The sequence below is a fragment of the Mirounga leonina genome, unplaced genomic scaffold (genome assembly GCF_011800145.1).
Source record: "Mirounga leonina isolate KUSES-001 unplaced genomic scaffold, KU_Mleo_1.0 Mir_154, whole genome shotgun sequence".
NCBI classification, from domain to species: Eukaryota; Metazoa; Chordata; class Mammalia; order Carnivora; family Phocidae; genus Mirounga; species Mirounga leonina.
In genome coordinates this window covers 17,691,619-17,763,707 of record NW_023270389.1, presented here as the reverse complement: position 1 = coordinate 17,763,707, position 72,089 = coordinate 17,691,619, and positions in this window count along the sequence as shown.

Below are 72,089 nucleotides of genomic sequence, written 5' to 3'. Positions count from 1 at the left end.
AATTATAGTTTAACTTCTTGCTCTGCTCAGTCCTTCCTGCATTCCCTTACCAGTGTTGTCCATGAGAATACATCCTGTTAGTCTGTTGCAATAAATTTTCATCTCAGAGCTCATTTCCTGGAAAATCCCACCTAAGAGAAAAAAAAGCCATGTTCCCTATAGAAAAAGCAGCCAGCCTTAAGGGGTCCAATATTTAATGGATGTATGTAAGTCTGCAAGATACTCAGAACAAGTATCACTTTGTCTTGTTTTTGTCCCTTCTTCCACTATATATATGTGGTCTTTAATTTATATTCCCACACTCCAAGTATTTATATTATCTATAATATTTTTTAAAGATTTTTAAATTTTATTTATTTGAGAGAGAGAGAGAGAACAGAGGGAGAGGGAGAAGCAGGCTTGATCCCAGGAAGCTGGGATCATGACCTGAGCCAAAAGCAGATGCTTAACTGACTGAGCCACCCAGATGCCCCTATCTATTATACTAGTTTTTGTCAGAGGTAAAGATTTTAGTTAAATCTCTTGAGTCTAGCTTTTAGATTTACTATATGATCAAACATTAATAATGCATGCAATCAATAGTTTAAAATTAGAGTAGGGCTTTTTGGAAAAAGTTAATATTTTTCCTTTTTATACTTGAGTTAAACACTCATCTAATATTTATTAGAATTTATTCTCCAAGATTATTTTTTTTTATTGTTGTTAGGGGAAGAGTTTGCATTTTTTCAGTCTCTCAGCTTAAAACTAGAATTTCACTGATACCATCTCTGTTATCTCTAGTTTCAAAGATAAATATTTCACAGCAGTAATGGATATACCATTATTGACTTTTTACAAAACAAAAGGGTATAATTGAAGCATTCCTACATAGTTTCTAATTTTCTCCCTTTTTTGTTCTTCTCTAGCATGATTTTAAGACTTTAAAAATGTTGCATGTCCATTAAAATTCCCCAGTTACTTATATCTTAAGAACTTGAAATGACAGTTACATTGGAGTCATTCTCTGCAAACTTATCAAGTCCATATAAAGCCATACCATCACCATGAACAAACATGAGACTTGATTTATGAAACTGATGCTGACCATTTGAGTCTTTGTATCTCATGTTTTTTTTTTTTTTTTTTAAGATTTTATTTATTTATCTGAGAGAGAGAATGGGAGACAGAGAGCATGAGAGGGGAAGGGTAGAGGGAGAAGCAGACCCCCCACTGAGCAGGGAGCCGGATTTGGGACTCGATCCTGGGACTCCAGAATCATGACCTGAGCCAAAGGCAGTTGCTTAACCTACTGAGCCACCCAGGCACCCATATCTCATGTTTTTATGGACAATTACCTCATCTTGATATGCTCTCGTCTATCCCCTATCCCCTATCTCCATCTAGTTAATTCAGAAGTATGCCACCATCTCTCACAAACAGCTCTTCTTATGTACTGCCTTCAAATTTTTGTATTCATGTGACAAATTGTATTTTCCAAAGATGACTTCAACAATATCCCTCATTCTGCATGATCTACATTATGAACTTAACATTCCCCAAACAAAAGTGGTGTCTAGTCCCCTCTTATTGAATCTGGGTTAGCTTGCAACTACTTCAACCATTTGAACATGGCGTAAGTGGTCTAGATGACTTCCAATGCAAAGTAAGAAAAGGTCAAACTATTTCTGTCTGGATCTTTTGGGCAGGTGGACATTCTTTCAACCATCTTTGGAATTTGGAATTTTTTTTGACACTTTGACACAAACTCCACATTAAAAAAAATTCAATTACACTGGAACCATCAGGCTGTAAAAGCTATATAGCCAGCATTAATGGCCAGATATCAAAACAGTATGGGGAAATGATGCCTGGAATAAGAGAAGTATTTCATTTGTATTTTTTGAAAGATCACATCAGAAATATTAAACTTGGCAATCTTAATTATCAGTATGAGTCCATGCTTACTGATTACTTTGCAGTGTTCAATTCTAATTATAAATTTAATATCTATGAATAGCTCAGTGCTCATTTTCATCTACCTTATATAGATATAGAACCTAAAACATCACTTTTAGAAAAATTATCATAGTATTAATTTAGATTATTGTGCAAGATAAAGTATATTTAAAAGTGAGAAATTTCTGCCTAATTGGATTATATTTAATTCTAGGTCAAATATAATAAATTTGTTCAATTCAAATTATCCTTGGAGTGGCTAGCTATGACTCTTCAATTAAGAATATTGGATGAGTTTCATGTCCACTCAAAACCACAAGTTATGAAATCAATGAGTCAAGTACTTAATTAAATTAATTTGGATGGCATGTTTAACAGTTATTGCTTAGTGTGTCTTAATAAATCAATGATCTACTCCTTTCACGGGGCGGGGGGCAGAAATTCTGCCTTTAAAATAAAATATACAAAATCAAGTCTTATTCTAACACAATTCTTTTTTTTCTTTTTTTTTTTGTTTTTTGTTTTTTTTGCTGTAGCTTTTGTTCGTTTGTTCATTTGGTTGGTTGGTTGGTTGGCTAGTTGGTTTTTTGTTAACAGCATTTATGGTATGCAAGGGAAAAAGCATTGAGAGAAAATTTTATATGATTATAATCTTATGAATGTTAATTTTCTAGAACTCTTTTTTCAAATTTCACTTATAAACAGTCACCGTTGCCATAAAATATCTTTATGAACGTCTCCCACCCCTTTTTAATCCTTAAATTCTAGCTAACAGTTTTTTTGGTACAATTTTTTTTTTCCCTGGCACAGCAACCTAATGTACTGTGTTGCTTAAAAATTTGAAAGTATTACTCATAATTAGGGCTATTTGTTTAAACTGATTTTGCACAGATTTCTTCAAAGCATTATGAAGTTTCCTGAAATGTAAGTAAAATGAAATAGCCATCGATGATTGAATGTCTGAGCTGTGATTAATAATTACAGATATTGGGGCGCCTGGGTGGCTCAGTTGGTTAAGCGACTGCCTTTGGCTCAGGTCATGATCCTGGAGTCCCGGGATCGAGTCCCGCATCGGGCTCCCTGCTCGGCAGGGAGTCTGCTTCTCCCTCTGACCCTCCTCCTCTCATGCTCTCTGTCTCTCATTGTCTCTCTCGCAAATAAATAAAATCTTAAAAAAATAATAATAATAATAATTACAGATATTATGATTATTAAGAGCTTACTTTGTGAAATTTTGTTATGCTGATATTTTATGAAAATTTACTGACTTCCCAAGAGAGCAATGGATGGGGAGAACATAATGGAATGACCTTTATAAAGTGCTGGGAGGGAGCACATACACACACAAACACACACACACTCAAAGACACACAGTCAATTCAAATTCTATAACCACTGAAATTATTCTTGAAATAAGGATGAAATGAATACATTTTCAGATAAATGAAAGCTGAGAGAATTAAATATATAGCCACAGTACAATTCCTATAGTCTTCATTCTTTGGCTACTATTATATATCTTATAATTATATCTAGTATTTCCCCATGATACAATGTTATCAGTTATCCTACATTCTGATGCCCTTATATAATGTTGTTTTTCACATTTACTCACACATTAATTTTCATTCCTTACTGTAAATCTAAGTTAAATCTGGTGAAGATGTCCCTTCTGTCTGAAGCTCTTCTTTTAATATGTTTTGTAGTCCAGGTCTGCATGTGATGAATTCTCTTATAAAGTTTAGTGTTTAATGCCCTATATTTAAAATTATAACAAAAATTTTAGGAAAGGCAGATACATAAAACTAGTGCATTGAAATTTTGAGGTTATATTGAACTAATGTAAAATGCTTTGAAATTGTATGACTTACATGCAATGTGCAATAGTAAAATAAAAGCCTGTCTTGAATTGGAGTGATTAATCTCCCATTTTCTCAGGGGGTTGGCCTAAAATGCCTGACCACAGGTGTTTCTCCAATAGTCATTCACTGGAAAAAGTCACCAAATACAATATCCCTTAAACTCTTTATTTATTTTTTTTTTTTAAAGATTTTACTTATTTATTCATGAGAGACAGAGAGAGACAGAGAGAAGCAGGGAGACAGAGAGAGAGAGAGAGAAGCAGGCTCCCCGCAGAGCAGGGAGCCCGATGCGGGACTCGATCCCAGGCCACCCTGAGCCACCCAGGCGCCCTCCAGCTTTTTTAATTGACATAAAGATCCCTAGATTATTTTTTATAGAGAATTAGAACTTTCCCAGGCATGGTCTTTCTATATATCAACTGTGGATGCCTTGTTATTTGAACCACAGATCAGTCCCTGGCTCTTATTTATTATTTTTGTGATATTTATGAAATACTAATATCATTACTAATGGTGGATATAGATGAAATAAGTGAATGGACTTACTGCTTTTTCATTTTGAAGTTTGAAGTGAACAGTTCAAGAAGTGGATTACATACCATATATAGTTGTATCTCACCAGATTGTCCACTTTTTTAAAGTTTCATACAAGTAGTTGGATACAGATTGATAATAGTAGAATTTGTTTTAATTTTAAAATTGGCAATTATTGGGCGCCTGGGTGGCTCAGTTGGTTAAGCGACTGCCTTCGGCTCAGGTCATGATCCTGGAGTCCCGGGATCGAGTCCCGCATCGGGCTCCCTGCTCGGCAGGGAGTCTGCTTCTCCCTCTGACCCTCCTCCCTCTCATGCTCTCTGTCTCTCATTCTCTCTCTCGCAAATAAATAAATAAAATCTTTTAAAAAAAATAAAAAAAAATAAATAAATAAAAATAAATAAAATTGGCAATTATTTCTAATATGTGTTCTCTCATTCCAGAAAATAATTGCATTTTATTAGTAAATATGGAAAAAGTTACATATTTTACATGTAATAGTACATGAGTACTTGAAAATTAAAATGCATTTATGGGAAATTTCTGGGGAGCATATACTTTTTTTAATGTTAAGTCAATTACGTGTTTTATTCATGTTAAATGTTCCTAGTTCACAGTTTTCTGTGATATTTAACATAAACATATTTTGACTTTATAATATGTAGATTCTCTTATTTTAGAAATATTCAATCTTTGAAATAAATGAGAAAGATATATTAAATTAGTGGTGATTAAGATGAATCAATAAGTAATCTTGGGCGCCTGGGTGGCTCAGTCGATTAAGCGACTGCCTTCGGCTCAGGTCATGATCCTGGAGTCCCTGGATCGAGTCCCGCATCGGGCTCCCTGCTCGGCAGGGAGTCTGCTTCTCCCTCTGACCCTCCTCCCTCTCATGCTCTCTGTCTCTCATTCTCTGTCTCAAATAAATAAATAAAATCTTTAAAAAAAAAAAAAAAGTAATCTTAACAAATTTATTTCCAAAAAACTATTTTGTTGATGGTCATAGTCTCTTTATTAATATTATAAAAGTTTAGCCTGGGCTTAATGACAAATTGAAGAGTGGTAATTTTTAGGGATGATTTAAACTATAAGTGTATTTGGCAAAATCATTGTTGCAGCATTGTGGATTATTTCTTTGTTTGGTTGTGTGTTGAGGGGACAGTATATAAAGAAAGACCTACAAGAATAATTCAGGTTAGGAGTAATAAAAGCTCAATTAAACAAAGATGGGATGGAAAGGAAATAATGGCATAGAGTAGTGTAATATTGGAATCAGAAGAACTTGATTGTTGTGTAGATATCGAGGTAAGGTAAAAGAAAGAATCTGGAATGGATCTCCACACTGAAAAATAAACCACAAAATAACACTAGGTGGTGAGAGATGACATATCATTTTTTGAGTGAGTTGATATCTATGGGGACCTGGAGCACAAAAGTGTCTGAGCCTAATATTTGATTTTGAAAGTCATTATAACATATGTGGCAGTTGAAGACAGAAGAAAGTTTGGCATGAGGATAAAATCCTCTTAAAGGCAAATTTAAAAGTCCTGAGAGACAGCAACAGTTATAATTTGAGCCGAGAAAGAAGATGCACAAATGATAGATAGATGATAGATAGATAGATGATAGATAGATAGATAGATAGATAGATAGATAGATAGATAGATAGATGATGATAGATACATAGATGATAGATACATAGATAGATAGGTGGATAGAGAGATAAATGATATATATAGATATAGATGATGGAATGAACATAATGATATAAGAAAAACTAGGGGAAAGTGATTTCACAGATCTTAAGTGAAAGTTTCAATTACTGTTTAGAATAGTAAGAAATTCCAAATAAATATGATTGCTGCCACCAGGCATATTCAGCCTTATCATCACTGGCCTGAAAATTGCTGATCCTGGAATTTGTTGTGAAATCATACAGAAATGATCACCAGAAAAATTGTGCATCTGTAAAGAAATACTTTCACAAATAGCAACCATTAAGAAATTGCTGGAATATGGGCACCTGGGTGGCTCAGTGGGTTAAATGTCTGCCTTTGACTCAGGTCATGATCCCAAGGTCCTGGGAGTGAGTCCCATGTCTGGCTCCCTGCCCAGGGGAGAGCGAGCTTCTCCCCCTACCTCTGCCTCTCCCTCCACATGTGCGTGCTCTTTCTCTCAAATAAATAAAATCTTTTTTAAAAAAATTGCTGGAACAGACTTGTCGTTGGGAACCATCAGCAAAGGAGATCATTATCAAAAGCTTGAGATAGAATATTGAGCTAAGAGACCATCCTCCTCCCATGTTCTCTCATTATTGTAGGAAGAACCAATACTTATTTTTAAATTCCTCTAGAGCGAAATTAGAATGTTGTGTTTTTTTTTTTTTTTCATTAAAATTCCTAGTAGGCATATAGATTCGACAGTTGCCTGTGGACTTCTTCTTTTTTTTTTTTTTTTTTATATTTTTTTAGTTTATTTATTTGACAGAGAGAGACAGTGAGAGCAGGATCACAAGCAGGGGGAGAGGGAGAGGGAGAAACAGGCTTCCCGCGGAGCAGGAGCCCGATGCGGGGCTCCATCCCAGGACCCTGGGATCATGACCTGAGCCGAAGGCAGACGCTTAACGACTGAGCCACCCAGGCGCCCCGCCTGTGGACTTCTAATAAAGCTATGTTTATTTTTATATATGTTTAGATAGCTAAGAAGGTAAATATAGATGATACAGATATAGATTGAATGATCCAGTGCAGTAAGAATTAAAATAAAAATTTTCAGAGACAGAGACAAACTAGAGTCCAATTTAATGGGAAAATCACCATATTTTCCACATTTTAAGTTATAAGAGCTCTTTTTAGCAGTCAACACTTGCCAACTCCCTGCAGCGTTTACTATGATCAGTACATTTGCCCAAATTACCATGACTACTGTTCTCATCAGCTTTCGGCAAAAAAGAATAAGAGGGAATAAAGTGTATTGACCTGTTTAGCAGTTAGGGGACTTGTAAAGAGGTAATTTTCTCCTCTTTGTAAAGGAGGGGTTCTCTTTCCCAAAGCTGGATGATAGATATTCCAGAATATATACTGTAAAACAGCAAAGGCTGGTCCCATGAATGGATGTGTGTGTGTAATCACCTTGGCCTCCAGCACTGATACAAACCTGTCCACAGGAAAATCTGTAGAGAGCCTGCCCCAGTTACACCCCTCATATTTCCACAGCTTGAGTTACTCAGAATGTAAGAACTCACCTTGGAAAGTGTCTGGGCCCGAGCCACCTTGGTGACTGTTCTGAAAGAGGCACTCACCAGGTTAGGGTATCTTACCACCATTGCATGAGAGGTGCACCTCATACGGTGAGAACTGGAGAGGAAGAGAAGAGGAACAAGAAGTCTAGATAGAGCTCTGCTTTCCATATCAGGAGGGGAGGCCCCCACAGACTTCAGAAGAATCCATTCAGTACCCCATCATGAAAGCCAGTAGAGGGCTCATCAGTGAGGATTAATCAGACAAAATAACTGGCAAGTGGAGGCCACATAAGGAGATTCACCTCTTCTAACTCCTGCCCCTAAACCAGAGTAGGAACACATAGAAAGAGCCAGAGGAGAGCCTAAGAAGCACAGACAAGTTTTCTCCCCTACTTTAAGCCCATTGGTATACAAACAAATGAACTAAACTTTGAATGGAGTTTGAGAATGAGATTTTGATACAAATAATACTGAAATTTTATTATGAAATTATTCCATTAAGATTAACTGCAAACTTATGAAACAAGGCCCATTTGTCATCAAATGAGAGAATAAAAAAAAAATTCTTACATAGTACAAGAAGATCAATATTAGAAAAATAAAACAGGGGGCTCCTGGGTGGCTCGGTCATTAGGCGTCTGCCTTCAGCTCGGGTCGTGATCTTAGGGTCCTGGGATCGAGCCCCACATCGGGCTCCCTGCTCCCCGGGAGGCTGCTTCTCCCTCCCCCACTCCCCCTGCTTGTGTTCCCTCTGTCGCTATCTCTCTCTCTGTCAAATAAATAAATAAGATTTAAGAAAAAGAAAAAGAAAACAGATCCATAGTTATGCCCCCATGTTTAGAGATTCCCCAAGTTAATACTAATTTTTGTAAATGCCAGTACATTTTTACCACTAAATTTAACAAGTTTATCTGTATTTATTTTCACAAGGCCTGATTATATAAGTAACACCTGATTATATTTCAGTATTCTTACCTTAGTCTTTTCATTAGCATTTACTTGTTAGTAAATAACCAATTTAAAACAGAAAAAGGACTCTAATTAAATGAATCAATTCTTTTATTTAGAGGAATTATTTCACATTGAATATAATCTTTTAATTAATGTGTTTATAACTATAATTTAGTACTTAGGAATGTTTTCAGTTGGCACAAATGTAATCTGAATTAATGAGATAATTATACAAGATCTTTATTTCATTTTCCCTGGGTGATGGTGGACACCAGTAATGTTTTTCTGTCTCAAACATTTTCACATCAATAACATCTTTAGGACTATCGATCAACTTATTGCCATTCGCTTTTGAAATATGGAACTATAAAAGCCACCTGATGCAAGATTCTACTAATAAACATTTAGCCAAAATGAAGTATCAATTGCATTCAAAGAGCTCACAAAGTTATTTTCAAAAGCAAATTGCTTGAGAAAGTTTTATATTTCATATTTTTAAGTATTTTCCTCAATTTCTTAAAACTAGACACAAAATTAAAATGTTGAATTTTAAGCATAAGCGTTTTAGGCAATCACTGATTTGTCTTAAAAATAGCACAACTGATAGTCTTATCCTGTTTCAATAACAAAGAAATATATTTAAGAGTATTAAAAAATCTAACTATTCATATATGGATTTAGATATGTAAATATGTACCTATGTATGTCTGTTTATCTGTCTTTCTACCTACCTATCTGGCCACCTCTCTCATCTGTCTAGGTCTTTGTTCTCACCTATGATGCCATGATCCAATCAAAGAAAACAAATTGACATCATTACTTTTACACGGTTATTCCACTCACTTTACAACACTTTATTTGGAACCTCCTTAACCCATCTTTTGTCTACCTGATTTTAGGGTCCATTTTTATGAACAAGCTATTAATGAACTTATATTAAATTCAACCATTGTTTTGGTGTTTTAGCAATTTAACCTCTCTTTCTCTCTCTGTCCAGAAAAATGATGATTCTGTATTTATAGTTTTGTAACTGTAGTTAGTTATAAAACAACTAAATACATCGAATTGTTAATATGTTTCAAGAATTCTACTAGGCCCACTATATAAATAATTATATTTAATCTAAACATGCACAGTTACTATTTTGGTCCCTGTTTTAGAGATAAAGAAAATATAGTGCTGTGTATTTAAGAAATACACCTAAAATACATAGGTGGAAGCAGCAAAGCCTTGATTTAAACCTACATTTTTCTATAAAGACCTTAAATTCCTAACTTTTAAACTACACTTCAAATTGCTTAACATATTTGAGACAGTTTCCTCATCTAGAAAGTAACTAAGGCATTTATTCCTTCATTCAGTTAGTTATTTAATTAGTCTACTATGTGCTGGACTATATTTGGGCACAGGCACAACTATTAAACAGAAATCAGACAGACTATGTGTCTGCCTGTAAGGGTGTGACTTTCCAGTAAAAAAAAAAAAAAGTCAGAATGAACATAGAAATAAATTAGTATAGTATGTCATGTGGTGGTAAGGGCTTTGATGAAAAATAAATCAGGATAAAGAAGAGAAAAAGTGTAGCAATGGGAGTACTATTTCTTTCTTTTTTTTAAAAAAAATTTATTTTTATTTACTTGATAGAGAGAGAGAGGGAGAGAGCACAAGCAGGGGGAGTGGCAGGCAGAGGGAGAAGCAGACTTCCCACGGAGCAGGGAGCCCGACTAGGGGCTCATCTCAGGACCCTGGGATCATAACCTGAACCAAAGGCAGATGCTTAATCCTCTGAGCCATCCAGGCGCCCCAAGGGAGTACTATTTCATATAACATGGGGAAAGAACTCTTTGCTAAGAAGATACTTAACAGTAAGTCTGTTCTGGGAGCAAAGAAAAACAAATGGACATAGGAAGATGTTCTAGGAACATTGTGAGGAAAGCAAAGTAAGCAAGGGGGAAAATGATAGAAGACTATTTCAGAGCAATGCCAGGGACTAAATAATGTAGGTCCATGGAAGACATTATTATCAGTTAATGTCCAGGAGACCAAAACAACACAGTCATTTGAATACGAGCAGTTTAATGTAAAGAACTGTTTACTCTTGTAGGGGATTATCTTCTGAAGGGTAAAGAGGGCACTAAAAATGTAAGAATAGCCAATATAAGGCACAGCTACTGATCCTTCTAAGGCTTCAGGTAAGGACTCAAAGAAGGAACAAATCTGGAAGAATCCCTACCCACCAGAGCTGAGATGCAGATCTCCCTGGAGAGGGTGTGTTTGTGGCCTGCTAGATAGCAGAGAATTCTGCTGATGCACTATGCTGGGAAAGCTATTTGGGAAGCTGCCACTGGGGGGCCATAGGAAGCTATTCCCAGAGAGCTGCTGTCGACTGCTGGCCTCTGTGCACCAAAGTTGCAGCCAAGAGGAACACCAAGGACCTAGGAAGAAGAGTCTCACCCTTTTCCAGCATCCCATCAGTAGGCTTTACAGATGACAAAGCAAAACAAAAATGTTCCATTATCACCAGCAGGGTAAAGAAGGGTAGATGTGGAACTGATGGTAACTGACACCACTGTGAAATAGCTGGGTTTTGCTGCCCCCGTTTAAAGAATGATGGAGGGGTGCCTGACTGACTCAGTTAGTATATGCGACTCTTGATCTTAGGGTCATGAGTTCGAGCCCCACATTGGGTGTAGAGATTACTTTAAAAAAATGATAGAAAATCTGTCAGGTTTTGTCTGAAAATGTTTTAATTTTATCTTTATCTTCAAAGATATTTTTGTTAGGTAGAGAACTGATGCTTAGTTGTTAGATTTTTTGCATTACTGTAAAGCTCCACAAACTTACTTTCATTGGTTTTCTTTTTTTTGGTTTTCTATAGTTCCATTGCAGAGAATTTGTCTGCCTTCCTGAAAATGTAGGTTAATATATTTCATCGATTTTGGAAAACTGTTAGTAATTAGCTTTTATATATTTTTCTGTCCTACTCTTACTTTCATTGCTCCAATGTATATATTAGATTTTCACAAATATCCTCAATGACTCAAACACATATGCCACATCTCTCTCTCTCCTCTCTCTTTATATATCTTTGTAAATCTGTATCTATATATGTATGTAATATTTGCTTACATACTTTTATTTTAGTTATTTAATGATATTACTTGTAATTCACTGTTTCTTTACTTAGTTATGTCTATTTGCTGTTAAACTAATCTACTGAGTTATTTTTTCTTCTTCACATTTTTAATATTTAAATTTCTATCTGTGTAGGTTTACTATAGTTATTACTTTTTGTTGAATATTTCAGGCTAACTTCATCTCCTCCAACATAGTATTCTTAGTTGCCTTAACATCTTTTTTTAATTTTTTTTTTAATTTTGTGTTTGTTGATTTTTTTTCTCACTGTGTATTTTGGCTTCATTTATCTATGTCTCTTTGAGTGTATTTGCAAAATATGGTATGTTAACACTGTTTTGACTGTGTTTAGAAGCTTGAATGATGTTTTCATCCTCAAATGATTATCATTTACTTCTGTAAGGAGGATAAGGGCACTCAAAATTCTGAATTACTTTAATATAAACTCAGAGTTTGAGATTTTCTGGGCCACTTAAGTGAATAACAACCAGGCTACATGTGCTAATTGGTTTAATTTTGATTCCTTCATACTACTTTAGTATACTAGCAAACTTTAGTATCCTGATTCAAATCAACTCCTCAGACCTTGTGGACCCTAACAGCTCCAACTTTTGCTCATTAACCCTTCAAACTTAGTGAAAAGTAACTAGTTGCCCCATCAGAAATAACATACAGCTCCAGGGCAGAAGCAGCCCTCATCTCTCTAGATTCCTTTTCTCTCCTACATTATAGCCTGACAATTCTTTACTGTTTATTTACTTACATGTGAAAGCCAGTTTGGATTATTCTAAAATACCTAGTCTGCAATTATCAGAAGCATAAGTCTGACATTTATTCACTACTAAAAATACTTGAAATTTCTTCTCATCTCTAAGCTCTTTGGACATTGACCTCTGTTATGAATTTGGCCAATTGACACTTGTTAAGTAGAGCACCGGGAGCCAGCTGGTGAGTCACAGTTCCAGAACAGACCACAGAAGACATGGGAATTGAGAAATTTATTACTCATATGTCTGGCAAGAAGTGCCCATCATGTTTCATGGGGCCACACAGGGAGGTCAAAGCAGAGTACAGACAGAAAGGCAAGGTCATGGGCACATGTCTTTATTAGGGTCTGTGGATAGAATGCTTTGGGGATCCCGGATTAAGGCTGGATTGGTCAATTCAAATCAAAAGAGTAGGATTTTGGTAAGCCCCACAGGAATCTTACGTGAGGAGTACATAAAGGGAAGACGCTAGGAGGCAGGGGAGACTTTTGATCCCAAGAGCTGTTGGAAAAATCGTTTCTCCAACTTACATTTCCTTGTGACTCTGTGGGCTCCCATCTGGGGAGGGAACTTGTATGAAGGGCTAGTGTCAGTTTCAGGTCATTGAAGACAGAATGAAAGTTGAGACAGCAACACCATGGAGTAGCTTAGCTAAACAATTGACAACCTCATAAAACCATCTTTTAAAAAGTACTTGAGGGGCGCCTGGGTGGCTCAGTTGGTTAGGCGACTGCCTCCGGCTCAGGTCATGATCCTGGAGTCCCGGGATCGAGTCCCACATGGGGCTCCCTGCTCAGCAGGGAGTCTGCTTCTCCCTCTGACCCTCCTCCCTCTCGTGCTCTCTTTCATTCTCTCTCTCGCAAAAAAAAAAAAAAAAAAAAAAATTAAAATGTACTTGAGGGGTGCCTGGATGGCTCAGTCAGTTAAGCATCTGCCTTTGGCTCAGGTCATGATCTCAGGGTCCTGGAATCAAGCCCCGCATAGGGAGGGGGAAGTCCCTGCTCAGCGGGGAGTCTGCTTCTTCCTCTCCCACTCCCCCTGCTTGTGCTCATTCTCTCTCTCTCTGCCAAATAAATAAATAAAATATTAAAAATGTACTTGATTATGTCTGACAAGCTTGAACTTGAACAAATAAACATTTTATTTATTTGCATCACTCTTGGAACTTTTATCTGTTAGATGAAGAGAAACAAAAGGTATCTTAAAGTGTCAGTACCAAGTAATGCATAATAAGTAGCTATGTGGTAAAAAAGAAATTGTAACATTTGTTAATATATCTCTCACTATATCTATTGCTGCTTGTAATTTGAATGCATTATATACAGGTCTTCCTCAACCAGGACCATAGGGTTACATCCTGATAAATCCATTGTAAGTCAGAAATACATTTAATACACCTAACCTATCAAACATCATACCTTAGCTTAGCCTATCTAAAACGAGCTCAGAACACTTACATTGGCCCACAGTTGGGCAAAATCATCTAATACAAAGCATGTTATAATAAAGTATAGTTTGTCAAATATAGCACTTAAAGTGAAAACCAGGACGCTTGTGTGGGTACAGAATGGTTGTAAGTGTATTGACTGGGAGCTGTAGTTGCACAATCCAGCATCATGAGAAAGTACTTTACCACATAAATCTAGCCCCGGGAAAGGTCAAAATTCAAAATTCCAAGTACAGTTTCTACTGAATGTGTGTCACTTTCACACCATTGTAATATCAAAAAATCTTAAGTAAAGGGGCACCTGGGTGGCTCAGTTGTTAAGCATCTGCCTTCAGCTCAGGTTGTGATCTTAGGGTCCTGGGATCGAGCCCCACATTGGGCTCTGTGCTCTGTGGGAAGCCTGCTTCTCCCTCTCCCTCTCCCCCTGCTTGTGTTCCCTCTCTCGCTGTGTCTCTCTCTGTCAAATAAATAAAATCTTAAAAAAAAAAAAAATCTTAAGTAAAACCATCGTTAAGTCAGGGACCATATGTACTACAAGTAAAATATGTTCACATTTATAAACATGAAACTTTGGCTTTTTTCTTTCTCCTCAAAGCATGGCATTATGTTAAAAAGTGGTAAAAAGCTCTAATATTTATAATCACTGCTTTCTTTAGCAACTATTAAATGTGGTTTTTAGTTATTTCATACGTCTTAAAAACAGAGCTCAGGATGTGATGTTATTTTCTTTTCAATGCAAACTCAGGAAGAGTGCCTAGTCTAGATCTGGCAAGGTACTCTCACTCTACTAGAAAAGTATTTGAAAAATGATCTTGGTATGGAGACTGACATAGACATTCATTTATTGACTTACTTACTATACACATGTTGAGTCCCTACCATGTGCCAGGCATGGAATTGATGATATGAATATCTCAGTAAGATAAAAAGATAATGCTTATGATGGCAACTGCAATAACAAAGTTCTTTCCTTGATATTAAGAAATCAAGACACGCTTTAAAGGTCATATGAAGATTTGAAGTATGGTGATTGAACTATACATGATAGCATGGCCAATTGTAAAGCACAGAAAAAGATAAGAGATAATGCAGAGATTTTTCATATAGCAAAAAGAACCAAAATAGCTCAAAATGATCTCTTATGATCCCGTAATATTTGGCACCAGGAATCCACAATGAGGTAGAAGAATCAGGAAGAACTGGAAAATACAATTTTAAAAAGTCATGGGCATATGATGTTCAGAACTTTGAGTGGGCAGGTTGTCCAGGAAATCTATCCATGAAACAGAGCTGTTACTTGGTCAAAGACATACAACATTTTGAGTCTGAGGGAATAACATCTTTTTTATCAAAGATTTGCACAGTGTTTGCTCTGTGTCAAAGACATGTCAAAAATCTTGAATTCTTGGGCTCCGGCATGGCAGAGTCAGTTAAGCATATGCTTTCAGCTCAGGTCATGATCCAGGGTCCTGGGATGGAGTCCTGCATCAGGCTCCCTGCTCAGCAGAGATTCTGCTTCTCCCTCTATCCCTCCCCACTGCTTGTGCTCTCTCTCTCTCATTCTCTCAAATAAATAATTAAAATCTTAAAAAAAATATCCTAAAGAAATCTTGAATTCTTATGTTAACAATATAGTGTTTAATTTTTTTTAGTTGAATAAAATAGAGAGCAAATTTTGAAGTTATGTTTCCATTACACTGCTGACATATGGGATAGCTGAGATAATAAGACATGATTTTATAACTCCAAACAAGAAATATTAGAACAGTAGCTTTTCTGAAATATTATTAGCTGGCAAAAAAACATCTCATTATGGGAAGTTTTTGTAGATGTGTCCAGAAATAGAGACAAGGATAAAATTTCATGTGCTCCCAATGAAAGGAATCAGAATTGACTATTTGCTAGTGATCAATTCTGGGCTTGACAATTTTTTTTAAAAGACCACAACATGCATGCATACACAAGAACACACACATACACACTAATATAACATTTATGTACCTGTTGTTACCACTGAACTAATTTGACAGAGCTTTGAAAATAGTTTCCTGTAATCATTCAGGCTTTGTCTATGACAAATCAAATCATAACAATTTCATAACTTATGCAAATTAGAAGTCATATTTTAATTTAGAAAACAGTCAAACTGAAGATTTATCTTACTAATGACAAAGCAATTAATTGGGAAGTAATGCAATCAACTATTTGCCCAAAGAATGTTGTTTGCATATATATTTAATTTCTAATGAAACATATGAACATAATAGTTTATATCATGTAGTTACAGTTTGATTTGATCTTCTAAAATTCAGTCAAGACTGTCAATCCTAAAGCATCAACCCCCATGACTGGCAATCCTGATTTTTAATTCAGTGGTTTGGGAAAAAGTTTAAGTAAAATATCCATGATTTCATGGCACCCTCTCTATTTTTTCAGAATGAGTAAAACAATGATACATTTTACCTCTGCCGATTATTAAGGACTGTCCTCTGTATCATCTAATATTTATGTTGTCTGCAAGTGCAAATATGATACACTGATATTTTAAATAGAATTATCTCACCTTTGGGGTGCCTGCGTGGCTCAGGTGGTTAAGAGTCTGCCTTCGGCTCAGGTCATGATCTCCAGGTCTTTGGATCGAGTTCTGCATCCAGCTCCCTGCTCATCAGGGAGTCTGCTTCTCTCTCTTACTCTGCTCTCCCCACTGCTCCTACTCTCTCTCTCTCTGTATCTCTCTGTCTCAAATGAATAAATAAAAAAAATTCTTAAAAAAAAAAAATTATCTCATCTTTAAAAAATCATGTATCTTCCATGTGTCTCAATCCTCTGATCAATGGTTAGAAAACCTGAATGTGAATAAGTATCTCTAGGATCCTCTCGGTGAGTCATATTTAATTGGCTGGACCAAAGGCCCTTGAATTTTTAGCTAGAATCCTCAGAGATTAATGTACAAGCAATCTCTCAGTATGAAACCAGCTTCAAATGTTGGTCATAGTTCCAGTATTAGAAACTCTTCAACTTTAACTGTTCCCTGCGCGATTGCTTTGTTTTTCCTGAATATTTTCTCTCTCCAGCCTGGTTCAGTTTCTCACATTGTGCTCATTTTTCTAAGTTTGTTTTTCCCCAGAAATGAAAAAAAAAAAAAAAAAAGACCAACGTTGGGAGAAAAGTCTTATCTAACAAAATAAGGTAATATAACCGCAAATCGGTTTTGAACTTAATTCTACCGTCCATGTTTTGCATCGAATCTCTCTGTAGTAACCATTCCACATACAGGTGGCAGAACAAGTGCGAGGGCCATTGAACACAGCTAATTTTGCTAATGCTTCACAATTACAGAAACACCTGTGATAAATAACCTGGTCCTATTTCCATGAAAATGAATAGTGTTCAATAACCCTCAAAATATCTCATTTCATGCTGATTCAGATTTTCTCTCACCGTTTTTCTGTGACATTGCTTCCACAACATAGCATGTGTTTGAGAAGCCAAATTCAGTTTGTTTCCATACATATATTTCAGATACTTCCTCTTTCATTCTCTTTTTATTTTTTTTTTTAAAGATTTTATTTATTTATTTGAGAGAGAGAGAATGAGAGACAGAGAGCACGAGAGGGAAGAGGGCAGAGGGGGAAGCAGACCCCCCACTGAGCAGGGAGCCCGATGCGGGACTCGATCCCGGGACTCCAGGATCATGACCTGAGCCGAAGGCAGTCGCTTAACCAACTGAGCCACCCAGGTGCCCTCATTCTCTTTTTATAAGGAAGCACTTTGTCTTGAAGTTATTGCCATAGATATTCTATTGTTTCATCCTGCAGAAGGTAAAAGATATAATTTGTTTCAAAAAGCCAGCCCAAACATCATTGCTTAGACAGAGGGAACATACTGTTAAATTGCACATATAGACCATCAGGCTTGAATCACAACTTCCTGTTTAATGCTGCAAAAGTTACCCATGCCTGGTGGCGTGTTAAATAATCATAGCTTGTAAATGGGGAGCTAGCAATTAGAGTCTTATTTACCTTTACACCAGGGTGGTGATGTACATTTGTCCTTCTAGTCTTTATCCACTTAATAGTAAAATCAAGGCAAAACAAAACCCAAACCTCTGATCTCTAAGAGCTTTTTATTTAGAACCAAAACCAACATGTGAAATATAATATTAAGAAATTACTTAAAACCCACTAAAGTAGGGTGCAAAATTAGTATAACATGTATTAAATATGGATAATACATCTGAAGACAGTTTCATGTTGATTAAGTCCAGTAAACATTCAGTTGATAATATTTATTTAAGAGCAGTGTTGACAATTACATCTGAGAAGGGCATGATAGTATTGAACATCAAATTTAAAAGATGAAGTGCATGGGCGCCTGGGTGGCTCAGTCGGTTAAGTGACTGCCTTCAGCTCAGGTCATGATCCCAGGGTCCTGGGATCGAGTCCCGCATCGGGCTCCCTGCTCTGCGGGGAGCCTGCTTCTCCCTCTCCCTCTCCCCCTGCTTGTGTTCCCTCTCTCACTGTGTCTCTCTCTGTCAAATAAATAAATAAAATCTTTTAAAAAAAAAAGATGAAGTGCATGAAATTATGTGTACCACTCTGCATAACAGATGTGACAAAGTTCAGCAATATGCAGTAAGTGTACTGATTTGTGGGCCTGGCTCAGAGGAGCTATTCAAACATGTTTGTTAACCAACTATCTGACAGAATGAATGAATGAATGCTATAAGCAAACCTCTTCCAGGGATGAAGGAAATTATTTTCTATATTAATGCATCAAATCCTCATTTTGTTTCCCAAGTGTAAACAAAGTTTTCAATTTGGTAGCGTATAAGATATAATTTTTGCTTAGTTTCTTTATCTTATGTTCTTATACAAACATTTGCTTTGAAATGTAACTGGCTGTATCTTTGTCATCATGAAATAAATAATACGCAAGGAAATATTCTAGGATTTGAAACTAGAGTATAATACAAAAAAAAAACGATTGGAAAACTGAATTACAATAAGGTAATATGAAATACATTTATAACCTCAATTTTAATTACTTATTATTTTAAAAGCATAGACAATAATAGTTGTCACCCAAAAATTGGTAATTTATGACAAATTACCTCTTAGCATTACATGTAAATCTCTATAAAGTTCTACAATACCAAAATAAAGAAGCAATCTTTAGTTTTAACATGTATTTTATACAAAGGTAAAATGCAACACTTTTAGGATTGCATTATCTACAAATTCTTCTGGCTCTAAACATAAAGTTATACTAAAAGAATAAATAATAAAGGCAACTTAAGGGTTTTTTTAATTAAGGAAATTAAATTAGTATGAGTGAATTAATTGAATTGAATTAATTAAATTGAATTAATTAAAATTATTTATAGACATACCAGTTTATCATATCTTTGTTAAAATAGCACACAGTCCCCTACAAAAAGGAATGCTATATTTACAATGTTTTTGAGCCAAAATCTTAAATCTCTGAGTGTAATTTACAATGTAACTTAAAGACTTTTCCAAGAGGCAGAGTTTGACATTTATGCTGCCTGAAACCAAGAAACACCAAAGATTTCTGGAAATCTCCAGAAGCTAGGAGAAAGGCACATAAGAGATTTTCCCTGAGAAACTCTAGAGGGAACCAATCATACTGGCACCTTGATTTTAGACTCTGGTCTCTTGAACTGTGAGAGAATAAATTTCTATTGTCATAAGTCACCCAGTTTGTGGCAACTTAGGAAATCAATACAACATACTAAGGGAAAAGAAGAAAATTATGTATAAAATTATGTATAAAAATAATGTTGGTAGTAAACGCATATTGTTCTGAGATTCATACACAGAACATATATGTAGATAACATTTTTGGAGATCCATGGCATGAACAACATTACGAGATCAGAAAAAATCCTAATATTTACCTGCCAATTCTTTCTTTCATGATCTCTTAAAACTTATAAGCAGGGCGCCTGGGTGGCTCAGTCGGTTAAGCGACTGCCTTCGGCTCAGGTCATGATCCCGGGGTCCTGGGATCGAGTCCTGTGTCGGGCTCCCCGCTCTGCAGGGAGCCTGCTTCTCCCTCTCCCACTCCCCCTGCTTGTGTTCCCTCTCTCGCTGTGTCTCTCTGTCAAATAAATAATAAAAATAAAATCTTAAAAAAGAAAAAAAAAAACTTATAAGCAGAAGTCATGAGCCCTGTAAAAGTACATGTATCCATCCACTGTTAGTTGATATGCATGATCCACTGACATATTTATCTATAGGAATTATGATTTACCTTACATTCATTTAATTTTACTGAATAACAAATTTTATATTCCTCATATATCTAAGTCATTTTTTCAATATAAATAACTTGCATTAAAAAACACTCAATAGGGGCACATGGGTGGGTCAGTTGGTTCAGCATCCGACTCTTGATTTCAGCTCAGGTCATGATCTCAGTGTTGTGAGATCGAGCTCTGCATGGGGCTCTGAGCTGGGCATGGAGCTTGCTTAAGATTCTCTCTGTCCCTCTCCCTTTGCCTGTCCCCCCTCTTAAAAAATAGTAATAATAAAAAAGAAAACACTCAATAGACTGCTATCCAGGTTCTCATAACAGCTTCTTATATTTAATAAAGACCTATTTCCATTTTTATTTTTCATAGATACTAAATAAAATCCACAACATTTACAAAGTAAAATCTGTTCCCAAATGTCTATACGGTATTATGTATAATACAACATACACATGACCCTATCTTCTTTTCCCTCTCATTCACTACACTTTAAGAATAAAAAAGAAAGTTAAAAAACAAGCAAAAAACTTTTTGCATATGTCAGACACAATGATTAGAATTGGATATTCAGAATCAAACAAGACAAGTTTATTGTTCTTATTAAGCTTACATTTTATGTAATAAACATTTTTTTCCCAGTGAAAGCAACAGTAATGTTTTTTTTAATATGAAATTGTGTCCAAATGATTGTATTTATTTATTCATTTATTTGATGAAGAAAAACAAGGGAAGGGAATGATGCCCAACTGAATATAATGATTTGGTGTTTACTAAATTGTTATTTATGATCCACTGTAACTAAATCAATTATTTGAATGAAGCGTAGTGCTTTTAGCATTTCTTCATCTTCTTATCTATTGTAAACAATCTAGTTTCAAAGATCACACACAGGGCGCCTGGGTGGCTCAGATGGTTAAGCGTCTGCCTTCGGCTCAGGTCATGATCCCAGGGTCCTGGGATCGAGTCCCGCATCGGGCTCCCTGCTCCTTGGGAGCCTGCTTCTCCCTCTGCCTCTCTCTCTCTGTCTCTCATGAATAAATAAATAAAATCTTTAAAAAAAAAAAAAAAGATCACACACAGTTAGTTGGATAGCAACTAAAATGATTTTGCAATCAGCCCAAGGATAACCATCTTGTTGCTGTTCATTAAATGGCAGCCTTAGATAATTCTTTGCAAGTGTGATGGGGACATGGGAAAATACCCTGCTAAATTCCTACTCACCCACATACACACAGACACACAGGTCCTCAGACAAACACATAGAGAGAGGGAAAGAGTGAATTACATTTTTCTGTTATGAGCCTGGAATCAGAAAGGCACAAAATCATTAAGACTGATATGCTAGACATATATAACCACAGGACTTTACAAATAATCATGGTATAAAGAATTATGCTATTTTTTCAGGGTTCAAAAGAGGAATAATGATGACTGACATTTTATTCCTGGAAGATGTATTGCTAAGAACAAAACAAATACAAACTGACTAAATACATATCAAACTTAGTTTTATCCTAAATGGAAAATTCTCAAATGATGTTCTTTTGCTTAAATTCTCAAATATTTAATAAATGAGTCCCAGGTTATTCTCCACTCCCTCTCTCTCCGGCCCTCAGATAGGTTTAGAAACATTTGATTGGACATTCAGATTCCACGTCATATATCCCCTTTCTTCTCCTTTAGAAACATTTGATTGGACATTCAGATTCCACGTCATATATCCCCTTTCTTCTCCTTTAGAAACATTTGATTGGACATTTAGATTCCATGTCATATATCTCCATTGTTCTTCTAGGGGAAGTTATACATGGATTCAGGAGCACAGCTGGAGGCTTAACTACCAAATGAGCCCTCTCTGCCACCTGGGGCATCCCAATATACCCAAACCCATGGTTGTTTATATTGCCTGCTTGCTGCAGGGGAAGAAATGGCTATTGAATTTGCTTTGGGTCTAAAGGGTATCTGAGAGGCAGAAATAAACAACCTTATTCAAAATCAACCAATCAATCACACTTATTCAAACTAGCCTTTTCCTTTCTTTTTTCAATCTGCAAGAGTCATAAGGAGATTGCCTGTGCTTTCCCCAAGCCCAATGACACAAAGTATTCCATTTCATTTATTCAGTGCAAGAAATTCAGTCTAACCTGCTATTTGCAAGATGTCAAAAAATAAGCAAACGTTGACTGAACTGTGTATTACGTTGATAAAAATAACACTATGGTGCCAGACAGTTGTGCTAACTGCCGCTCTTTTTTTTCTCTATCATTATTTTTGAAGAGTCATACTTCAAATGCATCCTTACAATAATGATTCCCCTTGTATGTACTGTGAAGTATATTTATATAAACTAAACTCAAATTTTAGGGCTTTTCATACTGATCTTGAAAAAAAAAAATAAGGATCATTGCTCATTTATCTTTCTAAACATAATAATTCTAAACTGCTTGATTTTAAGACACTTATCCTTTTTGAATATACACTTCATCAATTTTCATGAAAAGAGAGCATTAAAGTGTCATGCATATGGAATATTATTGCTCAGAGAAAGTATTCTGAAGGCAAAAGAGATGTATCTGAGTAATATCAGGCATATTTATTTTAGTGAAAGTGCATAATCATAATATGCCACTTAACAAATGATCTGCTTAAATATTACCAGTTAAGGTTAATTAGGGTATAAACCCATGTAATGCATTTGTTTACTATCACTATTACACAATATAAACACTTCAGTTTTAAGCATAGCATTTCCTTATAAAGTTAACACATTTTGTGAATGAAGTAATTTAAAAATCACATATAATTTTCTTTTTAAATGAGTTATAACAAAAATTGAAGAGAGAACTTTTATTTATTTTTATTTTTTGTATTTTTTGAAGAGAGAATTTTTAAATTTTTATGCATATGTTTCTGTCCTTAATTAAGCTTTGTGTTACTGTATTTATATTTATGTCACATAACATCAATTTAATTTTTGATAAGAAACACAAACATTCATTTTAATGGCTTCAAAGAGGACTGTGAATGCTATTTTACTGAAAATAACAGTTTCTAAACTCTACACAGCATTATTTTCCACAAGACTGAATAAAGATAAGTGGGGTCTCCCCAGGTAGTATAACTCTAAAACTTTATTAAAGAAAAAAATAACCATGGTAAGAGTAGTTCAGCTGTGAGATTATTAATACTAGGTTTTCTAATCACCTTTCTGAATATATGAACACCCTATTATAATGTGATCAAATTGCTTTGTCTTTACTTTGTAAAGTAACAAACCCAGGATTCTTGTATGACATGAAATTGATCTGTTGGACACATTAACTGAACATACTTGGCTGAGGTTATTTTTATTCTATAAACTCAATCAATTACAAATATAAAAACAAGAGTCCATAGTTTATTTTTTCTTGTCGAAGATTTTCTGCATAGCCATGTGTTTCAATAATATAAGGATTCTATAAAAACGGAGAGTTATATTTTCAGTATTGATGTTAGACACTTGGGTATTAAGGTGTCAAAGATCTGGGAAAGGCAGAAGCCATTGGGCCTCCTGAAAGAATCTCTGTTATTAATATATAATACATTGGAACAGAAATATTCAGTTATGTGACCCAGAAGAGGTATCCCATATAACATTACTGAAAGTAATATATCTAAAATAAATAATATGCAGTTCGTGTTAGAGCTTGGACAAGAATGGATTTACAGAAACATGAGGTTTTTCTATGATAGTTGTTATCAAAACAAAACTTGACAGTGGCATTTCCAGTACTGTTCTCTGACACGATGTCTTTCCAAATGAGCGGCATAGACTTTTTTAGGTGGATACATGAACTTATTGGAGTCCTACATATTGAATAGTGAACTGGTTGGTGGATGGCCACCTCGGATCTCAAACAATATATATTAAAATCTAACATCCTGATCTCTATCTTGATCTCTCCTTTGAAGCCTACCCTTATAGTCTCTTGGCCCTAAGGCATAAATATATATATATATAGATATCTATCTATATATAGATATGAAATGAATATTTTGACCGCATCCCACCACCACCAATGTTCAATGTTTCTACCCTGGACCCAGCCTCATGATCCCCTCCCTACATTATTATCATCTTATAATGGATACCTTGCTTTTATTCTTGTCTTGATCTATCTATTTTCAAGATGGCAGCCACAGTGACTGTATGCTGAATACTTTTTCATATTTTCTTATTGGTTCTAAATTTATGTGTGTGTGTGTGTGAGTGTGTATGTGTTTTCATCTTCCTTTAATTATTTTTGTACTCTATGTACATCATAAAGTCTGTTAAATATTGGTGAGTGAAAGGTTTGATAATATCAACCCAGTATTTCTGGAGTAGCCAGGGTGTTCCCGAGGTACTTAGTATGTGGACCTTGGCACTCATGCGTAATCCCTGGTGTGGTTCCTGGGCCTGGAGGTCAATTGATGGAGATCAATTGATAAGTTTCTTAATACCTAAAGAAACTAAATGTTTCCTACTGTCTTAGATCTATATATAAATATATAAACACACACACACACACACACACACGTAATAGAGCGAGAGTGGGGTTTACTTTCTCTTGGGCCCTCCTTAGTGCCATGCTGAGCCAAACCTGCAGGCTGCAAGAGGCCCATCCCTGCTGGAATCTTGGCTGTTTTGTGTACAGATAGCAATCTATAGTCCACACTATTTAAATATGAGAGTGAAGGAAACAGTAGTGGTGCTACTTTAAAAACTTTAAGTTTTTCCTTCAAAAAGACTGTTTATCTCTATGTTTATCTTCACATAATATATAAAATCTGGGTAACATATGACTAAAAGATGTTTTCCTCCCAACACACACATAAATGATTGAATATTTTGTGAGCAATAGCAAAAGTAAAAAGTTAATAATTGCTTAAAGGCTTCACTGAAAGGGGAAAAAGTTTGTCCTTGCACATTAATAACTCAGCCAGATTTGCTAACAAGCTTCAGGGCTATCAACACAGAAAGCTTTTTGTTGTTTTTGTTCTATTTACCAATGTTGACACGACTGACAGATGAATTCTGAAAATTTGATTAACTGTGTTCATAATAAATTTATACTTGGTGTGCGCTTGTTTATTTATTAAGTATTTATGCAACAGTTGGTATTTTCGAGGTAATTTTTTAAGATGATCAATCAAAAAGGAATCCCCCGACAAATGAAACAAATTAAATATGACATTCATGCATATTATGATGCATTTCCTGAACTGACCAAGAGTATTATGAAGATATGGTGGCATGTTAAAAACCAAATTCATATTCATAAATGATTTCATAGGCATTGCCTTTTCACACAAAATATTTCTGCAATGGTATATATTGTACAGCTGAGTAATACTATGTTTTAACATTTCTTTTTAAATCACATTTACTAAGATTTAACTTATATACAAAAAATTCTACTGACTTTTGGTTTCAGCCTTGACGTGTAAAGAGATTAGAAGGGGTTACTCAGCTTCTCACAACAAAAAGCTCAAGAAAATGAAAATCAGTGACTTCTCTAGCACCCCTTATATAACTGAAGTGTTAAGGCAAACAGCCAGCATGAAATCAGGAGAACAGGAATCTAGAAAGTCACAGCTGAGTTCTGCTTTTCTGGAGCAGGGGCTGCTGCAGTCATAATTGGTAGGAACACTTAAATAATAATTTTGATAAATTCCTGGACACTGTGTGAACTAGCCTGCAAATTAGAAACTCCTCAGTTGCAGTCTTGGGGAATCCACCATACTTGCACGGATTTGCCTCTAGCAATCTTCAAAGGTTCTCATGATTAAGATTCAAGAATGAAAAACTCATGAAGATGAGTTTTTAGATATAATAACATAATACAATCCATGAAAGAAATAATAGGTAATTTTTACTTTATTAAAATTTAAAACTTCTGCATTTCAAAAGACTGTGTTTAGAGAATGAAAAAGACAAGCCACAGAAAGGGAGATAATATTTGCAAACACTTATCTAATAAAAGATTTGGATCCAAAACAACAAAAACTTTTAAATCTAACATGAAGAAAACAAGCAACCCAATTTAAAATAGGCAAAAGTTCTGAATAGACAGATGACACCTTACCAAAGATGATGTACACATGGCAAATAAGAAGAGGAAAGATGCTCAACATCACTCATCACTGTAGAAATGCAACCTAACACAACGATATACCTAAAAGGACGAACTGCCTCCTCCCCTCCCAAAAAAACTGACAATACCAATCACCGGTGAGAATGAGGACTCTCATTCATTGCTGGGGGGAATGCCAAATGGTGTAACCACCTTGAGGACAGTTTGGAAAGCTCCTACAAAGCTAAACAGTCTTACCACACAATCCAGCAATCCCAGTTCTAGCTATTTACGTAACAGATTTGTATTAACTACAGATGGTTACATTTAGACATATTTATAGATAGTATTTATATATTTTTATGTTAGAGTACACACATTTACCCTCTTGCTTACCCTACTGAGAGAATGTAGGAGCAACTATATTATATACTCTACTGTACTCTGGTAGCAAAAATTTAACTTGTGCCCCTATCATGGCTTCTAATACCTTTCTCCAATGAAAGTACCTGGAGCTTCTTGGAGAAATGTTTGACTACAGCATGAAGGCAGGAAATATCCATGATTCCATACTGATATAAATTATTTAATAAATAAGTAAATGGAGGAAAAAAACAAATCTCATATGTAAAAAATTCCAAATATTTTTTTGTAGATACTCCACTTTCAAGGAGGTGGAAGGGCATTTATACAGCTTGATTGTGAATCCACTTAGGGACTTCCTGCCAAAGAATACTGAATGTCAAGAGGGAAAAAGCACAAATTTATAGTAGGGAAATCTGACAAACACTATTACAGCCAGATAATCAATGTTAACATCAACAGTAATAAGTCATATTGCTGGTATGTACCTCTGGTATGATGTAATGAAAGCGTTAACTTTACTTCTGTGGTTCTCTTGCCAAGTACTTCCCAATTCCCCAGTCTAATCATGTGAAAAATATCAGACATATTCCAAGTCAGGAACATTTTACAAAATAACTGATCAGTTCTCCTCAAAACTGTCAAGGTCATCAAAAACAAGGAAAGGCTAAGAAACTGTTACAGCAAGAAGAGCTGTAATGTAATATTGCACCCTTGTGGAATCCTGGAATAGAGAAATGTAGTAGGTAAAAAGGGAAAAAAACTTGAATCAAATAGGACTTTAGCTGATACTAATGAATTCATATAAGGGGTTCATTAGCTGTAACAAATCTACCATATCGCTGTAAGTTGTTACTAGCAGAAATTAGATGTTGGATATATAAGAACTCTCTAGAATATCATCACATTTCTGTTAATCTAAACTATTACAAAATAGTTTATCTTTAAATGTGCAGCAATTTAAGTGTACAGTTACTGAATTTTGACAAATGAATATACTTTTCTTTGTGCAATTCCTAGTAAGTTTTATAATGTTTTCATCACCATAGAAATTTCTCTTATGGCCCTTTAAAGGCAATTCTAGGGAATGTCTAACTTCATTTCTATCACTATGTATTAATTTTGCTAGACTTTGAATATCTTATAAATGAAATGATACCATATATACTTTTACAGTTGTCTCTTTTCACAAAAAAAATAGTTTCCAAAATTTATTCATTTTGCTGAATGAATTTTTTTTTCTGAGATGTATTTTCTTGCATGGATATACCACAATAAGCTTATCTATTCATCTGTTGGTGGGCATTTGTTTTGTTTCTAGTTTTTGTTTTTGTTTTTGTTTTTGTTTTTTTGACTACTGTGAATGAAGTTGCTAAAATATCTATGTAAAATTTTTCATGTGGACATATGTTTAAATATATATTGGGTAAATGCCTAGGAGTAAAATAGCTAGGCCATATGGTATGTGTATATATGTGTATACACAGCCAAACTGTTTTCCAAAATAGTTATAGCCTTTTACATTCCTTTCAGCAATATATGAGAGTTCCATTTGCTCCAATATTTACCAACACTTAGCGTTGTGTCTTTTTTATTTTAGTCATTCTAATGTTTGTGAAAGTTCCCCCCCCCCCGCCATTGGCTTTAATTCGCATTTCTCAGATGAATAAAGATGTTGAACATCTTTTCATGTGTCTACTTGCCATTCACATATCTTCTTAAAGAGACTTTTTCTATATTTTACCTATTACTTACCGGGTTCCTTTTCTTCTCAGTTACTAAGTTATAAAAGTTTCTTTATAAGCTCTTAATACAAATTTAATGTCAAATATTTATTTTGAATATTCCTCCCAGTCAGTGGTTTGCCTTCTAACTATTAAACTTATCTTTCAAGGAGAAAAGGGTTTTTTTTTTTTTTTTGATAGTCTCATTTATCTCTCTCTTTTTTTTATGGTTTGTACTCAACACATTCCAAGAAATCTTTGCCTATCCAAGTTCCAGATCTCCCCACATGTTTTATTTCTAAAAGTTCTTTTTTTTAATATTGTATTAGGTTTTACACTTCAGATCTATTATCTATTTCAAGTTAATTTTGTATATGATGTGAGAGGTGTGCGCTGAGGATATATTTTTTTTTAATTGGGATTGTTTTATCTGGAAGCATGTCCCAGCAACATTTGTTAAAAAAGAGTATTTTCCCCATTGAATTGATTTGATACCTTTTGGAAAATCATCCAATCATATATTTCTTTTTTTTTAAAAAAAGGTTTTATTTCTTTATTTAGAGAGAGCACGCGCGAGAGAGAACACAAGTGGGGAGGGGCAAGGGAAAGGGAGAAGCAGACCCCCCACTGAGCAGGGAGCCCATGCTGGGCCTCTATCCTAGGACTCCGAAATCATGAACTGAGCTGAAGGCAGATGCTTAACCTACTGAGCTACCTAGGTGCCCCACCAACAAGAGATATTTCTCACTATCTCTGGAGTTTCTAACCCATTCCTTTATCTGAATGTCTATATTTATGCTAACTGTACACTCCTTGATTATTATGGATTTGTTTCAGTTCTTAAAATTAAGTTATTTAAGCCCTCCAGCTTATCCTTATTTTTCAGAACCAATTAGATGAGTATAGATGCCTTGCATTTTCACATGGATTTTAGACTCAATACATACATTTCCATAAAATCATTCTACAGGAATTTTGATCAAGATTGTGTTGAATTCATAGATCAGTCTGAGAAGGATGCCACACTTAAATATATTGAGCTAATGAATCTTTGAAGAGAATGCATCTTTCCATATATTTAGTTCTTTTCTCTCAGTGGCATGTCTTAGACATAGTTTGTTATATTTATGGTTAAGTATATTTATTATTTTTAAAATACCCCTTTCCAATATTTGTTGCTACCATATTGAGAGAAAAATTAGCATGCCATGCTATTTTTGTACTCTGGGATTTCACTTAATTACCCTGTTCTTGATTGTAGAGAAAAACATTCCATTAAAATTTTTTAACATTAAATATGATATTAAATGTAGGTGTGCAGGTGTGTGTGCATGTGTGTCCATTATCAGGTTGCAGAAGATCATGGTTTGCTACATTGCTTTTTGTCATTAATACTTTCTACTCCCACTGAGTTGAGCACACATGTTTCTTCCTTCTTTATTCTATTATGCTGAATTACATTGATTATTTTTCTTTCTCTTTGTGATGTTTTTCCTGAAATATAAATTATTTTCAGTAAATGTATCCCTCTTGGTGTACAGTTCTATTATTTTTGATGAATGGTTTTAGTCATCTAACCATCACTATAATCAAAAAGAGTACAATTGCATCACCTGAAATGTTCTCTCATACATTTTAGCAATACCTTCCCCAACCCCCAGGTTCTGGAAAACACTATTACATTACTGTTACTATAATTTTTTTTCAGACATATGATCTAATTGGAAGCATAGAGTATGCAGCCATTTGAGACCGGCATCTTTCACTTAGCATAATGCATTTATGATTCATCTATGTTGCTGTGTATAATGGTGGATTATTTTTTTCTTTTCTTTTTTCCTTCTTATTAATGCATAGTATTCCCATGGATAGATACGTCAGAGATTGTTTATCTCTTTACCAATTGAAGGAATTATGGGTTGTGTCCACTTTTTTTTGCACTTATGAATGAAATCTCTGTAAATATTTGCATAGTTTTTTTGTTTGTTTGTTTAATGAACTTTTCAATTATCTTGGGCATATACCTAGGTGTCTAAGTGTTTTCTAACTTTTCAAGAAACTGCCAAACTGTTTTCGAAAGTCGGTATTATTTTGAATTCTAACCAGTATTTTTTGAAAGCATTGTTCAGCATTGTCCAGATGGTCTGCATCTTTGTCAGCACATGATATTGTCAGGTTTTTACAATTTGTTTGTTTGCTTGGTTGTTTTGTAATCTCTCCTAGTAGGTATGCAGCGGTATTTCATTGTGGTTTTAATTTCTATTCCCATAATTACTCAGGATATTAAATATTTTGTCATGTGCTTATTGGTTATCTATGGTTCTACTTAGATGAAGTATCTATTTGAAAAATTTTTTTCATATTTCAGATACAAGTCTTACCAGATATATGTTTTACTAATATTATGTCCTGTTTGTTCATGGACTTCATTTTCTTAAAGTATCTTTTGGAGGACAAAACTTTTAATTTTAATAAACTCCAAGTTATTACATTTTACTTGTATGGATTGTCATTTTGTGCCATTTCTAAGACACTTTTGCCTAATTCAAGCTTATAAAGATTTTTTGCTATGATTTCTTCTAAAATATTTTGGATTAGAGTTTTACATTTAAGTTCTGTGATCCATCATTGAGTAAATTTTTGCATGTAGTGCAAGGAATGGCTTATTGTGTTATTTGTTTTTGTTTTGTTTTTCCTTTGGCAGATAGGTATCCAATTCTTCTAGCATAATGACTGGAGAGCAATCCATTCTCAACTGAATCAGCTTTATAAATTTGTCAAAAGTCATTTGGCTAAAACTTTTGGTTCTGTCTCTGGCCACATCCCATATTAAGGTTTGGATAAATAGACTCCACATTTTGGTTAGAAGAGCTACAAAGTTAAACAGAAAAATGGTATGCATGTAGGAATGGGAGAAAACTGTGGCCGTGTGGTACTATATATTTACATGTATTTACATATATTTACAATATTACATATTTGTATATATACATATATATATGACCATGCATGCAAATTTCCATGTTATATACATTTATGTGTATGCTTACACAGAGGATATATTAACGTGTTTCCTTGCTTCCTTCAAATTAAAATGAATTATTGAAACTTAATCTTTTTCTTAGACTTTTATGCCACTTTCTAGACATGGGCTTTGCATTAGTTACTCCACAAATTAATTTAAACATTAAACTTATTGAAATGTAACATCCTTCCAAATCTAAAATTACAATTTCCTCTAATTTTAGCATTGTGTTTTCCTTATATTAATCAACAATCTTAAACTCAGGAAGATGTAAAGTTTTACCTGACTGTTAATATAATGACATTTTTAAATTTTTAAAATTTTTAAAAACTAAGTTTTGGTTAGAGTACATTATTCTCTAATAATTTTATAGATCTGAGAAACTGAAGAATCTGTATCTATTTTTGTTGTTAATAATGTATTTTACTTTGAAAAAAAACTGTATTTTACTTTGTATTATTGTGTGGTGTATGTGTATGTTTGTAATTTGAAAATCCCCCAACTAACAAACAACCTCAAACATATAAAAATATAAAAAGAACACCAGTGGCTACAAAATATAAGTATACCTCAGTTTTTAGGCAACAAAATCTTGTATTCATCCCAGTTAATACATGCAACCCTTGTTTCTTAATGCTATGGTTATCTTAATTGACACTTTAACTAGAACCATTGAAAAGTTCTTTATTTCAGCCTTGCCTTGAAAGCCATTTTAAGGCTTTGACTGCTAAGACCATTCCAGAAATAAGATATCTAAGCAAGGTGAAAAGAAAGCAAATGGAAATTAGCAGTGTTTTGGGTTTTCTAAACCAAAATGCATGCAACGAATAGTTCTTCTAAGCATGTAAATAAATTATGCTCCATGGATACTGAGAGTATTCATTAATCTATTGAAAATTATGTGTTCTCAAATGTATGTGACCACATAATTATGTAGTATAATGCTTTTGACTGTGATTTATATTTAAGCAAAAGCTCCTGAATGGCCATATGTTTATAAGCCATAATAACTAGCTATGGTTATGAATTCTTCCCATGAAATAAGTATTAAAACAACCACAACCATACTTAGATACATTGCCTAAGGAGTATGGTTATGAAAAGGAATTCAATTGTACAAAACAAATACTCAGAAATGTTTTCTTTTATTGAAATTTTTAATACTAAGATCTGTTTTCCAATATATTTAGGAAACACCATTAAAAAAAAAAAGAATTTTGCTTCCCATGCTGTTTTTAGTTCTAAATCATAAAACATTTTCTTAAAATATCAAATTACAGTTTACATAAGTGGAATAGGATGTAGTGTGAGGTTTTCTTAATAGTCCAGAAATCAAATCTATGGCTCAAATTTGAAGGGGGAAAAAGCTAAGTGCTTCATATTCCAAGTTCAGAAATAAAGTATGAATTATAAATTACATCTTTTCCCCAGAGTTTACTCTGAGGATTCAATTCATAGAGCTATCTATCAACAATGCAATCACTCTATGTTATATAAAGAGGTGGTAGAGAGAGAAGAAATAATTTGGGGGAGAGCAGTGATTGGGAAGGCCATTTTGTCAGGCATTTTTTAGCCTTCTGCTTAAAAAGCAGAATTATAGAACTATACCTTTTAAGCCAGGGCAGTGGTAAAGAGAAATGCAGGAGACTGCATGGGTGGGCTGCCATGTGAAGAAAATTAAGGACTCCTCTTCCTAGGGTTCCCAAATTCATAGAAGGTAGCAATTGGCCCCTACACATGCCTATGAGCCTGAGAGTAGTCCATGGGATTGGGTAGTGGGTGGAACTGGTGCCCCAGATTTGACTAGTTAGCAAATTCATGGGGACAAAAAGGTTCATCCATAACAGGAAGGCAGTATAGTATCAGTGGTTGGTGGTCAGCCAGAAGATGTGGTCAAACCTTATCAGAAACTGGGAAAGCCAGTGATTTCAAGGAAGAGAACCCATTACTAGTGAGACATGTTAGACTAACCGTCTGTCTTTACAGCAGCACAAATGACTAAGATATTGCAAAATTCTCCAACTCTGTTTCTCTCAATTTTTTTTTAAGATCTTATTTATTCAGGAGAGACGAGAGAGAGAGGCAGAGGTAGAGGGAGAAGCAGGCTCCCCGCAGAGCAGGGAGCCCAATGAGGGACTTGATTCCAGGACTCTGGGTTCATGACCTGAGCCAAAGGCAGATGCTTAACTGACTGAGCCACTCAGGCTCCTACTTTTTTTTTTCTTCCCAAGAGCCACCAAAAAGAAGGATAAAATCAGCTGAAACTTGAGTTGTGGAACTCATACTGTAGACTTTAGCAAAAAAATCTAATGTAGCAAAGTATTTTTCTTATCTTGCATTTTTCTATGTAATTGTCTTGATTTTCTTTAGTAAACTCTTCTATAGAAAAGTGTCTTGTGCCTTTATTAATTAATAAATTAATTTATTTATAATTAACAAAAAAGACTATTTTAAATCTTGGTCAAATTGGTAGTCAAAAAGGATTAAGAGCTATAGGTCAGTAAGTTCTGAAATGGAAACTCTATCTTTTCATTGGGTTGACAATGAGTACACTGGCCTTTTCTAGAAATTTGAAGAAATCCTGGGAAATCTTTGGAAGTTCCATAAGTCATAAATATTTTATGTTCATGATTATGTGTCATTTGGCCTACATATATTTATATTTTTATTAGAATTATATTACACACATTCATTTACTTTGCTTTTTTGTAGTCAAATTCATGGGGTTTTTTACATATTAATTACTCTCATAGTAGATGATTTTGGTCGCAGTATAGGAGGCTCTCACGAAGTTCTGTAGAAATCAACATTTATTTGTGCATTTATGTGATGTAATTATTTTGCTGTTTTATAACCTCCCTAAAGAAAAATATTTTTCCTTAAGAAATAATAAAAATAAAAATCACTTCTAAAGAATATAAATTATTCCTATACTCTTAAACAAGATGAAAATGTAAATATAGATTAATGAGTCATAAATCAGCAGAAAGTAGAAACTAAGAAATCATCATCATTGGTATGTCTGTTTTACTGATACTTGCCGTAATTTAAAGGATTCTAATATTATTTATGTTAATAAATAAATTTTATTTCAGAATATATTTATATAAATATATTTTAGAAGTTTCCCTTTTCTTCAGAATAGTCTTTTTTTTTTAAGATTTTATTTATTTATTCATGAGAGACAGAGACAGAGACAGAGAGAGGCAGAGGAAGAAGCAGACTTCCCGTGGAGCAGGGAGTCTGATGCGGGACTCGATCCCAGGACTCTGGGATCATGACCTGAGCCGAAGGCAGACGCTTAACCATCTGAGCCACCCAGGCGCCCTCTTCAGAATAGTCTTACCACTCAACGATTAAATAGATCAAATGAATCATAAATATATTTAGAAAAAAAGATGCAGTGTTTATAGTCTAATCTTCTTTGAAAAAGTGTTCAAAAATCTACAGAAATGAGAGCAATATTGACAAAATTTCTACAATTTGTCAAGATTTTTAAATTGATAATTTTTATTTTGGGGTCAAGTATCAGTTTTACTTATTATTATTAATCTTTAAAAAGTAAAATATTCCAGATAGATTAAAAAGACAAGCCTCATACCCTCCGTATGACCATCCATTCTCTGCAAATGGCTATTTGTTATGTTTCCTTCTGTACCTGCCCAGAATTTTCTATTAATTTTGAAGTGTGTGTTTTTGTGGTTAATTAAGATTATATCTTAAATATTTTTCTACAACTTAGAAAAGTTCATTTTACTTTAATAAACTTTGTTCACCAAATTTGCATATGTATTTTTGGTCTAGAGTAGAATTTGATTCCATTTATTAGACCTCTGCTTATCCCTGATTTATCCTAAATACTTTCATTATAGCAGTTTTATAATAATTTGATATCTAAAAAATTTTTGATATCTTACCATGATAATATTTTAAATGCTTGCCAGCATGAGTTAACACTTCTTTTCCTTTACCAAATCTTAATTATATAATTCAACCTTTTTTTAAACAGAAGAGTTTTCAGTTGTTTGTAAAATAATAGTAGGATAGTTATTGTGTTTTCTCTGTATAATTTTTTTCCACGATGTAAGCAATATTTGGTTATGTTACATGTTGTATTTGTCAGTCTGCTCACATGACTCAAAACCCTGAGGATGATCTATGTTATTTTTTTCCTCTTTACTCTTCTCTATCTCTCCAAGCAGTTCTGTGCTTCCCACTTGTGGTTAAGGAGTGGCATGGAAGATCTTACCTATCACAAAGGGACTGATTTGGGGCGCCTGGGTGGCTCAGTTGGTTAAGCAACTGCCTTCGGCTCAGGTCATGATCCTGGAGTCCCAGGATCGAGTCCCGCATCAGGCTCCTTGCTCAGCGGGGAGTCTGCTTCTCCCTCTGACCCTCCCCCATCTCATTCTCTCTCTCTCAAATACATAAATAAAATCTTAAAAAAAAAAAAAGGGACTGATTTGTCCCACCTGAAACAGAGATGAGTGGCAGTGTTGTGACCCAGTCTTACATCCCTTTTTTTGACATGTTCCATACTCAAGTTGATCTCTATTTTTTACTGACAGCAGTAAATATCAATAAGCAAAATATTGAGGGGTGCCTGGGTGGCTCAGTTGGTTAAGCGACTGCCTTCAGCTCAGGTCATGATCCTGGAGTCCCGGGATTGAGTCCTGCATGGGGCTCCCTGCTCGGCAGGGGGTCTGCTTCTCCCTCTGACACTCTCCCATCTCATTCTCTCTCTCTCATTCTCTCTCTCAAATAAATAAATAAAATCTTAAAAAAAAATAAGCAAAATATTGAATAGTTAGAGATTTTATTTTAACTGAAGCTTGTCAGTCATATGTGAAGCAAATGTAAAATCCTGGAAAGCATGCCTACAAAGCATGTGGAATTTTTGTAGAAGTATGGAGATTGCCAACTATTTTATTCCAATGAGAAAGAAAATTGCATCCCTGTGACAAGTGTCAGTGCTTTTACTACCCCTCCTACTCCCTGAAAAGTGTGACCAAATGGGTCCTAGCAAAAGAAGTGAAACCTAATTTCTTATGTTTATTTTTTTAATGCCCTAAATTTTTATGTAGCCACATTTCTGAATCCTATAATTGTTTCTAAAATATTTTCATTTACAATTTTTTTTGGTTAATTTTTCAGCACATATTTTTTGCAAAAAGTGAAGCCATTGTCTCCTCTATTTTTACATGTATACCTCATTTCTCTGATTTCTTCCTTTATCTAATTACAGTGTCCACAACTTCAAGAACCATGTCAAACCAGTGATCTTAGACGCTCATATCAATGTAGATTAAGTTATGCTGTGGTAACAAATGACAACTCTTCAGTGGCCAACATGTTTTCTTCTGATATTCATGTCTGAGAATCTTCTCTACGTCTGCTGTATTGCAGGCCCAAAGCTAAAGGAATACTCTTTGTCTGGTAAAATTGTTCTCATGGTAAAAAGAAAATTAACATAACAGAGGGATAGGGTAATTCTAAAACTACGTTCTACTTGGAAATGGCACAGTCATTTCCCCTCCAATATCATTCCAAACGATCACACCAAATTAGTCAGTTATTTGACCAAGGGGGTAGGTGGGGGCCTGGCAAGAGGCGGGGACAATATTTGGACAACAATACAATCTGCTATATCATTCTTTCTTCTACATTTAATGAAATGATAGTGTATCTTTCAATATTAAGAATGATGGTTACTGATTTAACACACACACACACACGTTGATATAAAGTAAAATAGAACTATATAAATATAGATATGTATTTATATTACATATCATGTGAAAGAATACTCCACCTGTTCTTTTTTATTAAGAGTTCCGACTAGGAATTGAAGTGAATTTTCTTAAACCTCTAGTTATATTCCAGTGACAAAATAATGCATCTTATCTTAGTTCATGTGTAAGTTATATGACTATATTTCTAAATATTTAACCATTTGCATTCTTAGAGTAAACTTCACTGGCTCAGGCTCAGTGTTCTTTTTTATTATTTATTTTTATTAGATTATATTTGTTATATTTTATTTAGGATATTTTATTGATACAGTGAGACCAAAATGTATTTTGAAGCTTTTTATTTTCTTAAGAAGGCCTTTGTTTTCTTAGGCATTTTCTGACAGATTTTGGTATTTGTTTTATGCTGATGTGATTAAAGATTCTGGAAACTTTCCTAGAACAGCTAAAATCACTTTTAAATTATCTTTTTTGTTTTGAAGTAAAAATTTGAATCTCTAACAACTTTTGTGCAGAAATGTGAATTCTTGATATTTTTTAAATGACTTCTGTATTAATATATTTATTTTTTTTTTTTGGAAAATCACCCACCCAGGTTTTCTGATTTATTTCAAATTAAACTATAACATTGTGATTTTTCTAATTTCTTTTGTATCTGTCTTTATATCTCCATCTTTATTTTTGATGTGTTGAGTGTGTCAATTTTTGTTCATTGATTTAGCTAGTTATTTATTAAAGTTCCAATGGGCTAAACTTTTAATTCATTTATCAGGCTTTGATTTTTTTCCAAGCGTTAATCATTAATCTTCATATTTATTAATATTGAAAATAATTTTATATGAGTTTGGTTATACGGCTAAGTTAAAACTTACTCAGCAATATTTTTTTTTTTCAGTTTATTTTTAGATTAAATATATTCTGGTAGCTCAGAAGATATTTAGTATATTTAGGATATGAGTCTAATTTCCTGATTTTAGATCTGACAGTTATTAAGTGCAATGTTGGACATTTTCCTAAGTCTTATTGCTTATTTATTTTTTAACATATAGGAAAAAAGCTATTGTGAAGATTAAATAATATATTGTATATACATCACTTGACACTATGTTTTTGGAACTCAATAAACCCTCTTAAGTGAGTGCTATTATATTATTCTACCTACAAACACAGATTTTGCATGTTTGTAACACTCTCTTTAAACATCTTTAATAAACAGATTTTCCATTTTTAGTCAAAACTAAGGTCCAAATCACCAAATACGAAAGTTTTGATTTGTATGATGGTAGTCATTGATTCAGCTGTTTATTTCCCCTACATCAAGTGCATGCACATGGATTTTGTTCTCAATTTTCATATCAGCAGGGCATTGATAACATATATATTTGTCTAACAGCAAGTGTGAGGATTAGCTTTTGATAACATCTCCCAGTTTGGCATTTCTAGGTATGCCTAAGTGTCTAGACAGCACCTTCCAATACAAATTTTCTTTTCTTTCTTTCTTTTTTTTAAAGATTTTATTTATTTGTTTGTCAGAGAGAGAGAGAAAGAGCAAGTGAGCACAAGCAGAGGGAGAAGCAGGCTTCTTGCTGAGCAAGGAGCCTGATGTGGGACTCGATCCCAGGACCCTGGAATCATGACCTGAGCCGAAGGCAGACGCTTAACCGACTGAGCCACCCCGGCGCCCCCACTACAACTTTTCTAATGCTGGAAATGTTTATGTATGCTGTGAAATATGCTAACCCCTGCCTGCCTACATATGGCTTCTGAGAATATGAAATAGGACTAGTGTGACTGAGCAACTGAATTTTAGTATTATTTCATTGTAATTAGTTTAAATGTAAATTTGGGTACATGTATGTATTGGGCAACATACATCCAGGCTAAAATCATTGGTATCTACAAAGATCAAACAATTCTTTGAAGCTTCCCAATTACTCTTTTTAACCAATGTCAAAGCATAAGCTCTGCCACTTTATTTCTCCAAACCTTTGAATTGTCACTCATTTTTTAACCTAAAATATATCTTAGGAGCTAAAATTATGTAAGAAAAAAAATCACATAAAGCTAATAGAAAATCACAGTAACTTGAAAGTTTTCCTTAAACTCTTTGATACGGTTCAACAAATAATCTTGTGTTTTTAGTGTAATCTCTATATCTTGACTTTATTATCTGGAAGATGCTGATAACACTAGGAAGACCTACTTCATATAAGTTTGAATTAGTCAACTGAAGTAGTGCATACATCATATCATATCATGCTTTACAAAGCATGAAGCCAGGATAATGAGGTGGCTAAGAGCATGAGCTTGGAGGTCAGACCAGTGCGGGCTCAGTGATAACCCTGCCATTTAATAATTGTATTACACTGAACACACTATTTAACTGCTCTAAGTTTCAGATTTATCATCTGTAAAATATCGGTAATAATGCCTAACTTCAAAGATGTTTGTGTAGATTAAGTAAGACAATGTTGATAAAGCCCTTGGCACGGAGTGCAGAGAGGTTGGCAAAAGGTAATAGCTCAAAGGGACAGTTGGGTTTAGTGTGGTTGCTATTGTTGTTACAGAAAAATAAATACAAGTGCTTCCTCTAAGGATTTTTTAAAGTGCCTGTTTTCAGGTTAAAAGACATATCCTTCAACATATGAATTAAAAACAATTTGAGCATACTTTGCTTTAATTATAAAACAACTACAGAACACAAAAATGATGGGGTATTAAAAATGGATGACTTCTGGCTCTGAGGAGGCATTCAGGCAGTACATTTTGCAGAAATCTGCTGGTCCAGACTCCCCCCTCAGGTAGTCAGAATAAGTAGTTTAGTCTGCCAATCCTAGAAATGATGATTAGTGGCCTGGCATCACGGTCATTTTTGTAGACTGCTTTTTGTCCAAATTTGACGTGGCAAGGGTCCTAAATAAGTAAACTTTTGTGAACTCTCTAATGACAATTAACTAAGTGGCTGGCTAAGTCACTTGGAATTTTTTGGGTTGCCATGAACAGACACATACTCAGATGACTTTAATTTTTAGAATTGCTTTAAGGATATACACAGAAGCAAAAGAACGGAAAACTTACCTGAAACGGTTTTAATCACTACTTAGCTGAACATAAAACACTCTGGTGTTTCTCAGGAACTTGAAGGTTATTGGGGGAAAAAAAAAAAAAAATTGGAGCTCTGGCAAACTTCCAGACACAAGTATATAGTTGCTTCCCTTAGCATTCCACAATTAAGTTGATTCGGCCCTCAATCCCTTCAAAGTTCTCAATTGTGCAAGACTGTTGAATCACAGATCTGTACCTCTGAAACAAATAATACAATATATGTTAAAAAAAAAAAAAAGAAGAAGAAGAAGATAGCAGGAGGGGAAGAATGTAGGGGGGGGTTATCGGAGGGGGAGACAAACCATGAGAGACGATGGACTCTGAAAAACAAACTGAGGGTTCTAGAGGGGAAGGGGGTGGGAGGATGGGTTAGCCTGGTGATGGGTATTAAAGAGGGCACGTTCTGCATGGAGCACTGGGTGTTATGCACAAACAATGAATCATGGAACACTACATCAAAAACTGATGATGTAATGTATGGTGATTAACATAACAATAAAAATTTAAAAAAATTTCTCTTTACACTTCCATTTATTTCATGGGCTGTGATAGTCGCGTCAGCTAACTTTCTTCTCTCTACTTCTACGTTACTGTATCAGCCAGTTTCTTCCCTTCTGTTTGAGGTTTAAACTCTTTTTTGATTTGATTTTTTTTTTAATACTCCCTCTCTACTATAGGGTCCTTTTATAATCTAATCTATACAAGAAAATGATTAGACCACTTCCTAGTCATAGATCAACGGCTTTGGAGAGCCATTCCTACTGTTTACCTAGCTAGGGTGAGAGCGGCAGGGTTTCTTGCAACAAAGAACAATTTAAGAACAGAGAGACCTCCAGAGCAATACAGTTAGCTATCATTGCTCTTGACCTTTCAAGTTTAAATACCTTTTTCTTTTTGAAAGGACAAAATATGACAGTTTACTTATGGTTTGCTTAGACTCTGGTCTAAAAATTTGCTCATTACATAGTTAAAAATGTATGCACATATAAACTCTTATGTATGTGTTAATGACATGTCAAATATTTATAATTGTATCAAATCAACTTGTTAATTTTTAATCTACTATATTAAGGAAAGCACATAAGAGATAACAAGAATTATTTTTATAATGAATTACCTAGTACATTTGGGAATACATTATTTTAACAATTAATTCCATTGCATGATTTTTAAAATCAATCCTCTATTTCAAAACCTTATTTCCCTAGAATAAAGTTTAATAAAGTAATATTCATGAGTAATACCTACTTGTGGGAAATATTCCGTTACTTGTCAGTTAGAAAATTAATCAAGGTAGAATATTTACTACTTTGATATTTAAATACAATATAAATGGTTTTATTTAATTTGTATTATATTGAAATTACTCCTAACTATCTAAATCTAATGCTGAAGCCACATTACCTATAGATTAGATTCCTTGTGATCTCGACTCTATCAAATAAAAAGTTCCTTCAAACATTTCTAAATACTATTTATCAAATTTTAGGGTATAACTCATAAAGTATAATCAGTTTCCTAATCAAGACAAAAAAACTTTTTGTACTTACCCAATCATATCTATAAAATATGTTTTGCCTAAATTGTGATAAAAATATATAAAAACATAAACTTACAACAGTTAACATAGAGTCTCTTCTACTCAAACAACAACAATGGCAAGAAACATTTTATTTATTCATTTTTATTGAGGTATACTTAATTGATTACAACATTCTGTTAGTTTCAGGTGTACAACATGATTCAATATTTGTGTATATTGTGAAATGATCACACAGTAAGTCTAGTTAACATCTGTCAACATACATAGTTACAACATTTTTTTCTTGTAATGAGGACTTTTAAGATCTACTCTTAGCAACTTTCAAATACGCAATACAGGAGCTGAAGGCATGAGAGAGAAGAAAGGTTAGGAATAACACCAGAGATTTTTGATGTAGGTAAATGAAGATGAAATTTTCATTTCTTAAGATGGAAAAGACTGCAACAAGTAGGGTAAGGCTATGAATTTTCCCTAACGGTAGAATTAAGCCAATATATGCCTGCCTAAATTTCAGAATTGATATGAACCAGTGACCTATGCATACCTCTTGTTACTTCTCTTTTTGAATGAAAGGATCTGTAGGGCTTATCCTATGTCCGTCTCACTATTGTGTGCTGGGTATGTATAAAGCATTTAACATGTCATTTGTTTACAGGTTTTCAGATTGTGAAAAAAAAAAGTATACTTAAGGATCTCTACTTAATGAATTACATCCAATGTGCCTCATATAAACTTAGACCTGATCTAGATGATGTGATTTTGGTCCTGGAACCCGAGACTGATGCCATAACAAAGTGCAAATTTTGGAGTTCTTAACAGAGGGATCACTGTATTTTGTATGGGGAAAATGTAAATTGTTGTGACCAGGTAATGGCCACAGCAATATGTATGGTCTCATATGAACTTCCAGAATTTCCCCACTATCTATTAAGAGATGGAGTGTACATTTCCTTCCCCTCGAAACTGGAAGTAGTTTTGTGATGGTCTTGATGATGGGAATGTGGCACAAGTTATACAGTGTGGTTCCCAAGGCTAAGGAATAAAAGGAGATAAATCATCAGGCTCACTTTCTCTTTTTCAGAACAATTGACCTTGTAACTGAGCCACCATGCTGTCAGGAAGCACAGTCCACATGCAAAGGCAAAGATCAGGTGCTAAGCCAGCCTTAAGATCATTCTAGCCCCTATCATTTAAGTGTACCCCACTAAGCCTTGCCAAAATTGCAGATTTGTAAACAAAAAAATTATTGCATTTTCCCAACCTCTAAATTCTGGGCTTGAATGTCATTCAACCATAGTTGCTGGAAAGAGTTACTTTTGAGAGGGGAACAACACGGGGATAGAGTTTAAAAATGAGTTCTAGATTTAGTGATATTTTTTGTTTATTTTCACCAAGAAAACATGTTTATGTATTATGTTTGCAATTAATGTGAAGTAAAAAAAGGGGAATCTAAAAAGAACTACTTTTAAATGATATAAAAATGTTTATAGCATTACTTTTTTAAAAAATATATATTTTTTTAAATATTTAAATTATTGAAATTGTCATTCAAAATGTGAGAATGAAATTGAGTTTAAAAAAATGGTCATTATGCTGTAAATTTCATGTTTTGCCCTGAGAATAGATAGTTTGATAGTTAGGAAAGTCAATTAACTTCTTTAGTACTTATTTTCCTTATCTATAAATACCATATCCTTTAATTCCATTATTCATTATATGTGGTAAAATAATGACCCACACATAGTCAATTAACCAGAGGCATCCCTTCAATATGGCATAATAGAGATGATTAATAAAAAATGTGTTGTGATATATCAGGCCCTACTTTACAAACTAAAATTTAAATACATGTGGATATATTTTCTTTTTCTACAAGGTCTCCATCATACAAAGAAAAACAAAATTAAGGTTATATTCTACCTTTTATAATGGTATTCATTGTAAGTTTTAATTATGAGACATTTATATTATTCACTTACCTATTTCACTATTTAAAGATGGCTTGAAACCAAAAGAAAAGAGAAACCAAGTATATATTAAAATACATTACCTTACATAAAAATTATTCTTTGACTCTGCTGATGCTCTTTATCAGGATCTACGCTAACTAAATATTTTTAAGGTATTTATAAATGAAGATTAAATATTTCTCAAGTATAGTTTGTAAAATAAAATATAAAAAGCACCGCACCTTCCTCTTGCTGTTCCTTATACTCTAAATTTATCACTAATCTTCACGAGTTATAAAGTTCTGGATTACACATTCCCCCACCCATGACACCTCCCAGCTTTTAAAAGAGATTAACAATTTATTATAGCAATTTAACAAAAGTAGTGCTGCTTCCTGTCAGAATTTACTGGCATCTTTGGTCACAAACTGGAGTAAAATATGTCAATGCTAGGAGAATAATAGTGAGAAACAAAACAGAAAGACTTCATAGAGATAATTTTTATAACCTGCGAAAAGATAACAAATGCTAAACTATATTTGATAATCACAGCAATTGATAATTATAGTAAAAGTATACAACAGAACTTAGGAGATTGCTTCCTCAAAGGAAACTGACTTGTGTGCTATAATGATATAGCATGGGGCACTTCCTATTTTTCTCACTAAGTCCTCCGAGAATACTAATAGTGCATTCGCTCCATCCCACTCACTCACCTGTGTTTCACATCCAAAGATGTGGGAAGTAATACCTAAGACCACCAACGTCCTAACAGTGCGTTCACAGTACTGTAAGTGAAAACTGTTTTCCAAGGAATATTAATATCTGTGCCCATCACCTTTGTATCATGATTTGCATGATCTAATAGGATTTAGAAGCTCAGTGGTTCTGTTGCTTTTGTTCTTCTGCTTAATAGCCTCACATGACATTAACATCAACGGTTTTCACTATTTAGATGCCAGTAAAACTCATATGTCAGGAAGTTTATGCTCTCAATAAAAATAGAGTGTCAAATAAGTATATTTGATATATTGCAAAATAATTTTAAAGTAATGAGGGAGTTATCTTAACCATTTTGAAAACAAATATTTTTACAGTAATTAATATTTATCTGAAAAGTTTTAAGTATACTTTATTAAAAGGGTGGTATAATATTTTTCTTTTATTATTTATTTGTGTAGTTTAATGTCAGAGTTGAAAAACTCAAACTAATGTAGAGCAAATTTAATTATAAATATGAGAAGCATGTTAGCTTGTTTGAGGGAAACATTTATACAATAGAAATGCATATATCAGTGTGTGTATATATATAAACATACACACATATATATTTATATACACCCTCACCAATATATATAAGGGTGTATCTTGAAACATAATTATCTGAGAGACTGATTTAATTAAATAATATATTTACTTTTGACTGTCCTGAATTATTAGGTAAGAGTTTTCTAAACATTACTTACATTATCAGAGACTGATTTAATTTAAGATTTGTAATTATTTTACTTTTAAATGTAACAAAATTTAAACCTTATATATACAATTTCACATGTTATAAAAGGCACACAGTATATTACAGGATGAGCCAATCATTGTTTTTAGAAGTATTTATTTTTCTTACTAAGACTTGCATTCTCATTGAATAATAGTATCTTTTATACAGAAGGGCTATGCCCTGACAACAGCAAGCACAGAGAGGCTGTTCCCAGACTGTGAAGCCCTGTCCACTCTGAGCTGTCTTCCTCATTCCCACTCTGCTGTGCTTTTTGTATTCCATAACAGCTTTTGTATTCCAAAAGCGAGCATGGGAAGTACATTGTTTATGCTCTTCCTTTGTTCTCACATAAATGTATGAAAGTGACATTAGTTCTTAAAATATAATTTCATGCTATCTTTTATCTATATTCCTACAGGATATCCTTGGTCCATATACTTGTGCTATTGCAAGCAGAATGGGATAAACTTCCTCTCTTAGGACTAAATATATGTGACCACTACTTTTCAAGCATTATTTTTCCTAAGTCGTTTTTCTTAACTAAGCTGTCTAACTTACATTAGCATCATTTCTTTTCAACCAACCGTGTTTATTTCTAGAGAAAAATTAAGTATTTGTCTTCTGTTATCAAGAATTAGCAGGATTAAAAAATGTGTATTTTCAAAAATGTTAGGAGAAATTGAAAATATCCTTAAGGGGGCGCCTGGGTGGCTCAGTCATTAAGCGTCTGCCTTCGGCTCAGGTCATGATCCCAGGGTCCTGGGATCGAGCCCCGCATTGGGCTCCCTGCTCGGCGGGGAGCCTGCATCTCCCTCTCCCTCTGCCTACTTGTTCTCTCTCTCTCTCTCTGTCAAATAAATAAATAAAAACTTAAAAAAAAAAAAAGAAAATATCCTTAAGTTACTACTTTAACAGAAACATGTCTTCCAAATGTCATGGAATAGGTTTTAAATCCCATCAATATTACTTTAAACTTTAGGAAATATTTGAAGCTGTCAACATTGAAATGTAAACTAAGAGAGCTAAGCTAATGAATAAACAACAGATTTGAACCTAAAATCAATCAATCAATCAATCAATAAACAAACTAAATAAATAATAGATCAATTTAACCAACAGATACAGATACAGACTCCTGATTCAAAAATCAACAAATCGAATTTAATAATATATAGTACGAAAATTCTACAACGGTCAAGTAAAACTTATTACCCTTGAATGAAATTATAGGTTGACAGTAGGAAATTTAACAAATTAAAGACTTTTTTTAAAGATTTCATTTACTTATTTGACAGAGAGAGAGGTAGTGAAAGCAGGAACACAAGCAGGGGGAGTGGGAGAGGGAGAAGCAGTCTTCTGCTGAGCAGGGAGCCCAATGCGGGGCTAGATGCAGGGCTCCATGTGGGGCTGGATGCAGGGCTGGATGTGAGGCTTGAGCCCAGGACGCTGGGATCATGACCTGAGCCGAAGACAGATGCTTAAAGACTGAGCCACCCAGGAGCCCAATTAAAGACCTTTTATGGGGAAGCTGAACTGCTAACATTGCAGTATTTTGCAAGCTGTTCAATGGAACACAAGGTATTATAAAAGCAGTTGTTAATATATTGTACAATTTTATCACTGAAGTGGACTCATAAAGAAAAATGAAGAGTGGCTTTAAAAAGCATTAGGAATAGTTGGTTAATTACTGAGAAAGAAAAATAAGTTTAGATTCCAAATTATATTTATGCAATATAAAAAAAATAGAAGAGTCATTTGTCTTTTTTTGTTCCTTTGAATAAAAAAAGCAAATGTTTAAATCCCATGAATTTTATTTTAAAATTTAGGAAATGCGGGTGCCTGGGTGGCTCAGTTGGTTAAGCGACTGCCTTCGGCTCAGGTCATGATCCTGAAGTCCCAGGATCGAGTCCCATGTCGGGCTCCCTGCTCGGTGGGGAGGAGTCTGCTTCTCCCTCTGACCCTTTCCCCTCTCATGTTCTCTCTCACTCTCTCTCTCTCCAATAAATAAATAAAATCTATAAAAAAAAAGAAAATAAAATAAAATTTAGGAAATGCTCACAGTTTCCAACATTAAAATTTACATTAGCAGAGATAATCTAATTAAAAACAGCAAAATCAAAACTAAAAGAATCTCTAGGCCAGTATTTTCCTTTGAATAAAATATTTTATTTTTAAAAGCTTTAATACACATTCAAAGAAAAAAATATTTTAAGTGATTCACTTATTTGAAAGTATTTAGTGAGTGTTTACCATCTGCCAAGTGAATTGTAGCTCCTGGAGATAAAGCACTGAAAAGTTGTCCACTTTCATGAAGCATAATTCTTTTTTTTTTTAAATTTTATTTATTTATTCATGAGAGACAGAGAGAGAGAGAGAGAGGCAGAGGGAGAAGCAGGCTCCCAAGGAGCAGAGAGCCCGATGCGGGACTCGATCCCAGGACCCCGAGATCATGACCTGAGCCGAAGGCAGACGCTTAACCATCTGAGCCACCCAGGCGCCCGTGAAGCATAATTCTAACGTGAGAGAAAAGAATTAAACAAAATAAATAAGAAAGAATACTATGATTTACAAAGATCAAATAATTAATAGGGGTCAAGATCCCACAGGGTCTTGTGAGTCAAATAGGGACTTGGGGTTTTACTTGAGTGAAAAACCACAGAAGTGTTTTTAAAAAAGAATTATCATGATATGGCTTAGAATTTTTTTTTTTTAAGATTTTGTTTATTTATTTGAGAGAGAGAAAGTGAGTAAGAGAGAGAGAGAAAGAGCAGGGGCAGAGAGAGAAGGAGCAGGGGCAGAGGGAGAAGGAGAAGCAGACACCCTGCTGAGGAAGGAGCCCGATATGGGGCTCAATACAGAGACTGCGGGATCATGACCTGAGCTGAAGGCAGATGCCTGACCAACTGAGCCACCCAGGCACCCGACAAGCATCTCTCAATTTTTAAAGCAAGGAATTTTTTAAAAAGATTTATTTATTTACTTGAGAGAGAGAGAGAGAGCATGTGAGTGGGGGTGGAGGCTGAGAGAAAGAGAGAGATAATCTCAAGCAGACTCCATGCTGAGCAAGGCTAGATGCCAGGACCCTGAATCATGATTTGAGCTGAAATCAAGTCTGCCGCTTAACCAACTGTGCTACCCAAGGGCCCCAAAGCATGGGATATTTTGTTCCCCTTTTATCTTGTATCTATTTCTTCCTGTCCCTCCTAATCCCCTTCCCCCTCCTCTTACTCTCCTCCTTATCTTCTTCCTTCCCCACTCCTTCATTCCCCTTCTCCACCTCCACCCCCTTCCTTCCCTTTTTTCTACTAAAAGGTCTTCCTGCAAGAATGTCTTCAACAAAACATGCTTTGGATTTCTTGGAGTATGATAGAATTTTATGCTTCTAAAAATACTGTTCCAGAGCATATGAAAAAAGTGAATTGCCAAATTTTAAAAATAATCATTTTTCTTACCTATCCAACAATAAAATTATCTTCTTCATATATGCAAAGTAAAAATGGGGAAATTTTATCTTACAGAAACATTGGAGGAAAAAAAATTGTACTTCACTCACAATTATTATTGAACCTTTCTGAGAGTTTTTAAACCAAAATTTACCATATTTAGACTTCCTTTACTCTCTGCAACTCCAAGCATTTGAGGTAACATCTGCAAAGGCTACATGCATGAATCCTTTAAAGTAACGTTCAAGTTTTAAATCTAGATTTTGAAGCAAAATCTCAACATTTCTTTCAATTAAAAAAATATCTCCCAAGATTTGAGATATAACAAACTTTCATTAAAATTATATTGTAAGGGTGCCTGGCTGACAGTCAGTTAAGGGTCTGACTCTTGGTTTTCAGCTCAGGTCATGATCTCAGGGTAGTGAGATCAAGCCCTACATCAGGCTCTGCACTCAGCGTGGAGTCTGCTTAAGATTCTCTCTCCTCTGCCCCTCCCCCTGCTCTCTCTCTCTCAAATAAATAAGTAAATCTTAACAAAAAATAAAATTATATTGTAACTGTAGTCAAACATTGTATGTTTTTTTTAAAGTATAAATAATCTGTAGTAATTAAACCTATTTCTGATTCTATAATTAGTATTTAAAAACATTTAATTACTTTGGAACATTAATATTTTATAAAATAGTTTTTCTAATTTTCTGAAGTATTGATGAAAATTAATTCCTACAGAGATTTTTCTTTCAACTTTCTGGGAAGCTGTTTTTCTCAACAAATACTACTTAGGGACCTTTTAAGGGTTATAAACATGTCACAGACTTTATATTGGACGTTAGAAAATCCAAATACTATGATTAATATAAAATAATAAATTCTTAGTTATATGAAAATAAAATTATTTTATACTACTACTCTTTATGAAAGTGGTAATATTACAAAAAGAAAATACAGTTGTGCTTTCTTTTTGTCACAGTGCTATTCATTAACATAGGATATTTGCTATACAGTTCTATCATTCTGCTCATTATCTACTGGCTGCTTGTAATTTATTTCCCCTGACATTTTCTACAAGTCACAGCTCTTTTCTTCCATTAAAATGCATTTGTTACTGTGTATTAAATGCATAATAATGGAAGAGCAAGTCAGTATTGCATATCACAGAAGCTAGCAACTTATACTCTGCATAATATTCCTCAAACCTAAATGAAAATTGCTTCTTTCGGTATTAATATTGATAATGGCCAATGTTGGTTAATTGAATGTCATGTGTTAGGTACCATACTAGAGCTCTTTCTCTGTATTTCTTTTTCCTCCTAATAACTTTATGAGACTGTCCATTGCATTCTTTATTTTTTGTATATTTCTTTTCATTTGAACAATATATTTTAATTTGGTTTACCAACTAAAACATTGAAATATTATCAATCCTCAAGACTGTATTTTAGTGACCTACAATATAAATGTCCATTATAAAGTAAATTAAATAGTTCATATGAGCTTTCTTTTCCTCAGCTTAATAAAAGTTGCTTGTTTCCAAATTGATGACATCCTAGGGTCAAATAACAAATAGCACAGCAGTAAAATTATTTAATGCATCTTCATAGTTAGTATTTCCAGACTAAGATGGAAGCAGTTTCTTAAAGAGAAGGATCTTGTTTGCAATGAATTATAGAATATGGAAATAATTTTTTCACTTGATTTTGAATGTACTTTTGTTGGTTTCAAAGCCACATTTCTTAACAACATGTACATTCAAAAGAAAAGTGCAGGCAGAACTATATTTAAGCAATCTCTCTCTCTCTCTCTATATATATATGTATATATATATAAAATACATTTCAAATATATATAATTGAAATGTATAATATAGAAATAATTGAAAAGAAAGTTGCTCAATTTTGAATTTTTTTTTTTATTTTATTAAAATTCAGTTACCCAGGATGCATGCCTGGGTGGCTCAGTTGGTTGAGCGTTTGCTTTCAGCCCCGGTCATGATCCCAGAGTCCTGGGATCGAGTCCTGCATTGGGCTCCTTGCTCAATGGGGAGCCTGCTTCTCCCTCTCCCTGCCACTCCCCTGATCATGTTCTCTCTCTCTCTCTGACAAATAAAAAATAAATCTTTAAAAAAATCTTAGCCAACTTCTGTTATTTTTTTTTATGCTAACACAGCAATGAGCTATTATTAATGGAAAAATTACCTAGAAGTCATAAAACAAAAAACATTGTTTATTAACAATGTGTTAGAAAATTCAGTCAGAAAAATTGGGTCAATGATGACTTAAATTTGACAATAAGTTTAAAGGACTTTGTAAAATATAAAAATCGTATAAATGAGGGATTTGAATAAATATAATTCTTGATAGTTCAATAATCAGAAATGTAGGGTTTCAGTGAACTATCAAGAAGTAATATTTTAAGCTCACATCTCTTGTGAACCCTCTCACATAAATCCTCCACACCTGAACACACACACCTACCAATTTGTTGAGACTGAGTCACCTCCAGGGCTCTGGCTTGATTAGTTGACAGATCCTGCTTTAGAACTTTAGAACCAGAGTGATTATAGAAAAGGAAGAAAAGTATGGTCAAACAATAAAAAAACAACTAAGAAAACAAGAAAAAGACTCAGTGAAAATATTTGATAATGAATGGATAATTGTTAAGGTTTTTTCACATCAGCTGGTAATTCTATATCCACAAAGAAAACTTAAAAATGGGGTATATATATTTTACATATATGAAGTTCCTGAAGCTGGTACCTATAGCCAAGGACTTTGTTTTCAACATAAGTGCTTTTTATCCATTTTATTTGCTATTAGAGTTGCTTAAACAACATGGATTTGAACTGCATAGGTCCAATACAGTACAGTAGTATAAATGCATATTTTCTTTTTTATGATTTTCTTTTTTTTTAAAGATTTTATTTATTTGAGAGAGAGAGAGAGAGAATGAGAGAGAGAGAGCACAAGAGGGGGGAGGGTCAGAGGGAGAAGCAGGCTCCCCGCTGAGCAGGGAGCCCGATGAGGGACTCGATCCAGGGACTCCAGGATCATGACCTGAGCCGAAGGCAGTCGCTTAACCAACTGGGCCACCCAGGTGCCCCTTTTTTATTATTTTCTTAGTAACATTTTCTTTTCTCTAGCTTACTTTGCTATAAGAATGCAGTGTATAATATATATATGTACATGTATATATAAAATAGGTTTTAATCTACTATGCTATCAATAAAGCTTCTAGTCAACAGTAGGCTACTTGTAGTTAAGTTTTGGGGAAGTCAAGAGTTATAGGAGGCTTTTCAACTGCATGGTGGGGAAGGGGGTGTTGGCTCCCCTAACACCCACGTTGTTCAAGAGTCAATTATAATTTCATGGTAGGCTGATCTGCTATGGACTAAAATAACTTAGTAATAATAAAATTATCCCTTCTTGAAAACTGGCTCTATCCTTGCCTATTTAAAACTATGCAGCAAAATGGAGTACACTGTTCTTTCCCATTAAATTAATGCTGGCACTGTATTATTATTATTAATGCTGTGAAAACTTGTATTATTGGCTTTCTTTTTTTTTAAGATTTTATTTATTTATTTGAGAGAGAGAGAGAGCAAGCATAAGTGGGGGAAGGAGCAGAGGGAGAGAGACAATCTCAAGCAGACTCACCGCTGAGCCTGGAACCAGCACGAACCAGATCTCACAACCCTGTGACCATGACTGGAGACAAACCAAGAGTGGGACTCAACTGACTGAGCCACCCAGGCGTCCCTATTATTGGCTTTTTTAGAAACATTTGTGTTTATAATTTAGATACAACAAAATAAATGTACAGAATATGCCACTTCCTTTCCCTTTTGTTCTCTTCTTACAAGACCATAATTAGTTTTCTCTTGTCTCCAATTCCTTTCTTCCATGCTTTTGTTTACTCTTTTTTTCATTTCTGCACATTTCTAACCCTAGTATTCTGAAGATCAAATATGCAACTAAACTACATAAAAAGGAATAATTAAAATATATTTGAATACTTTTTACAGTCTCAATTACTTTTGTAATTATCTTATCTATAATCAAGTCTCTTCCAGATATACATCAAAAACCAATGTTGCATTAGAATCATACAAAATTCTTGTAATAAATGCAAATAAATTGGCACAAATCCAGACATGTGAAATCAAAATTTCCAAGAGAAGAAGAAAACCAAGAATATGCATTGAAAATATCTCCCTCAGGTGATTCTGATATGACATGTGAGACAAGTTTAGAATACACAGGAAAATTACCTTATTTCCCTCAAAACAAGTATGGGAAATGCTGCAAAAAGAGCAATTATAAAGAGTCTTGGGATGCCTGGGTGGTACAGTCAGTTAAGCCACCGACTCTTGGTTTTGGCTAAGATCATGTTCTCAGAGTCATGAGATCAAGCCATGTGTCAGGCTCTGGGCTCAGCGTGGTGTCTGTTTTCTCCTTCTTCCCTTGCCCCTCCCACTCATGCTCTCTGTCTCTCAAATAAATAAATAAATCTTTAAAAAAAATGAAAAGTCTGAATGTTTGGCTGACAAAAGTGGCAGAGTATGGTAAGATTCTGCCTAACACAAGAAAACAAATCAACTTATTAAGGTAGGCAGGTGCTTCAAACCAACTCACTGTAGTGCTGAGCTTCATTTTCATAGGAGAAATAATAATATGGTCACTGCAGTGATTGGCATTGAGTGGCCTCCTTTCATTTGTCACCTTTCCCTAAGTTACATTTTACAGTTCAGTTCTGCTGAGTAGTATTCACTGATTACATTCATGATGTGTTCTGAAGATTTTGTGCTTTTTGTTTTGTTTTGTTTTACTTTCTGTCTGGAATGCCATTTTCAGCTTTCTTAGGCTGCTAAGTCATTCTTGTCACTAAAGACCCAGATTGGGTTACATCACTTACAGTATTGCTTGACTAGCTAAGCTTACCTATTACTCCTTAATGCTATATCTGCTTTGATCATTATACTTATCACATTCCATTGAAACTACTGTTTGCATATCTCTTTCAATACAAAATAAGTTCCTCAAGGTATAAGTGGTATTCTTTTCCTCTTTGTAGTCCTCACTTAAGTTGAGCATATTGTCTCACATGTGATAAGCTTCAATAAACACCTGCCTAATCATTGAATGACACAAGATAACAAGCACAATTAATTTTCATAAAAGAAGCCTACTAATAGATTAAAGAGACCAAAGAGACCTAGGTGACAGTAATTTGAGAGCCAAGAAAATATTATTACCATAGTGAATGTCATTGTCAAATACTAATAGATTATCCATCAATCTTAATTATTGCAATTATTTATTTGGTTAGTGTTAAGTCATTCATCACTAAACGTAAAATATTTTCCTAGTCAATGCTGCAAACAAAGAAAATGCAATGCATGCATTTTTTGCCTCTATTTTTATTGTCTTTATGTAGATTTTTCTTTTGCTATAAGATTTTATGTTTCAAGTGACCAGATAAAGTTTTATTTTGCATTGCTTCTGTGTTAGTTTTCTCAATGTGATTTGAGATTAGCCTCATTGATGAGATTTGGGAATTGCTTTAGTAGAATCGGTAATACATTTACACACTATCTCTAGTGGCAGAAAACATCTACCCATGGTTAATCACATATGTTGTGCTGATTTTAGTAGCTTCAGTCCCAGATCTTGTCCTTAGTGTGTGAGCATAAATAATGAAGTAAATTTTATTAGTTAAGATACATCATGATAAGATTGCATAGTCCTAACCTTTGTTCAGTAAGCTTAAAGGTAAAACAATCAAAATACAATTTATCTTACATTTCACAGACAGAATAGACTTCCAAAACTAACATTTATTGTATCATTAACTTCTCTGAAAACTTTAATGGCTCTCCATTATCTGCAGATCTGGATATTCATGGCTATGCAGGCAACTTGTCTTTAATTTAACAAAATTATATTCCTTGTTTACAAAAATGTCCTGATCTAGTGAGATTAGTCTTTATGCCTCTTCCCATACCCACTCTATTTATATTTATTCCTGCCTGCAAATCTTGGCTCCACTTGCTTTTCTGTCATGCACTACCCTATCTTCTTTGATGATACAAATACACAAAAATATTTATGCTGTCTTAATTTCCATCATTCCCAAGATGGCTCTACCTATGAAATGCCAAGATTTTTTTTTAAAAAAGAAAATACAAGGGGTTTAAAAAAAAAAAGAACAAGGGGTTCCTGGTGACTCAGTCAGTTAAGCAACTGCCTTTGGCTCTAGTCATGATCCCAGGGTCCTGGGATCGAGCCCCAACTTGGACTCCCTGCTCGGCAGAGTTTGCTTCTCCCTCTGCCTCTGCCTGCTGCTCTGCCTGCTTGTGCTTTCTCACTCTCTCTGTCAAATAAATAAAGAAAATCTTTAAAAAAAATTAAAAAGAAAAAAGGAAAAAAAAGAAAAGACACGAAAGTTTTCACAAAGTATGATAAATATTTAAGTGGATATTGAATGTTCCTACACTCCATACAAAATCACAATAAATACTTTAAAAATTATGATGGATGTAAATTGATTATTTTAAAGTGTATTTTTATTGCTAAAAGGTTTGGGATTAAATGTTATAAGAGTAATATGTGTTGTTTACAGAAAATTTAGATATCCAGAAAATCGGACTGGAAAAAAATGCCATACATATTGTATTGCTATAAGATAATCAGTGGCTATGGCACATTTCATCCCAGCATTATTGCCATGGATTTTTTTTTAAGATTTTATTTATTTATTTATTGGACAGAGAGAGAGAGAGAGAAAGCACAAGCCGGGGGAGTGGAGGCAGAGGGAGAAGCAAGCTCCCATTGAGAAAGGACCCGGATGTGGTACTCAATCCCAGGACCCTCGGGTCATGACCTGAGCCGAAGACAGATGTTCAACCAACTGAGCCACCCACGTGTTCCCGCCATGGATTTTTTTTTTAACCTAATATTGATTTTATACTACACATCACATTGCATATGCAAAGTAGTATTATATTATTCATTTCTAAATTATGAAAAATTTGATTATATAAGTATTATATAAGTTTAAAAAATGTGGATAGGAGAGAGAGAAAGAGAGATTGTTTTTTTTTTTTAAAGATTTTATTTATTTATTTGACAGAGAGAGACACAACGATAGAGGGAACACCAGCAGGGGGAGGGGAGAGGGAGAAGCAGGCTCCCCACAGAGCAGGGAGCCCGATGTGGGACTTGATTCCAGGACCCTGGGATCATGATCTGAGCCGAAGGCAGTCGCTTAACCGACTGAGCCACCCAGGCGCCCAAGAGATTGATTTATATAATGCAGGCTTTATTCACTTTTCATTTGATCAATAAATTTATGCCCCTGAGTGAATATAGATTAGAGATATTATTCTAGATTTCCTCAGATGGTCTCATGTCCCATGTGCTTATCATTGAATATGATTCTAATGTTAACCTCATGCATTTATTATGAAACATGTCCTTAAAGGAGAAATCATTTACATTTGATGTTCTATCAAATAAACTACAACCTGTTCTAATGCTAGAGGAACAGCTAACTATGTTGGACTGTTATAAAATCATATGTATGAATACAGTACTTTATGGGCTATTTAATTTTTTAAGAGGATATTTGACTACATATCATTTGAATTTTATGTTATGATTCTAGGATTTAACCCTTATAAAGCATATGTTTTCATTATATTGAATGTTTAGGAATATTATTTTGTATGTGTAAAAATATTATAAAGTCACCATAGAAACTTGACGACTACATTATCTTTTAAAGATAATGAATATTCTATAATAAATTGATATTAAAAATGAAACTGTTGGTGCAGTTCTTTCCAGTATCAGTTGTATATTACACATTTGACTTTTTTTTTTTTTTTTTGACAAACAATTTGGTGTATCTACCAAGTGCTAGGTTCTATGTCAAGAATGGAATTCAAGAAGTGAATAAAACAGACATGGCTTCAGACCTCAAGAAATCCACATTAGGTCATCTATCTGTATATTTAACAATGATAACTCAGAATTTTCAAGGTTTCTTATGTAGAGGATGACATTAACAGAAACTTGATAATCATAATACTTACCAATGAGCCAAAAAAGAAATAGAAAGATTGTTTAATTCATTCTGTGTACACTTTAAAATTGCAAAAAATAGTCAACATTTCTTTGCAAACAAATGTTTATACATTTTTAGCTACAACTTGTTTTTTTGTGGAGTGGGGGAAACAATTTATTCTTCCAGTCCAATAAAGTCAGAAGAGTAACAATAAATCTAATATTTTAAATACTAAGTAACAATAAATCTAATATTTTAAATACTGATCAAAAAAGTCAAGATATTATTTCAGAATACAGAGGTCAAGCCCATAGCTTATGAAAGAAGGCATAGATCATAGTATTATTGAGAAAGTAGAGGCACAAAAGAAAGAATATGCTTTTTATTTTGTTACATCAATGTAATATAGCTTATCCTGACTATAAAGTTCATAAGATTCCAACTTGGGTAGCTTACAATAGAGAGGGAAAGTAAATTTATGTTACTACTTATTTTTTTAGTTCTCTCAAAATAAAGATTTCATAAAGAGTTTATAAAGGATGGCATAAGTAATAGAATTATGGGAAATAAATCATTATTACCAAACTGCTTTGTAGTTGCCACAGAAGTTTCGTGTATATCCCAGGTAGGTTTCCTTAGAGTTTAAAACATTCATGGTTTTCCATCCTAATGCATGGCAGCAGTAGACGTCTACCAACTGTCAAGACATTTATGATTTTGAATTTAATTAGGCTTTTAGAGCAGTTTTTGAAGATGATTACAGCTATTTTCATTTTTAAAAATGAGTAAATTTAAAAGAGCTTAAGTAACCTGCTAAATGCCATACAGTTAGTTAATTACAAAACAAGCAGTTAAGTTCAAATTCTTCTGAATCTAAATTCAAACATGTCTTACTCCAGTGCAATAGCAGCACTTTTTGAGGAAAGACACTCTTTCTAAAAAGATAAATATGTGGGTAATTAGCTTCATTACTTGAAGAAATTAATGAGGCCACAGGCTAATTGTGTACAGATCACAAGTCTTTGAGTGCCAACAATAATATTCTTCATAAGTCACAGAGAAGATCTATTTCAAAAAAAAAGTATATGAACAAGAAAAATAATTGTCACTTGGTTTAATGAGTATCATCAGAAGCAATGAAAAAGATACATTTATAACTAAACTTCAGAAATATAATGGTTTAAATATATGATAATAAATAATACATTCCCTTGGTAGTTAAATAAAAATTGTTTCAAAATCTTAAATGGAAGCAAAAATACCTGGGGATAATAATGTACTTAAACAGCTTTGTGGCAAGTATAGAAAGGATGATATGATAGAAAAGCAGCCATCTAATTATTATTTAAACAATTTAGTACCATTTCATTTGTCTTTACATATTTAAAATATACGTGGATTTCTCATATTAGGAAACCCAGATTAGAATAGCACATTTCAAGAGAAGGACTATTTTCCATCATAAAAAAGAAACTGGATGATAACTCCAAAAGACATAGAAATGATTTTATCTTAATACTTACTAACAATTTGTTTGTTAACATTAAAAAATGTTAAAGATATTTAAAATGATCTTTAAATGATTAATGACATTTGAGGTATTTCTGTTTCCTTTGAAAACAATATTTAAATCTTAATTCCAAAAAGTAAACTTTACAAGCAATATTAACAGCATGTAAAGTGTAATTAAAGTATTAAAAATATATTAAAACATAGAGATAGGGAAAAAATGAAGAAACAGCTGCACAAAACAGCATATGAAAAATTAAGAAAGCTGCTAAGAATGTTTAAAGTACATTTTCAACTAGAGTCTGATGCCTGCCATAAATAATGTCCTTCTCATTAAAACACAAACTGTTCATAAAAAAAAAAAAAAAATGCATGTTATATTAGGGAATAATCAACATAATTTTTCTCCTAGAGTACTTACTTGTGCCCGGAAATTTTATTGTCTCTTCTTTTATGTCCATATGCCCTTGATAATTTCTTTTATAGCTTTCTTTTTCCTCTAAAATTATTTCCCTAGGGAAGTAGAGATGGTTATAACACATGTATCATTCAATATCAAAGCCATACAGTACAGTGAAAGTTACATATAGAATATATTTGGAGTCTCAAGAACATTAGAATTTAGTAAAAAAAAAAAAAAGGCTCAAATATGTTTTCTATGAGGTAAAATCATTACTATGACTTTTTTTAACACGCTGATGAAAATGTCTTGTTTTCTTACCATAATAAAAGCCATGTCTGACAGCTATAGACAAACAAGTTTTAAAAGTAAAGAAAAGATGGGGCGCCTGGGTGGCTCAGTCATTAAGCATCTGCCTTCAGCTCAGGTCATGATCCCAGAGTCCTGGGATCAAGCCCCGCATCCAGCTCTCTGCTCCGGGGGCGGGGGTGGGGTGGGGGGAGCCTGCTTCTCCCTCTCCTACTCCCCCTGCTTGTGTTCCCTCTCTCACTGTCTCTCTCTCTCTGTGAAATAAATAAATAAAATCTTTAAAAATAATAATAATAAAGAAAAGAAAACTCAGAGCAGAACAGTCCTGAATTCATTTCATAGACAAGAAAGTGCATAATCTATTGTTCAAATTCTACCCTGGCATGTTCAGAGAGTTAGCGTGCAAGTATTGCAAAGGCGTAGTGACTAACCATGTTGTAGTTCCTTTTCCCGGATACAAAAACTGTGGTAGTTTTGGACTTATCCTCAAAAGTGTGGATAATAGTGCACAAATAGGAGATGTCCTAAAGACTTGTCCTTACAGGATAAAAGAAGAGATTTTATTTTTTATTTTTTTTAGATTTTATTTATTTTGTTCATAAGAGACAGAGAGAGAGGCAGAGGGAGAAGCAGGCTCCCCGCTGAGCAGGGAGCCCCATGCGGGACTCGATCCCAGGACCCTGGGATCATGACCCGAGCCGAAGGCAGACGCTTAACCATCTGAGCCACCCAGGCGCCCAAAAGAGACTTTATATTAGTCCTCTGACTGACTTTAGATTGGGCCTTACCAGTTAAGACAGTCAAGACCCACTACACATTATCCATGTTGGCTATCTTCATTACCAAATTACAAGATTGTCGCTTCATTTTAAGTTTGAAGACAGGCTTAGTCTGATTATAAAGTCCTAATAAAATTTTCAGCATTAACATCACAGAAAGCCCTGTATCTACCTCAATTGTATGTTTACTGCAAAAATTTCTTTCCAGGAAATTATGATAGGGATTTATACAGCAGAGTATCAAGAGAGCTTTAAAAGGGCAATTCCAGCTTTCATGACACAGGCTAACAATGGCACCACCACATTCACATCAGCTGTTCTAATGTCCTCATTGTGATATTGTGTTTGTCTCCCAACTTCACCATCTGCCTCCTGGTTTTAGTTAGGTCTTTTCTCATACAGCTCTATGATACGATTTTGATGTTCGTACATAATACCGAATATGATTCCTAACAGTTCTATTCACAATCTTTTTCAACATAAGCCTGTCAAAATTCAACACCTACTAATGTGTGTCCTTCTGGCACGGTATGTGCAGCTGAAGGAAAGTTCCAGTTGATGGATTTCATTTTGGCGCAATATCCTTAAATGCTACTGAAATTGACAAGATATGAAGGTAGAAATAATCACAGTAAACTGGCAAACTTAGGCAAAGCACAAATTATTGGGGTTTTCTTCAGCCCCTTGCAATTAATTGTAGAATTATTTTTCCTTTTGTCATTTTAGTCTTGACAAGCTAGAACTCTAAAACCCTGGAGATAAATAGAAGATGACTGATAACTCAAATAATCAGTTGAGTTGAACTTAACTTCTGAAATTGTTTAAAGATAGTTATAATTATTATCGTGCCAAGAAGAACCAGAAGCCCACATCTGTTTTATACAGGTGGTTTGGGGAAAATACATACATAAAATTTTCATGTCTGTGTATGATGGTTCCTTGTAGAGAAATAAGAAGTGATAATAGTTCACAGAAATAGGTCACGAGGAAGCATTGAATATCATTTGTTCTATTTTTTTTTTAAAGATTTTATTTATTTATTTGACAGAGAGAGAGTGTGTGTGCACAAGCAGGAGGAACAGCAAGCAAAGGGAGAGGGAGAAGTAGGATCCCCACTGAGCAGGGAGTCCAATGTGGGACTCGATTCAGAACCCTGGGATCATGACCTTAGCCAAAGGCAGCCACCCAGGTGCCCCTCATTTGTTCTATTATGAAATTAAGAAAATAGTTTGGAATTCTATAGCAAGGAGATAAAAGAATTGATTGAAATGGTAATTTTAGGAGAGCAGCATGCCTAAATTTTGTTATTGTCATTGATGATGGATTTGATGCCAGACCTTCTTTTTTTTTTTTTTAAATATTTATTTATTTATCTGAGAGAGCAAGAATGAGAGAGAGAGAGTACATGAGAGGGGGGAGGGCTAGAGGGAGAAGCAGGCTCCTCGCCGAGCAGGGAGCCCGATGCGGGACTCGATCCAGGGACTCTAGGATCATGATCTGAGCCAAAGGCAGTCGCTTAACCAACTGAGCCACCCAGGCGCCCGATGCCAGACCTTCTAATGCTGATTCTGGAATGAGTACCCTCATTTCCTTGTGAATAAGTTTCTAGATTGAGAATCTCACTTACCTTCTGCAACTGAATTCTGACTCTTGGGAGATTACTTCCTCCTTTTAATCTTGAATCGCCCCTTTATCACAAGTATTAATCCGGCTTATTTTATTCATTTAGCAAACTTCATTAAATGTGTATCATACACCAAGCATTGTTTTAGGAGCTGGGGTATAAGAGTGAAAATTGAAGACAAAGGTTCCACCCTCAGGGAGTTTTCATCAGAGTGACAGGTGACAGAAAAAAAGGAAAACAGACATGTTGTGTCAGATGGTACCAAGTGCTGTGAAGTAGAATAAACTCATAAAAGGGATAGAGGATGTGGTAGGGGCTGCAGTTTGACATACAGTGATCAGGAAAAGTCTGCCTATCTGGTATGAAAATATTTGAACAAAGCCTAAGGGAAGTGAGAATGCTATTAATTGTGACATTTATGGAAGCACATTTCAGGCAGAGGGAGAGAAAAGTGAAGGAACTGTGGAAGGGTGTTTGATGTACATAAAGAACAATGAGGAGGTTAATGGAGTGAAATAGAGCAGGTTGTGTGCAAGGAGATTAAGTTATAGATGTCCTGGGGGAAGACTCAAAAGAGGTCATGTCATGTAGGATTATTCCCATTTTTGGTCTCCTTGGATGCCTTTTCACACTTATAACCAAGGATTCTTGTCATGCTGGTCTCTTCAGGTTTTAGAATTCCAAACACTGCTTGCTCCTCTCAGTACTTTAGTTTCTGAAACTAAAAAGCTCATTCTCTCATTTATCAAGCATGTCTTAATTTTTGTTAGATTAAATGAAAACTTTTCTTTGCAAGAGGAGGGAATATATTGGAATGAGAAAAGGTATAACATAGTTATGTAAATTTATTTTATTAAGTTTTAATAAATTATGAGGAGGGAGGAGGGATTGCCTACTCAAATAAAAAGTAGTTAAAACTAGGGGCACCTGGATGGCTTGGTCGGTTAAGCAGCCAACTCTTGGTTTTGGCTCAGGTCGTGATCTCAGGGTCCTAAGATTGAGTCCCTCAGTGGGCTCCATGCTCAGTGGAGAGTCTGCTTCAGGATTCTCTCTCTCCTTCTGCCCCTCCCCCCACTCGCTGGCACTCTCTCTTTCTCTCTCTCTAAAATAAATAAATCTTTAAAAAAAAATTAGTTAAGACTGTGAAACTGAGGACTGAGACAAGAGATAGTTTAGAGTGATTAATGAAGGGCATCCACTAAGGAATAAAGAGAAACAATGAAAATCTTCCCAAGTGATAGTACCTCACTGAAATCTCAAAGCATAACATTTGAGGATGCCATAAATTTACACACGTAATTTTGTTTAGCTATAGCTAACATTTTGCAATCTGGGAAGAAAAGCAAAGTAACCAGTTGATAAACTAATCAAGAAATTTAGGTTTATCAACAATGTGAATGAGCAATGTCAAGGGCCAATGGTTCATCAATAATGATATCTAGGGGTGCCTACTGGCTCAGTTAGTGGAGCATGCAACTCTTGATCTCTGGATTGTGAGTTTGAGTCCCATGTCAGGTGTAGAGATTACTTCAAAATAAAACATTTTTAAAAAGATATCCAGAAGTCAGATTGACTTTTCTTCATCTCCTAATGAATTCAGTTAGCAAGGTTGATATTTATATGACTAAATGTTTTTACGTCTATTATTTTCACTAGTTTAAGTTTTATAACATAGTGTAGACTCAAGTATAATACTACTTTTTGAAAAGGCACATTTCTTTAAAAAGGAGATCAATGCTAATAATTTAAATATTGAATATGAACATAGTAAATCTCTCCCCATAGTAAATCTTCCTAATAGTCTAGACCCTAGACTATTAGGATCTCTTCTTTTTTCTTCTATTACTTTCATTGGGAGAAGAGGGAGAGAGTATTCATTGCATATTTTATATGTGTTATACATAATTTAGTATGTGTGTCTTTCCCTAGAACATGCTCTGTTTAAAGAAAGAATGCATTTGATATACACACAGATATGCATATACATATATATACAAACAACACAGTTACCATCCTACTTTATATTTCATATTCTAGGTGATGCTTTCTTAATGGTTTTAAGGCATGCAGGTCTCTTTGTTGGCCTTTTTTTCTTTCAGTGTCTCACAGTACCAAGAGATGCACAGCTTGAGATTCAGTGATCTAATTACAGGCACTCATCAATTTCAAAGTAATATAAATATTATGTAATACTATCATGACCTTGGTGAAAGGTTACATGTCATTACTAATTTTATTACACATACTTAGGCCAGGTGTATTAACACCCATGAAGGGGATGGAGTTCTTAAAGTACTCTTGTATATTAAGAAAGCAGGGAGCCTAGAGCAGAGGTATGAGTCATAATAACATTTAAGAAAGAAAGAAGAAGGTGAATAAGAAGTAAAGTAAGAGAAAAATCAGAGTATTTAGTGAACACAGAAGAAAGAAGAGTTATAATTTAAGTAGAAGAGAATTGTCAGATGTATGGAACATTGATGAGTCAAGCAAGATGAAGTCTGGATGCTTCTATTCAATTTAATGTCATGGCAGTCATTGGGACTTTAAGAGAACTCCTTCAGTGGATTGGTAGAGTTGTAACCATGATTGCAATGCGTTGTGTAATGAATGGAAGATAAGGAAAAGGAGTTAAAGCACAAAACCTGATAAGAAATTATGAAGAAGGGATAGCACAGGTAGTATCCAAAGAGGGAAATGTTTTGTTCATTAACAAAGATATCAATATCTAAGTAAGAATGGATAGATTTAAAGATTTGGAGATTGAATTTGTTACTGGTTCATGGGGATTTTAATTTTTCATATGAAGTAGGAGATTAGGTCTCTCTATCTCAGAGATAGAGGCTAGGAGATTAAAGATTTGAAACGCAGAGGAGTTTTGAAATAGTAATTTTAGAAATTTGAAGAAAATGATGACTAGGAAAAAAGAAGACTCGTGGAGGAATATTAAGAGCCCAGTGTGAATCTGCCCAGTTATATGATACTGTCTGGAAATGTTAAGCATCCTGGGTTAATTTTGAAAGGACTATCCATTATTGCTTGGAACATAGGGACTATAAAGGTCATTTCTGTTGCTTATAACATAAGGCATAAAGATAGCACTTATGGTCACTTAATCCCTTATCATTGTCCCTAATGCAATTTTACAGTTGAATGATCTTGAGAGAGTAGCTATTCTTTCCACTAGAGTATGATGCTTTCCTAATGAACACCTGTGCATGATATAATAAATGATTCATTGAATTGCCCACACCAGAAATCAAATTCTGATCTATGGGAACTATTTCACAATCAACCAACCTCTACTAATATATGTATTGTTGCTTGTCTTGTGGAACTAAAATAAAACAGAGAAAAAAAGAAAACCTGATTTTTTTTTTTTTTTTTTTTTTTAGTGAAGCACTGAGAACTAAACATGAATATTCAGTCTGAGAAATATACTGCCATTTTATTTTTTTTCCCTTCTTTGGTTGTCATGGTGATCTAGATAAGGGTTGGTATATAATTCAACAAATATTTGTGTACATATACTTTATACATAGAAGTAGTAAAAGAAGTAAGAATGACAAAATGTCATCAAGGTATATTTGGAAAGTAATATAATCTTCCCCTTTATGGAAATGGTTCTTAATTTTTAATTTATGTAAGAATCACCTTTAGAGTATTTTAGGAATACAGAAAATTTGACTTCAGTTACTTGGGAGAAGAGGAAGAGGAATCTGCATTTTAAATTATCACACCAGTTTATACTGATGCAGTGGTACAGAAATTATACTTAGAAAAACAGAGTGTCAAAGAGCTATTTAAAATATTTTATGGTATTCCATGCTTTGTTATTTTATTTTTATTATGTTTTAAGTTATATAAGCTATATTTGGGTAATGTATTAAGTCAGAAAATGCAGAAACAGTTTCTGATTTCTTCCTATTCCACCCCAAACCTCTTTTAAAACCTTCCTTGGATAAGTAGTATTAGTAATTTGATATGTATCTTTTAGTATTTTTATCTATCCACACACAGATTAGTCTTTATCAAATAGATCGGCCATCAAGTCCTTTTAAGGGACAATTTCTGTTGACTTATTTTTTTCTTCTGAATGGACCATACTTTCCTTTTTCTTTGTATACTAATCATATTGTACAAAAATGACTATACTTACACACATTCTTGTATGGTATCTATCATGAAAAAGCTGTAAACATATGGCAATCTATGCAGATAGGGACAGGCCACCAACAGCTAAATGACTCTCATAATAATAGAAATATGTGGAAATGCAAATGGAAGACAAAGAAACACATGTCTACCCAGAGATCTAGTAAATTCTATTCTCACCATTGGCCATTCAGGAGGAAGAGAACGAGTAAGAGAATAATCTGCAGCCTCTAACTCACTGGGAGTACAAAGGGACAGAAAATTGATTGACAGGTTTTCTAAATATTCAAGATGGAATCGCCCTTATTGTACAAAGCACTGCACTGTTACATGTCAACTGGAAATAATATTCAAAATGATCAGGACAGGTGCAAAAGAGACCGTCCAGATGAAATCGAAGGTGGGTAATAATGGAGGACTATCTCAACAAGTATTAGACCATGTTTGAACACATAAAGAAAACAACAAAAGACATTTTTAGACCTGTGAAATTAGAAAAGCTATTCAGGAAAGGCTAATGACTTGACACTAAAAGTATAGCAAATATTCACTGTATTTCAAATGGCTAATAGGAAAAAATCATGGTTAAATCTCCTATTAATGACAAGTTACTTCTTTCTCACTGTTTTCAAGAAGCTCTCTTTGTCATTGACTTTTGAAAATTTGATTGTAATGTATCTGAATGTGGAACTCTTTGAGATTCCCCCTACTTGGAGTTTTTTTAGTTTCTGGATGTTTATATTCATGTCTTTCATCAAGTTTAGGAAGTTTTCAGCCATTATTTCTTCAAATATTCTGTTTTCCCTTTTTCTCTCCCTTCTCCTTCTGAGACCCCCACAACATATATGTTGGTCTGCTTGATAGTGCCTCACAGATCTCTTAATTCATATTTCAATTTTGTTCATACATCATTTTTTTTAACTTTATCCATATCTTCCCTTAGTTCTTTGAGTATCTTTAAGATAGTTGTTTTTTTTTTAAGATTTTTTATTTATTTATTTGATACAGAGAGAGAGAATAAGCAGAGGGAGGGTCAAAGGGAGAAGCAAGCTCCCTGCTGAGCAGGGAGCTTGTTGGGGTGTTCGATCCCAGGACACTGGGATCATGACCTGAGCTGAAGTCAGACTTAACTGACTGAGCCACCCAGGCACCCCTAAGATAGTTGTTTTAGTCTTTATGAAATAGATTGGCCATCAAGTCCTTTTTATGGACAATTTCTGTTGACTTATATTTTCTTTCTGAATGGGCCATACTTTCCTTTTTCTTTGCATATCTTGTGATTTTTTTTTTGTTTAAAATTGGACATTTAAGTGTAATAATGTAACTCTAAAAAAATTAGATTATTCTTCTTTCTCAGGGTTTACTGGGTTTTTTTGTTGTTGCTGTTTTGTTTTGTTTTTTATTCTTTATCCTTTTTTAAAAAGATTTTATTTATTTATTTAACAGAGAGAGACACAGTGAGAGAGGGGACACAAACAGAGGGAGTGAGAGAGGGAGAAGCAGGCTTCCCACTGAGCAGGGAGCCCAATGTGGGGCTCCATCCCAGGACCCTGGGACCATGACCTGAGCCAAAGGCAGATGCTTACTGAGCCACCCAGGCATTCCTTGTTTTTTATTCTTGCAGTCTGTTTCTGGGTCTAGCATCAGCCTCAGTGTAAACATAGGTTTTCTCAGGTCTTTTCTGACCTTGTACCTTTCTCTGGGCATGTGTGGTTACTTTCTAATTTTCCTTATACATGCAGTTTCTTTTGAATGTCCTAGTTTTCAATATGTTTGGTTCCCAAAAAGAGAAAAAGAGGGAAAAAAGGGCGTTCAGGGGGTGGAAGAAAAAGTGCACTGGCCCTTTAAGTCTGGGGAAAATTCAATAACAATGACTGTGACCTCTTTGGTTGCACCTCTTTGAACAGAAGCAGCAATGAACAGAGCACAGATTCCTGGTATTTGGAGGACAGAGTTCATTTTCCTCACCTTGGCTCCAGCAAACCCTATTGTTCTGGGAACATATGTACAGCTCTCTGCAAAGGTTCTGCATCAGGCAAGGATGAGTAGTTGTTACTGAAATTGACCATAATTTATCATCAAGTTTTCCTCTAGAAGTTGCAAGCCTTTAATAGATTCCACAGTTCTGGAAATAATTACTCAGATTCAACCAGTGCAATTTTTGTCTAGATAGGGAAACAAATTCCTAGTGTTTCCTATTCTGCCACCTTTACAGAATCCTCTGGGATAATACTTTTGAATTTATGTTTTGTATTGATGATATATATATGTATGTACATATATATATCACACTTTATACACTATATATAAAATCTTTATTTATACTCTGAATATAAACATGTAAAATATGTACTTCTTGTGTTTTACACACATAAAACCTCAGAAATATTTAGCATCTGTAATTAGATCTGTTAGAATATTTAAGGACTTTTAGAAATATTTTTACTAAATACATACTTCTCATTATAATAATTCACATTATTTTGTTATTAAAACGTACAAAACATTTGTAGCATATTCACTGATTAATTCTTCACAATCTGAGACATGTACACAGAAAGCTTTAATGTTCTCATCTTTAACGTGAAGATATCAGAACCCAATATTTTACAGATGAGGAAATGGCCTCAGAAAATCAAAGTATTTTGAGGCCACTGAAAATAAACTGGCAGTGATAATGTTGACATGACAAAAGAAAGTTGATATTCTTACTCCATGTCTAAGGCTTGCCCTCTCCTACCTCCTCTGGCTGTAGTAGAATATCACAGCCTAGTTTATGCCTCCTCATTTCAGAAGAATTTGACACGTGTAGTCTGTTTGTGATCACTGCAAAAGGCAAAAGATACAATAAAAAATTTTGACTTGTCATAAACATGTCTACTTTACATAAATAAAAAAATCTTTATTCAGAGTCATGTAACAAATATTTGCAAGTAATCAGGCTACAATTTCATTTTTAAAAGATATTTGTTCTCTAGTTACCTTTAATATTTTCAAAAATTCTTAAGTATCGTAAGATTTCTCAAGTATCCAAAATGATGTCATTTTAAAATCCCATGTGGATTTATTTTTATCTGTAATCAGTATGATCAAATTTTATCTCTGTTAAAAATACTGAAGCATTCATTCATTTCCATCACTCAAATTGATTAGTTTTAATACATAAATGTCATATTTGTTTGAAATCTAGTAAATGATTTATTTCAACGTTATATATGTAAAATGAAGATATAGATGGGAGAAACTCTAAGCTTTGTATTTCTACTAGTGTTAATTACATTCTTGTAAAACATCTTATATTTTACAATAATGTAGTTATTGTAAAACATTATTGTAAAACATCATAAAAACGAACTCATGTTTTGACATATATTTACACATTGTGAAATATGGCATCAAAAATTTAATATCAGTAAAAACTTTGTAAATATAATTCTATCAAAGGTTTTCTCAAACATCCTCCCTAAGAAATACCTGGTAAAATGTAAATTGTTCATATTTACAATACTTAACCAATAGTCTTTTCTTTGGAAACTGTAACAGAATTTGATACAAATATCAATACAAGCAGTTTATGAACCAGTTATAATAATTGAAGTAATTGTGATGATCTTCCATTTGTTAAAATCCATATAGAAAAGAAGAAATGGTAACTGTGTTTGCTATGTGGACATCATTTTTAATAATAATGGTAATTGTTATATTTTATAGAATTTAAAATCCACACTAATATGATTATCAATGAAAGGTACTGCCTATTGATTATTCTTAACCCCATTGAGATATTAAATAGCAAATTGTTTTAATATTTTTAAAGATGATTTATATTAATGAGGATATTGCTTACTTAGTATGTTCTAGGCAATGAAGTATTTTTTGGCCTCTCTATTATTTTTTGTCTTATACATTATAAAACTTGTCATGGATAACTAAATTAAGAAATTAAAATACTTGAGGGGTGCCTGGGTGGCTCAGTCTGTTAAGCATCTGCCTTTGGCTCAGGTCATGATCCCAGGGTCCTGGGATCTAACTCCATGTAGGGCTCCCTGCTCAGCAGGAACCTGCTTCTCACTCTCCATCTTCTCCTCCCTTTGCTTGTGCTCTCTGGTGTGTGCTCTCTCTCTCTCTGTCTGTCAAATAAATAAGTAAAATCTTAAAAAAAAAAAAAGACTTTGGGGCACCTGGGTGGCTCAGTCGTTAAGTGTCTGCCTTCTGCCATGATCCCAGGGTCCTGGGATTGAGCCCCGCATCAGGCTCCCTGCTCTGCAGGAAGCCTGCTTCTCCCCAGCTCCCACTGCCCTCCCACTTGTGTTCCCTCTCTCACCATGCCTCTCTCTGTCAAATAAATAAATAAAATCTTAAAAAAAGAAGAAATTAAAATATTTGAAAGGTATTCAAAGTGAGAAAGTTTAAAAGGGTAAGTTACCTGATTAGACAAAATAAACACTATAATATTATTTTAGGTGCTTAAGTGCTTTCCAATATGAGTCCAATTTTATAAAATTTGCATTTTAGACTGGAGGGTACAGGAGCAGTTTCCATGACTCTCTCCAGTTGCCACGGTGTTACTTTTTTCTGAATTACAGTATTTCTTCATTTTGATTCAATTTGCTATGGAGGATGCAAAAACTAAAATTATAGCCATTCCCAAATCTCTGTGTACTAATAATTTCCTTCTTAAATGCCTCATTCAATATGATAAAGTGTGTCTTTTAGGTTATAAGGTTTTCAATAAATGTGCATTATATTTCCTTTCTATGTATACCTCTTTTTTGTATTCCTAATTGAATTTCTGACATAAAAATCCAGGCTACTGCTCTTTCATCTCTGTTACTGGAAAGTCGATTATTTTGAGATTTCCATAACCCTTTAAACAGAGTTGTAAAGGTTGAATAGCAGTTATATCGGTGAAAAGGAAGATAGTCTATGTGGAGTGATGAATGTGTATAAGGGCCTGGGTGCAGGTATTATATAATAAGCTTCCTTTACATCAGATTAGCACCTGGTAGAGTGACTGGCATATTACACCTCAGTTTTGATAAACATACTTAGCACAGAGATCTTTGTTTTTTTTTTTAAGATTTTATTTATTTGTCAGAGAGAGAGTGTGAGAGAATGTGAGAGCACAAGCAGGGGTAGCTGCAGGCAGAGGAAAAGGGAGAGGCAGGCTCCTCACCGAGGAAAGAGCCCCACGTGGGACCCGAGCCCAGGACCCGAGCCCAGGACCCTGGGATCATGACCTGAGCTGAAGGCAGACACTTAACCAACTGAGCCACCCAGGCGCCCCAGATCTTTGTTCCCAATACCAATCTCCAATAAAATGAATCAAGACTTCTTAGAGAAATAGTTGGTTCTAGGACTGAGACAGAAAATATTCAAGATGAGCTTGGAAACTCTCATGTCAGAAAATAAGGAAGTGTGTCCTCCCCGCAAAAGAGTACAAATTGATGTCTATATGTCAAAGGAGCACAGGAGCCAAAGAACCATATGAAAGAGCTCAAAATGGCCAAAGCTAAAACAATTTGAACAAAAAGCACAGCATTGAATTGTAATTCAAAGCATAAAATATATGCCCTTTAGACCATACTGCAATACATAAATACTTGAAAAAGTAATAAATTCAAGAAAAGATACAAATGTTTTATGCAGATGATCAATATAAATTATATAGTAAAGCATAATTCCCCATTCCTTAAGTGAGGACTGGATACTGTGACTTCGTTCCAAAGATTGCAGAGTGAAAAGGGGAATAAAGAATAAACTTATGGTGTAGAAATCCAACAAATATTCAGCCAGAAGACCAAAGTAAATATCAACATTCATAAATCATGTTGACTGTAATAGATCTCAATCATATCTCCTCTATTCAAGGACCCTGTTTCAAGAATTCTCTTTGGTATCTTATCAAATGTTCACTCTCTACTGGCTATTCCATTTAAACACCTATTAGTTCTCTTCCAACTAAAAACAAACACCAAAAAAATAATCTTAATGACCTGGTGCTACTAACATACATTTTTGCTCCTTATGAAACAAATCTCCTTAAGATATGTTTATACATACTGTTCACAATCCCTCTCCTTGCATTTTTCATTTTTTCTAAAACAATACATTCTGGCTTTTGTCACTGTAACATCAAAGCTATTTTTTTTTTTTTTTTACCAAAACTGTTCTTAAGATTACCAAATAACTCCACAATGTTGCCTTTGATAGACAATATTCTTTTCTCATCTTAATTGTTCAACTCTTAATTTGACACATTTGGTCACTCTTTCTTCCTTTCTACACTCCCATCACCTAAATTATATTATGTTACATTGATCTTGCTTATCTTGCTACCTTAACATCTATTCCTTTTCAATCTACACTACTGTTTCTTCTTCTTCCAGGTCTTTTCATCCTGGGAAGTGTAAGATATCAACCCTAGATCCTCTATAGACATTCTCTCACTTGGTAATCTGATGCTTTTGTAGCTCCAAATATCATCTATATTTTGCTAACTCTAACTTTTTATCCAGAGGAAGATCTCTCATCTGAAAATCAGGCACCTAATCAACTTCTCACTTGGATGTCTAACACTGTGCTAATCAGAATCTGGTCTAAGCATG